The following is a 72,089-nucleotide window of genomic DNA, read 5'->3' as shown; positions in this document are numbered from 1 at the left end:
CTGACCAGCTTGTACCTTGGCCCCCGTGCTGGAGCGTTGTTTCATCAAGTTTTGGCTGGAGCTTTGGGGAAATCCTAGTTTGCACTATAAAGCATCTTCTTGCCACATCTCGTTCCAGCTGCTTTGGGCCATGAGAGAGAAGCATGCGTCAGTCTGCGAGACTTTGGTGCCCCTGCGACAGTGGCGGTCACTGCTGGTGACTTTCCCGCCTTTCTTCAAGTGTCCTGCGACCAGCTGCATCAGTGCTTTGTTTGTCCTGCATTCAAGACGAGAGATCCAGCTCCATTTGTAAACCGGATCCGCGTCCACAGCACCTGTACACTTTGAAGCTTAACCAAGGGGGGTATTTTGTACTCCAGGCGACCTTTAAACCTGCTAAGTTTGACCCCGGAGTAAGCTAAGAACGGTGAGCTCTCGTACCACTTAGCGGTGGCCTCTAGTTTATCCAACCACCTTTTTTACACACAAAGGATCCCTTGTGGTCCTTGCCTTGGCTTGGGTGGCCGCCGCTTCCTAAAGCCGTCCGAAAGTTGGGAACCACTTTGTTCTCCGCAGCAGATCCTCCCCTGACTCTCTGAACCAAATTTTCCTCACTCCAGAAACCTCCTCGAACTGTACCACCCCATTGAATATTGTACTTTGTGCTTTTACACATCACTGATCACTTTTACGCACAAACTTGACATTGAGCACAAGGCCCCAATCTTCGTAGGGCTGGACTTATGAAGGTAGGGAAACCCATCTTGGAGTTTGGCAATGTGTTAAAGTTTGTCTGCTTTCCCTCCTTACAGGTTTTGGTGGGAATCTGCATTTTACCACATTGACTGAAAAGTGACTGGATATATTTTCGGTAGTGTGTGTTTTTGTAGTAATATTATTGTTTTCCATTATTCACTTGTGTTTGTTTTGGGCCTAATACATTGTATATTTTTTATGCTACTGCAAGACCTCAGATCACCCCCACTTCTCCTGTGACTCTGCCTTGGCTGCTCTCCAAGCTACATTGAATTGTCCTGACTACACAGAAGTGTTTCCTGTTTCACTAACAAGGGTGGCCTCCTAAACATTTGTTCTCCAGAGCAGAGTTTAGAAATCCATTCGAACTAATTGGTGTACAGTGGTGGGGCAAGAACTGAAGTACTTGGGTGTTGCACACTGGTGTGGCACTGGATTACATTTACACAGTAACACAGTGACATTTGTTAGCCAGTAGTTGTAAACCACTTAACCGAACTTAAAAAATGGAATCAGTCACTGATATTACTTTGGGTGTTTCTAGATCTGAGACACTAAGAAGGCTATGTGCAGAAAGAGACATCACTGCCTCTGGCACAAAAGCTGAGCTGATCCAAAAGATTGATTGGCAGGAAAGTAGAATTGTACCTCTTACCTCTTATGATAGTGCAGAAGGTGCTGGGGCTGCTCCCAGTAACAGTCATGATACGGCTGTTGCTGCCATCATAGAGAGAGAGAGGGGAAGATGTCCAATCCCATGTGTCCTCTATTTTCTCTAAAGCTGAGGCTGTGTTAGGTCTCAGAGACAAAAGCTTAAGCTGAGAGAAAAGGAACTTGAGTTTAACATGGCTAAACTGGAGATGGAAACATTGGAGAAACAAAACATAAGGGAACATCAGTTTGAGCTTGCTATGCTTCAAGCTGCTGCCAACTTCTCCTCAAGGGCCTCTGGCAATGGTGTGTGTAACCTCCTTACATCCCAAATTTCATAAAGATCTGCTCAGTGTGTATGATGAGAAAAATGACATCATGGACTGTTTGACTGCGTTTGAGTATGCATGTGAGGTACAAGAAGTAGTAGATGCTGATAAGATTGCATGGTTGCTCAGTAGACTGCCCCACTCTGGCCGCAGTGCCATTGTGGAAAAGCCAAAGTCTGACAGAAAATACTTTGCAAAATTGAAGCAAACCCTGATCTTAAAGTATGGAAAAACTCCTGCCCAATACTTGAAAAGATTCAGACAGTACAAGAAAAGCGAAGGTAGTACTTGGGTCACATATGTAAATGAATCTTTAAAGAGCTTGACTGGTTGAGTGGAAGGTTATAAGGTTACCACTTTTGAAGGCATGATCCATTTGGTCATGCTGCAACATATTGTCTCCTCGGGTTCCCCTGAGCTTAAGCAGCATCTCGCTGACTCTAAGGAGATAGATCCTAAGAAGTTTGCCCCTGCAGCAGATTTATGGATATCCTCCAGGTTGTCCCATAAGGACAAGGCTGCTTCTGGGAAGCAGGAAATGGGGAAGAAGCAAAAAGAGAAAGAGGGTGGATCATCTGAAAAATCTTTATTCCAACAGGGCCACAAAATGTTTTAAAAGGGTAAGTCACATGACCATATACAGGGTAGTGGGACTAATCATCCCAAGCACAACCCTGGTTAGTCTAAGTCTCCCTATGTCCCAAAACCCAGTGGATCTTGTCTTGCTTGTGGAGCAGATGACCATGTGAAAGGGACCCCAGAGGTAAGGTCAAAACCTTGGAGGTCCACTCTGTGCATCTGGCCTTCCACCATGAAGAGAAACAAATACTCAAATGGGCATCCTTCCCTTCTGATTCCGTACCCCGTTGAGAGGGATCAGAAGTAGTCTTAGCATTACTTTAAGGATAGTGTCTTGGTAGTTGGTGTAGACATCTCTGCCATCAGAACTGTAGTGGATTCCACTTTTGGAAACCCAGAGGAGCTAGCCATAGCCCCTCTGATGCCCACTAAGTTGCCTGATGGACCCCCCTCTCATGTTTCCAGTTATGACTGTAACTCTAGCTGTGAATGGTGTGAATCGCTCGATAACTCTAACTCTCGAATCATTTCATTAAAAAGCTGGGTTCTTAAACCGATAATTGGTCATAGCTGACGTGTTGACCTGCCTCATTACCAACGTCATCCTGCGTGGCAAACTACAGGAACTTATCGGGCAGTGGGATGGTTCTAAGTGAATAACTAAGTATAGGTGTTATATCTGTATGGAATAACGCAGAGCAATAATTGGATAGTCAACAACAGGCGGGACAACTAAGCCCTCCCTTCAAGATGGCCACTATGAACATCACAAAATGTACTACGTCCCATTGGCTATGCAAAGTATAGGAGCCCCAACTATAAGGCCTTCTACAATTGGCTGGCTACTAACCCCCGTCAGTAACTTTCCACCTACGGGAGCAGCACGCAAAACGGACAACCAGGTGCGGGTGAGCTTGTCTTGAAACTAGCTTCCCACAAATTAAAAATACGATCCATCATCACCTCAATGGTTCAGTGTCAATTAGTACTTTGAAGTTGGCCTTGAGCCTGTACTGTTCTCTGGGACTTTTTAAGGAGTATGGGTACTATCTGGCTTCCGTGCATAGTTGTGATCTTCTCATCCATCCAACTTTCTTCCCTCACGTGACTGGACACCACGAATTGAGCCTTTTCGTTGTATTAGATTGTATTCTTCAATAGTCCTCTGATGTCTTTTGCTCTGCTTGACCTTCTTGAACAGGAGCTTCTGTTCTTTCACGTTAATTGTATCCAATGTCAGCCAATTCCAGTTCTGATAAGACCTTGGCTTTCGTGGCTCAGCCAACTCCTTAGCTGAAATATATTCTGTTTAATTCAATTGCTTTTGTAACTGCGACACTGAATTAAGCCCTTCCTCTCTCAGGACTGCTTTATACGTAGTGGAAACATTCATTCTTTATTTAATCCATAGTTATCTATGAGGTATATATGTATATGTTGGTGCTTGCCGCAATCTAACTATTTAAAAGCATTTGGCTAGCTTCATGATTGCTTTGCTGCTTGCGTTTCATTGCATCTGTACACGTTTAAACTAAGTATCTTCATCATGTTTGTGGCATAAGTCTCTTTATTTTGATCCCAAGATGTTACTTATCCTTGGTACCTCTTTGTTCTTTATAAATCGTCTGCCTCTCTGGTCTAGTTATCATCTATATGGAGTCGATTCAGCTCTTGCTTAGTCAGGAATCTCATTCAAATGGCCATCATATTGTCTTGGACGCAGAAATGGTTTCCTCAATGAGTACTTCACCTCCCATATTCTCTTAGGTATAGGTATTATTATGGGTACTGCACAGAGTCCACACTCTTCTCTTTGCTGGTTTAACTGTTCAGTATACGTCACATATTTTGGTTCATACGTTTCAGGTAATGTAGGCGGGGCCGATGGAGTGGAGGTACGTGGCTCCTCCTCTACAAGAAGGAAAGAGAATATTCGCCCCAACTCACCTACCACCGAGGTGGAGGAAGTTGGCCAATCCCCTGAACCTGACGAGGAAGAGGAGCTGCCTGAAATACTTAACCCTCATGACCGTCCTGAATTGCAAAGTTTGCTTGCAGAAGGTGGTCCTGATAGGAAAGAGTTCAGTAAGGGCCAACGTGAGTGCCCATCTTTGAAAGGACGTAGGAGACAGGCCTGTTCCCGGCTTGCACTGAGTTTCAGAAAGGCTAGGTCAGAGTAATACCAAGTGTTACGCTTGGAGGCAGGCTTCATTCGGATCTTCATGATGGGGGTAAGAATGTCCAGGGTGTTGGTGATGGAAAGGTGAAGATTAACAAGGACAGGAGAGGGAGGGGGAATAAAGCTGGAAGCAAAGACAGCAAATCACACTCGCTTCATCGGTCGAATGACGGAGGAAACAGGCAGTAGGGGCAAAGTCATAGTAGAGGGACCTAAGAGATCCAGGTTGGAAGACAGGAGGAAGTGGTCATACTAGGAGAGAGGGGTAGTGATAAGGTTGGAGATAGGAATGTCAGAGGAGATGGTAGTATCCAAGGTATTTCCAGCAGAATGTGTCGGATCTGAGGGATGGATGGTGAGGGAAAGAACAACAAAGCGACTGGTGGCCACCTCGAACAAGTCCAGGTGAATGTTGAAGTTGCCAAGGAGGAGAGGTTTGGAGGTAGAGGCAAGGGAATAGGTGAGGTCAGACCACTCAGAGAGGGGTCATGTAGACTGTGGCAAGAGTCAGCGAAAGTGATGGAGAGATGCCAAGCCTGCAGATGAGGCATTCAAAGGAGGAGTAGTACTGGGTGGGAATGATAGTGACAGGGATCTTGTCAGGGAACATCAAGGCCACTCCGCCTCCACCCTGGTTATGCTTGGGCTTGTAGAGGATCTTGTAGCCGTCAGGAAGGAGTTTGTCAAAAGCAGTGACAGAGCTGGCAGTGAACCATGTCTCAGTGAGAACGAGAAAGTCGAGGTCAATGTCTTCAAGGAGGAGACGGATATCAGAAGCATGTTTGACTGCAGAGCGAGAGATGAGAGTTGCAAGGGGCACCTGGTTACCACCTTTGAAGGACTTCTGTGGGGGGGAGGCTAACAGGGATGTGGTACACCGATCGGAGTTGGAGAAGAAGTGGCCACCGGAGGAGTGGCGGGAGGAGGGATGCTGTTGGTGAGAGAAGGAAGACACCTGTCAAGAAGGAGAAGGTTGGGCTGAAAGTCCTGGGCCATGACAGTGCCATTGTGCCATTGTGATAGTTGTGATAGATGTATGTGAGAGTCTTCTTTAGAAGAGGCTTGGCATTAAATATATAATGTCTACTGATTTCTCTGTTGAAAATACAATAACACATTTTGTGAACTCCTGACGGCAGAGTCTAATGTATTAAACCCCCACTACGAGTAGATTTATACATGTCCTGTGTAATTACATCAGTGTGCATGCATGTTTAATAAATATCGTCTCTTCTTTAAGTGGGTTCTTCATAACAGGCCCCTTCCTTGCATGTGCATTATGAAACTCCTCGTCTCCCAGCTTCTAGGCACTTTGTAGCACCCCATATCAGGATCATGTTTATATTTCATTTGGTGGTTTTGGCAGGTTATCCTGCTACGTGCATGCAGCCCTAATATATATCAACTTGAACACAAAGTAACACATCCCATTCACATTTAACTACACTGGATACATATGGAATTGCACCATCACCCCAATTGTGCTGCAACCCCCAGTTACATATATGGTGCACACAACAAGAAACCCCTCTTCATTGTTGGGAGCTTTCCTGACCACCCCAACACATGTCTCCTGTTGTAAGGGACTGCGCCAGCATCTGATTGCAATCATCCAGCAAGGCAACATTGGCCTAATCTGCCATGCTGCCTGACAGCAACACACACACATCACTTCAGCCTTTGTTTTTATATCAGCGAGATGGCTCAAATGGCTGGGAAGGCCCTGCCTCTCAACAGCAAGGCACTCTGGGTACCTTAGTTTCACAGCAGGTAAAATAGTTTCAAGCAGCAACAGCGGTGCTTCAGCATCAACCTTTGTATTTATTTCAGTGAAATGGCTCAAAGGGCTGGCAAGACCCTGCAGAAACTGTCTCTCAACAGCATGGCATTCTGGGCACTGTAGTGCCAAAGCAGGTAAAATAACTTCAAACTGCAGCAGTACTTCAGCATCAGCCTTTGTTTTTACATTACAGAGACAGCAAGACCCCAGAGACACCACCTCTCAACAGCAGCCAGAGAAATAGATTTCCTGGGCAAAGCCGATTCCGCAATTGCTACTGCAGTTCCTGCTTGCCTCTTCCACCAGGCGCTGCTGCAGAAACCACATTGCCCACGTCCCCTCCTGGGCCTTAGTTCAATTGTGTCTTGGTTGCTCTTGGGCCCCCTGCCCCTCGTTTCATTCCATTGCTTCCCCGTCTTCCCTGCTTACTTCTCCCTCCCTCCTGCTGCCTCCCAGCCCACCCGACCCTGATTGGCTAATTTCTCCTGGCCTCGGTGGCCTAGCTGCTCATTCAGCTTCCTGCTTGCCTCTTTCATCAGGTGCTGCTGCAGGTGAGCCATGCTGCCCACGACCCCTCCTGGGCCTTATTTCAATTGTTTCTTGGGTGCTCTTGAGCCCCCTGCCCCTCGTTTCATTCTGTTGCTTCTCCGGCTTCCCTGCTTTCCCCTGTTTTTTAAAAAGAAATTGCACTGCTAAAGTATTTTAAAATTGTATTGTGAAACCTAGGCATTTTCCCCGTTATTCAGGACTCTCAAAATCTGGTTTGCTTTTCTCCTGTTTACAATTGCCCTGTGAAAGTAATTAAAATTGTATTGGGAAACCAAGACCTTTTCCCCACTCCTCGGGACTCTCAAACTTAAGTGTGTTTTTTCCCCTGTTTCAAAAAAAGAAATTGCACTACAAGAGCGTTTTACAATTGTATTGTGAAACCTAGGTATTTTCCCCACTATTCAGGACTCTCAAACTTAGGTGTGTTTTTTCTCCTGTATTTAAAAAATTGCATTGTGAAAGTATTGCCGTTCAGTGGTTTCTCCTCCTAGCAAAGCACTCATCTAGCGAATCTCCTACCACTATCTCAGCGCCTGTCTTATCCAATTGTCAACTGGTCTTGTCTGCTTGCACCCTGCTCTGTGTCCCTCTCTACTGTTCTCCCCTACCCCTTCCCACTTGTTTCTTCTTCCCCCCTCTCTCTACCTACTCTATGGTGATCTCTGTCTCTCCTATCTTTTCTAACTGCTTCTCTATCGACTATCCTGCTCTCCTCACGAAATCTGGTAGGAAGAAGTTTAAAAAGAACATCCTGGTCTCCAACCCAGGCCTCCCTATCGCTGACACCTATTCCAGTGCCTCCTCCAGGCAAACATTCACTGGCATCCTCTTTGTCATATGGACTCTACATATGGTCTCTGTACTCTCTCCCTTCTCTTCCTTTCCCATTAATGGTGGCGCCCAGTGGGAGGCCCTCCTGGCCTCCTTCCACTCCTCTAAGGTCATTAATGTTTACGTGAATGGTACCGTCTTGGTCCAAGGCCCTCAAGCCAACCTTCTCCTCTTTGTTAGACGCTTTCCACGCCTCATCAATTTCCTTTCCTCTCCTGCTGTCTCTTCTCTCCCCTCCATGCGTTCCTCACCTCCCCCTGCTGTCTCCCTCAGGCTGCTTCTACACCTCTTCAGGGTGTACCTCTGATTTGTACCCCTCACCAGAAGTCTTTCAAGGACGGCAACCTTCTCCATATTGCCACTCTAAACTCTCGCTCAGCTGTCAAACACTCCTCTGACACCTGCCGCCTCCTTGAGGAACTTGACCTCGATGTCCTCGGTCTCACCAAGACATGGTTCACGGCAAGCTCTGTCACAAGCTTTGACACTCCCCTCCTGATGGCTACAAGATCCTCTCCGCGCCCAGATTCAACCGTTCTGGAGGGGGCGCAGCCCTGATCTTCACTGAGTGGATTCCTGCCTCTGTCATTCCTACACAGGCTTACTCTTTCGAAATTCCTCGTCTGCAGGCTCTCTCTCCTGGCCATTCCCTTACTGTGGCTACCATCTATCGGCCACCTGGTCAGACCTCCTCCTTCCTCTCTGAGTGGGCAGACCTCTCCTCTTCCCTCCTGGTCTCGACCACTCAACTCCTCCTCCTTGGAGACTTCAACATCCACGTGGATGCTTCCTTTCCTTCCACTGGACTCTTTTGCGACCTCTGTGACTCTCTGTCACTCTCTATTCCCCCCTCTGGCCCGACTCGCTCTGCAGGGCACACTCTTGATGTTCTGATCGCTTCAGACCTTACCCTTTCGATCCCTCTCACCACTCCAGTCTCCTGGAGTGATCACGTTCTCATTTCCTCCCATTTAACCCTCTATACCCCTCAGGCCAAGCCAACTCCAGCACTGGCACCTACCTTCTTGGTTATCCGACCCATGAAGCATGTGTCAGTTGAGGCTTTCACTGCCACTTTCTCCCCCTACCTTCCCCCCTTGACTGACTCACACCCTGACACAGGCCTTTCCATTCTCCACTCTGCTATATCTGAAACTCTCGATGTTCTTGCCCCTGTGATGAGGATCCCCTGTCATGAGGATCCGCTTGAAGCCCAAAGCCAAGTGCAACTCTTGGTATGACTCAGACCATGTCATCCTTAAACGCAAGTGCAGGGTGGCTGAGAGGAAATGGCGTGCTTCCAGTACATCCTTTGACCAACTGGCCTGCTGCATTCTCCAATGGCAATACCGGCTCTCTCTCCGCACCAAGAAGAGAGCCCATATCCAAACTCGCATCTCTGCACCATCTAACAACTCGGCTGAACTCTTTAAAATCTGCAAGGAGCTGGCCAATCCTGCTGCAGTCTCTAACTCTCCTGTCCCCTCCCAGGCCCTCTGCACGGCCCTGGCTTCTCATTTCATCTCTAAAACTCAAGACATCTGTCCTCTCTCTATTCCTCTCCCCCTCTTCCCTGCTCTTCCTCTAGCTCTCCTTCGGCCACCTCTCCTTCCTCCTCTCCCTTTCCCTGTTCTCCTCAGACGAGGTTTCTAGACACGTCTGATCCATGAAAGTCTCATCAAAACAGGTTCACCCCTGTTCCTCCAAAACCATCAAGGACCACATTGGCACCATGGCTCCTGCCCTGGCTGACTTCTGCAACCACTCCTTCGCTGCTGGAGTCTTCCCCTCCCCCAGAAGCACTCCCTTCTTAAGAAACCCCCTGCCAACCCCTCCTGCCCGGCTAACTATCGCCCAATCTCCATCACTCCTTTCCTGGGCAAACCCCTGGAAAAGCTGGCTATCTTCCAGCTTAATCTTCACACTGAATCTGTTGGTTGTCTCCATGACCATCAGTTTGGCTTCAGAGCTGCCAGAAGCATGGAAACTGCTCTCCAACCTCGATTCCAACACCTCCTGTGTCCTCATCTTCCAAAAATGTTCTTCTGCCTTTGACACGGTCAGACATGCCATCTTGCTCAACCATCTCCGTGATAACCTGGGTATCACCGATTCAGGCCCTGGTTTGGCTGACCTCTTTCCTCTCTGATCGACCCTCCCAGGTCCAACTCAGGTCCTTCCTCTCCTCTATCTCTGTTTCTACCCGTGGTGTTCCCCAGGGGTCTAACCTCTCTCCCAAGCTGTTCAACCAATACCTGGCACCTCTTTCCCACCGCACTGCCGCTCTCTGCCCCAACTTTCAGCGTTATGCGGATGACACTCAACTAATTTTCAGGCTCCCTTCCACCACCTCTTCTCCTTCTCTCACCTCCGACTGTCTGTCCGCCATCCAGGAGTGGTGTGCCGCCAATGATCTCTGCCTTAATGCCAGTAAGACCGAGATTCTCCTCATCGGCACACCTGCTCCCTCCTTTCCTGTCACTCGCTTACCGGCCTCTCTTGGCTCTCTTCCTGTTCCCACCTGTGAGGCTAAAAACCTTGGTGTCATCTTCACTCCACACTTTCCTTCTCTCCTCACATCTCTGAAGTCTATAAGAAGTCACACTACCAGCTGCACCTCCTCAGTGGTATTCTTCCTTTCCTCTCCTTCCCCCAGAAGTTCACTGTCTCCAGAGCTCTGGTTCTCTCTAGGCTGGACTACTGCAACAGCCTATTTCTAAATCTGCATGCCTCTACTCTGCGCCCTCTGCAACTCATCCAAAACAGGACTGCAAGACTTTTCCTTGGCCTCAAGACCAGGGATTGTATGTCTCCAGGTCTGAAATCTCTGCACCGGATCCCAGTTGCGGGAAGAATTACGTTCAAAACCCTCTGCATTGTCCACAAGGCCTTCTGGGGCCTAGGACATAAATACCTTCAACTCTCTCTTCGTAAATATCTTCCCTCTCGAGCTCTTTGCTAATCCGCCTCCAACTCCCTCAGGGTCAGTCGCTTCTTCAAGCAGTGAGTTTGTGGTGGATCTATTTCCTCTGCTGGGGCCTCTCTCTGGAACAACCCCCCTGCCTCTCTGAAACTTGAGGAGAACCATCTCCGGTTCCGGAAGCACCTCAAGACCTTCCTCTTTGCTTCTGCTTTCTCTCCTCCTCTCCCCTGCTGATTCTGAAACTGCACTGCTTACCCGGCTACCCTCTGATCTCGGGCCCAGCCCCCTCCCCGCCTCACACCTGCACTGCCCCTCTGGCAACCTTTGCACTCGGGGACTGTTTCTGTATCCCTACAGCCCCTACTAGCACTTCACACCTGATGTCCGCACTTACCCATGCACCTGCCAGCTGCCCGCACTTTTATTAATTGTCTTTATTTATTTCAATGTTATCCTATGTACTGCACTGCCTCCTCCCCTCCCCACCACACCTTTCCCCTTCTCCTCTCCCCAGCACTTACACACTCAATGTCACCTGGCCTAGTAGGATCGTTGTCCCTGTCTTCTCTCTGTTTCCCCTCCCTTGCCTCGTCGCGCCTTGAAACCCTTGTATATAGGCGCGTTATAAATGCCATATCATATCATATACTGAACGCAGGAAGGTAATCTTGCTAACCCTTGATCCCAAACTAGCTGACCTCGACTCTAGAGAACCAGGTGTGGAAGCAGGCTCTATGCTATTTGGAGATCGTTTCAAAGACATTTCCAAATATGCAGACTGTATACCTCCACATCAGGCTACACAGAAAAGTGTTTTTGGAGGGGCCAGAAAATGCAGAGGGCGCTTACCCAGCCATCCATTTCAAGGACCTCAAAAACAATTCAGGCCTCCCCAACATGTGCAAGAAGACGCTGAACCATCCACTTTTTAAACCCAATGTGGAACAGTGTGGTGTACCAGATGTAGAAACAACAGTGCATAGCTATCCATTCACCCCCTTTGGAGGGTGTCAACCACCTTGTAAGTAGCTGAATCACCTGCCTGTGGTGTCGTCACACTCAGACCCTCATCACGTGTTGAGGGACACGGGCCATGGGAAGGGGAGGGGCGGGCGGCGGAAAAGGGAAACAAGTTCACAGTTGGGAGTTGAGTAATAAAGGTCACTCCGCCACCGACAGGGAGGCACATTTCCGCAGTGAGCAACGAGCGACTCATCATTCAGGTGCTGGGGTGGCAGCCCAACGTTCTGCACAGCAAGGTGCTAGTGGAGAAACACGGGGCACGGGTCAGCGCCTCAGAGAAACTGGGGCTGCAGGCACAATACGGCCCAGCAAGCTGACACAGGCAGAAGCACATGACAAGTGAAGGCCGCGAAGAACTCAGCCTGCAAGAAAGGCATCAGACCAGTCCGGTAACACAGAGAAAGAAAAAAGAAAAGAGGAAAAACTGCTGCGTTCCAAACGCATGTGCCAGGAGCACACCGAAATCACGTGGTGGAGCGCCATCATACGGCAGGGAAGCGCACACCATCCTGCAAACACCATATTTGCACCATGTACTTAAGAATCCGCAGCTTCTCCACAGCTTCTCTGAAGGTCAGTCCAAACCGTGTTGTGGCAGTGGCAGTACTACGCAGCGCTCTGTGAAAAGCATACCCAAAAGGGAATTAGACAAGTTTCAAGATGTCAGAAGATGAAGCGTTAACTGTCCCAATAACTCCAGCTCAGGCACTGCCCACCAGAATGCAAGACAGCCTGATTACGCAATTACCCACAAATTTCGATCTCACTGAGTCCAGCACTCTAGGCCCTCACTGGAAAAGGTGGATGAGGGACTTCGAGGTGTGCATAAAGGCGATAGGTCCCCTGGACGACGAGAAGAAGCATAGCATCCTGACGCTCTCCATTGGCTCAAATGTCAGGGACATTGTGGACGAACCTCTCTCAAACGCCACAGACACTTATGCAAATTTAAAAGCAATGCTAACAGATTATTTTATTCCACATGCTTACGTGGACTACGAGAGACACATATTTCACACAACCAAGCAAACCAAAGGGGAATCCATGGACGCGGTTGTGATGCGTTTGACGCTAACAATGAAGAAGGGTGACTTTAATAATTACTCAAATGAAGAAGCATTACGCTCCCAAATCATAGTTTGGTGTGAGTGCGCTGATTTTAGGAAAAGACTATTGCAGAAGCCGTGGAAACTAGAAGAAGTCCTGTGTCTCGCTCGGTCTGATGCAGCAATGGCCTCCCAAGTTGGTTTGTGTCATGATCTCTGCTTCCAAAAGGTCAGGGTTTTCCCAACTCCCTTGGAAGCAGATCCATAACCCAGGTTCCGAGTGCCAACCAGTCCCAATTGGGACCTTTTGGACCCAGTCCTGGCGCCAGTGGCACCAGGCTCATAAATATGCCCAGTCCCAGCGCTGGAAGCGCCGGGCTCATAATGCTTGGGTGGACTTACCTGCAGCAGACCATGCTGCTTACTTGCCTGCCAGTTGAGCCTCTGATCCTCTTCTGTTTGGAACTACTTTTCCTGTTGGGTGGGGCTGGAGCCACTCCCTAGATTCAGAACACTGGAACTCTTCTGGAAGGCAGGAACTCTTTTCTTACCAGGAACTCTTTTCTTACTTAGGCGTGGCTGTGGAAGGAGACACCTAAGCACTACAGGAGGCTATTTAAACCACACCCGGTGGATGAATCTTGCTTTGCGTTATTCTGCACCCTCTGCAGCAGAACGCTCATCGTGTCTTCTGCATCTGGTCCTGGGCCTAAGGAAAAAGGCTTACCATCCTGAATCCAGTCTTCAGCAACACATATAAAGACAAGAAAGAATAGGTTAGCATTCCGGCATCTGAAAGGCAAAGGCTTACCTACTCTTCGTGCGCTCCGGAGGTCTTCACACTGCATTCCGGCATCTGAAAGGCAAAGGCTTACCTACTCTTCGTGCGCTCCGGAGGTCTTCATACTGCATTCCGGCATCTGAAAGACAAAAGCTTACCAACTCTTCGCACGCTCCGGAGGCCTTCGGCGCTGCATCCCGCATCTGAAAGACAAAACAAGGTGCGTTTAAAGACATTGGGGAACTTTAATACTCACGTGCCATTACTCCTTTCCACATCTAATCCAGTGGGTATTCCGGCACCCTGCAGCCGCTCTGAACTCGTACCTGCAAAATAAAAAGACAGTTAGAGCGCATCGTGAAGCAGGCAACAAGCGCTTACTTACGTGCTTCCAGGCGCTTCTATTCATCACACGGGCTCCATCTTCAACTCACTTCAGCCCGTCATCCGCCATCGCCGGAACCCTGCAAAACAAGAGACATCATTACTAAAGACTTTAAAGACATTTGAATGACTCGAAACTTACCGTTCGTGCAGTAAACGACGGACAGCAGTCCTCTGAAGTCAAGAGGCCTGCGCTACCTATCCAGTGAAGAAACTGGTTACAGCACCCTGCCCCGAGGCAGATGGAGAGCTCGGCATTCACTTACCTAAGGTGAGAGCGTTAACCTTTGGGGGTCTACAGGAGAGGAGAAGAGGAAAGAGATAGGGACACCCCAATAACCCCAGTTCATTAACCCCATATTTTCTATCTGCAGACATCTTACTCTACACGTCAGCCATACAGTGCACAGAGGTCCAGCCCAAAGAGCCAACCGGGTGCCACACATCACCTTTGAAGATACGGTAGTTGTCCAGTCAAGACCGGCGCCTCTGCGAGAATCAGGTGAGCGTTACAGTTTGGGCGAAATAAAAATCACCTATGGCAAAAGTGAAGGCATTAATAAGCTGGACAATGTGACCACAGGAAATGGAGAACCCTTCTGGTATCGATGCGGTTATGAGTTCCTGCATGAAGATCAATGCCCAGCTATAAGCCAACAGTGTTCAGCATGTGGGGGAGACAATCACTTCATGCCGTATTTACCGCAGCCAAATGAGAGGAGAAGGTACTGGATGGAAACCCCCGCAAGGAAGAGAAAGAGTGACTCAGAGCCCGCCCATGACATCCAGCCAGGCATATGGACCTCCTCTACGCAGATACAAGGAGGAGAAGACAGAGAGAAGACGTGAACGAGCCTCTGGAGAGACAACAAACCACCATCGTCCAGATCTAGGAGAAGGCCTAGGAGATATGTATGCTATCTGGGCGAGCATTCACAATCCGATAGCAGATCCAGCGCTTCCTCAGGAAAAGACTCCCAAAGGAATGAGAAACCGCAGGAGGAACCAAGAAGGAAAAGGTATCTATACGCCCTGGGAAACCTGATGGCGAAAGAACACCGTCCGACAGTAATAATCCAAGTAAACAAAACGGCAGCCGAATTCCAAGTAGACACAGGGGCAACCGTGAATGTAATCAGCGAGGAAGTATATGATTGCATACACCATGCACTGCAACTACGACCCGCGAAAGCGATGATCTACCCATACGGATCAAAAACGCCATTACCGTGCAAGGGCTACTTTATGGCATTGTGCAGCTACAAAGGACAATCAAAAGAAATCCCCATGCACGTACTGGAAGCAGCCACCGAAAGTGGGTGCATTTTGATCTACAAGGCGGCAATTGACATGGGTCTCATCCATATCCTATACAGACTCATGGTGCACAAGTACCTGGACCCTACTGCAAAGATTGAACAGCTATTCCCACTGTTCAAGGGTTTAGGGAAACTAAAGGGGCACCAAATTGAGCTCCATATTGACCCAGAAATTCCTCCAGTAGCACAACATTATCGGGGAATCCCCATAAATATACAAAAACAGGTGGAAGAGTTCCTCAAACTACTAGAAGCAGGCATTATCGAACCGGCCGAAGAGCCCACCCTGTGGGTGTCCCCCATAGTCCCAATGCCCAAGAAGCACTCCCAAGACATCCGAATATGCGTAGACATGAGACGTCCGAATGAGGCCATACTCCGGGAGTGCCACCAAGCCCTGCGCATAACAGATATGGTGCATATCTTAAATGGGGCAACAATCTGTTCCCAGTTGGACCTCAACAAAGGATATCATCAACTGGAACTAAACAAGGCATCCCGATAAATCACCACTTTCGCACCCCATCTGGGATTATATAGATACAAGCTCCTCAGCTTTTGGGTCTCCTCTGCAGCAGACATTTTTCAATCTGAGATCCACAACGTCATTAAACACATACCAAACTGTCTGAACTACTGTGACGACATCCTAGTTTTCGGACAAGACTAGGAGCAACATGATAACACGCTCATGAGGGTGTGCATGGCCTGACTCACACTGAAACACTGAACAAGGACAAATGCGAATTTAGAAAACAGATGCTCTGTTTCTTCGGTCATGTGTTCTCATCAAAGGGAATTACCCCAGATCCGAAAAAGGTCATTGCACTCACTGCCGCTCAGCCACCAAAATCCACATCAGACCTACGATCACTCCTGGGGCTCGCCAGCTACTGTACCCGCTACATACAAGATTTTGGTTCGGTCAGCGAGCCCCTCAGATCCCTGGCGAAACAGAACTCTGACTTCACATAGACAGACAAGTGCCAACATGCATTCCAGCTAATTAAGCAGCGCATATCCGACGCCAAGAACATGGCATACTTCAATTCGAAAAGGGAGACAGAACTCATTGTGGATGCCAGCCTGGTAGGCCTCGGTGCCATCCGCCCTCCAAACCGACAAGGACAAACAGGCAAGACACATCGTATTGTACGCCAGCCGGAGCCCATCGAAGACAGAGCAGGCCTATTCACAGGCAGAAAAGGGAGGTTTGGCCGTAGTATGGGCCTGCAAGCATTTCCATCTGTTTCTATACAGCAAACCTTTTAAGTCACCACAGACCACCAGGGGCTGTGGTTCATTTATGGGAATCCACAGGTCAAGATGCCACCGCAAATTGCGGGGTGGGCCTTAAGACTGCAGGACTACAGCTTCAACCTAGTCCACCGGCCCTGCAAGGAGCACAACCCTGCAGATTTCCTTTCGGGACATCCCCGCAAGGAGTCCCGACCTGTATCATCCATCGCAGATCAGTATATTCGATACGTAAAACAAGGGAGCACCCCGAAGGGTCTCGAACCACACCAAATAGCACAGGAAACGGAGAGCGATTAAGGAATACAGATCATTCTTAGGTGCCTTGAGACAGGGCACTGGAAGCAAGCACGTCAAGTGGGTGACAACACGTGCGAAGAAACAAAACAAGACATCAACTGCCTTTTATCCGTCAGTAACAAACTAGCAAAGACGGAGGAGGGACTGCTCCTTAAAGTCACCAAATTAGTGATCCCCAGGACTCTGCCACAGAAGATATTGGAGTTGGTGCACGAAGGCCACAGAGGCATAGGGCCTCATTCCGAGTACGGCGCTAACCAATGGCGCTATTAACGCCTTGGTTGATGCTGTACCCGGACCGGCAGCGCCTTGGTGGATGGCGGAATTACCGCCCCATTCCAAGGTTGGCGGGGCGGTAATTCCCCATTCACCAAGGCTCTTCCCCATTCCCAAATGAGCCCCCATAGGGCTCAATGGGAATGGGGAAGATGCAAATAACGGTGACCGTTCATTACGGTCACCGTTATTGGCTTGGAGGCCCCTTTGCGCCCTCGACTTTAACACCTGCTCAAAGCAGGCGTTAAGGGCGAGGGCGCAAAGGGAACTCGGAGTATGGCGGTAAGGGATTACCGCCACCGGTCTCGTTACCGGTGGCCGCTATCCCTTACCGCCATACTCGGAATGAGGCCCATAGTCTCTACTAAACGCATGCTTAGACAAAAACTTTGGTTTCCTCATTTAGATGCACGAGTGGAAGACCTCCTAAAACACTGTCCTACCTGTGCGGTCATCAACCCACACACGAGGCCTGAGCCTTTGTGCATGACGGCCCTCCCCGAGAGAGCATGGGACGAGATTGCAGTGGACTTTTTCGGACCCCTGGATGGAGGAGATTACATCCTACTAGCCGCAGACGAATACTCTTGGTTCCCAGACATACAGATAGTGCCATCCACATCAGCGTCCCGTACGATTCCAGCACTCGACAGAATGTTTGCCACGTACAGAATCCCAAAAATACTAAAGTCCGACAATGGGCCTCCATTCACAGGTCAGGACTTCAAGACCTTCTCTGAGTACAGGGGTTTTAAACATAGGAGAATAACGCTGCTGTGGCCCCAAGTGAAGGGCAGAGTAGTACGTTTCATATGAAACATCAAGAGAAGTGTGCAAATCGTTTGGCTCACTGGGGATCCTGTAGAGAAGGTGCTATACCAATTGCTCAAGGTTTATAGGAACACCCCACATAGCACCACAGGGAAGGCACCGTCCGAGGTCATGTTTGGAAGAAACAAGAACAAGACTACCACATGTAACCAACCCCGCAGAAAGGTACAGGAAAGACCGTGAGATGTGAGGACAAGATACCAGAAGCAAGGGAGACATGAAGAGACGGACAGACGAAGAGTGCAGAGTCAAGCACCATGACCTAGAACTGGGAGACCTGGTCATAGCACGACAATCGGAAAGCCGGATGAGTATGGCTGCATTCGAGGAAGAACCCCTAACAGTGATTCGAACAAAGGGCTCTCTCATCACGGCAGAGGGTGACCGGAAAACCATCACGAGAAACCCCTCACACTTTCATCGAATGCCCGGCCTGGTCCCGATCAACGCCCAGCCCCCCGACGCCACAAATCCGGCATGGGACTCATCCTATGAAAGGGATGGAGAGGACTCTAGCGAAGAGATGACCACCTACCCACCAGGAAGTCAGTAAGGAACACCCAGCCCCGAGACCCCAGCGAACACAAAAAAACTCTGAGACTCATTGAGGAAATGAACTAGTTTGAACATCATGTTTAGTATGGGGGGGGGGTCATCACACTCAGACTCTCATCACATGTTGAGGGGCACAGGAAGGGGAGGGGCGGCTGGTCGAAAGGGGAAATTAGTTCACAGTTGGGAGATGAGTAATAAAGGTGTGTTAGAACCTCCTCCCATCTCTGCTTCGTTTGTGATATGCACGAGAGGCTGTGTGGGTTCCAGGAAAGTTGGGTGTTTTCACCCACCTTGGTGACACAAAAAGTTGGAAGCTATGACAGTGGTTCCTAATGACGAGAGTTTAACAGAGGCAGCGCAGCACAATCTATTTCTCCTGCTTTATGGTAGGCTAACCTCCCCCCCAAAAAATTTTTTTTGCATGTTTGGTAAAGGAGTTTAGTGCAAAATCTACACCACCATTGTCTTTATTAAAATTACGATTTTCATACACAGTTTATTAATAAAATCTCTATTGTATATGACAATTTCCCTCACACCAAACCAAATAATCCACCAGAAGCACGGCACAGGATAGTTATTTCATAGAGAAGTGTGTATTTCTGTGGCACACTTAACGTTGCCGAGCAACTCGTTGTTCGAGCCACGTCATTACCAGAAACCAGATATTCCTAGGCTTCCCCTTTACGTGAGTATTGTCTTTCAGCCAACCCCCACTTCCCGAAGATTTTATTTCCCAGTTCCCGCCTTGTGAATGACAAAGGCGACGCCAATGACGAATCAGGAAGGTTTCTGACGTCCCGCCTCACGTGACCTTGGCGGCCATTTTAAACAGATTACTTTTTTTGTATATACGAAAGTTATGGAAAACGTATTCGGGTAAAGGTGCTGTAGACTGTTCAATATGTATGTAGATTTAAAACCGTTTATAAATGTAACACTCTTTGTTTTAAACGGTGTGACGGAGTGAATTATTAGCTTGGCTGTTAATGGATTATTTATTAATTATTATCGGTGTCTAAAGTTATTGTACGTTTTAAAATAATCGCGCTTGCACGATACAATTGTTTAAAATGATCTCCGGCCTAGGTGCATTAGACAGTGATGTAATGAATACAGCGGTGACAGCCGCCTTCACCCCTCCTTGAGACAATGGACACGTCAGTGTCACCTTGGTTTCCCAGCACAACCCGCACTGTAGAGGATTTTTCTAAGATGTAAAATGGCCGCCAGGGTCACCGCGGTGACTTGTCTATGTCTATACCCGGCAAGGCATTCTCTCCTGTGCCAGCCCCTCTCGTCCTAGAGACCAATCGGCGCTCTTTGACGCGGGGGTGCGTAGTCACCGCCCGCTTGAAAGCTTTGGGCTTGTATAAGAATCGTCCATTTCGCCAATCCTCCTCCCAGTCTTTGGACCTCTACGCCCCGAACCATCCGGGGTAAAGTGAGCAGTCTCTGAGTACAGCGCCTTGCCTCCGTCACCATGACAGCCACAGACGTCGCTATTTCTTTCGCCAAGGATTTCTTGGCCGGTGGAGTGGCCGCTGCCATTTCGAAGACTGCAGTGGCCCCCATCGAGAGGGTCAAGCTGCTGCTGCAGGTGAGTCTCGGATGGGCTGCGAGGGTGTGCAGCGTCAAGAACCGAGCAAAGTAATAATTTGGATGGGGGCGATAGTGGTGGGGGGGAACCATTGCGCGCGCGGTCGGCCTGGCTGCTTTTATCGGTAGTTGGAGGATAATGATGGATTCTGCTGCGGTATACCACCATATACATGTCGGTACATGCATTTCATGTGTCCATTACTTAAAATGGATCATTGTTGTGATAAAAGATGTCCTTTTCCCCAGTTTGTTGGCACAAGTATTAGGGTTTTTGAAGCCGCCATACCGGAAGGCGGTAACATGGTTTCTGGCCGAGTGTCCCTGTTAAGCCGTCTGTTTCTGGTATAGTTTAGGTTTAGTTTCTCGCATCGTGTCCGCCTCCAACCAACCATCGGTTTCGGACGGGTGTTAGTTGCCTCGTCCCAGTGTTCATTGCAATGTTAAAATACGTCAAGTTAAGGGGCATGCATGTGTCCGTGTAACAGCATTTTGTCTTTGTTAACCTTGTACCCATGGGTGCCTCCAATTAACTTTGGTAGAGTTTCAACGCTTTGCCTCTGCGACGCGGCCTTAGTTGCAATTATTTAAGTAATAGGCGAATAATGCACGCCTCTATTGCTATAGTACAATGTTTGGTGACAATACAGGATAGACTGTCTATGTGCCGACAGCTTATTTAAGTTCCCCGTTCCAAGGTCACGGCAAGGAGAGCCGGAGGATGCGCTGCGCCCGTGTTAGAAGACTTTAAAATGGGCTGGGGCCTGGTCGCTTCTCAGCCTCCGCCTCCCCAACACAGGAAGTGCAGCCTCTTAGTGGTCACGGCCCTGGCTGCGCGTGTTTCTCAGGCGCATCGAATCCTCCCTTTTGTTCTGCAAGGCCGGGTGTACTACCTCCTGGCCTTCCTTTTCACGTTTTCAACGTCGGGACACAAGCGTTTTTTCTCAAATGGCAGCTCTCCATTGTTAAATAGTTGGGATCTTTAGAAAAAATGTGAAGCCGGAAGCGGAGCATCCCCAGCACTGAATTATTCTGGATGAAATCGCATTCTAGCTCTATTGAGGGAGGATGGTTATATGTTAAAAGGCGTTTCCATGACACCCCGCAAGAGGTTGTGCTTGAACGGGTCATGGGGGGGCTTCATTGACAGCGCTGTATTTCCGTTCTTGTTGACTTGTATTGCACCCTATATTGCAGCTTTTAAGGTTTTAAATGTTTCTTTACTCGTGCAGGTCCAGCATGCCAGTAAACAGATTGCTGTGGAACAGCAGTACAAAGGCATCATCGACTGCGTGACCCGTATTCCCAAGGAGCAGGGTTTCATATCTTTCTGGCGTGGAAATCTAGCCAATGTCATCCGGTACTTCCCCACCCAGGCCCTCAACTTCGCCTTCAAGGACAAGTACAAGCAAGTCTTCCTGGGCAATGTAGACAAGAGGACCCAGTTTTGGCGCTATTTCGCTGGTAACCTGGCGTCAGGTGGTGCTGCTGGGGCCACATCCCTCTGCTTCGTCTATCCTTTGGACTTTGCCCGTACCCGTCTGGCTGCCGACGTGGGAAAGGCTGGAGCCACCCGAGAGTTTAGGGGGCTGGGCGACTGTCTAACCAAGATCTTCAAGTCTGATGGCCTCAAGGGGCTCTACCAGGGCTTCAATGTGTCTGTGCAAGGCATTATCATCTACAGAGCTGCTTACTTCGGCATCTACGACACGGCTAAAGGTGAGCCTAGAGAGGGGTGCCATTCGTGATGTGTAGCTGCTCTATAGGTCACGGGCGAGGTCTGTAGCTTTACCTTGCGTGAAGTGAGACAGGACAGCGAACCTTATCCTTGCATAATTTTGGCATTATGGCACGGATGCCCAACTATCTAAACGAGCCTTAATGATCGCCTGTTAACCTCATCAGTCTCTTGTATATTTAAATTGCCTTGTGATATGAAAATATGCGGCGCATGTCTTCTGAAACTTTTGGTTCTTTTTTAGGGATGTTGCCAGATCCCAAGAACACGCACATTGTCATTAGCTGGATGATCGCTCAGTCAGTGACTGCTGTGGCCGGATTTGCTTCTTACCCGTTCGATACGGTCAGGCGTCGAATGATGATGCAGTCTGGAAGGAAAGCGGGTGAGTTACTTTAACATCTGCGTTCAGTGGCTGGTTCTGCTTGCTTTCAAATCAATCTAGAACGCTGAGTTTGGGTTGTATGGCGGGGTGTCCTTAAAATAGGTTTGCGGCGTGTGCAGCTTGCTAACTAACCACCTCGCAATTCCAGTTCTTGAATGCCCTTTGAGTTGTTAAATTGTGCAACACCTGCCATTGTGGCGGCATGTTTTAGGTGTTAATGTGTAATGTGTTTTTTGTTTTCCTTCTGTTTAGCTGATATCATGTATTCGGGCACAATCGACTGTTGGAAGAAGATTGCTCGTGATGAAGGATCAAAGGCTTTCTTCAAGGGTGCCTGGTCTAACGTCCTCCGAGGGATGGGCGGTGCTTTTGTGCTCGTTTTATACGACGAGTTTAAGAAGGTCATCTAAACTACCTTCAGTTCTGGCATCCTGTAAAACGTAACCTACCGGGAACATTCATGAACTTATTGTCAAAATCGCCTTTTATTTATAAATTGCAACTGGTAACGCTCTGGTTGAGGACGGGGAACCAACCTTTCAAAAGACCAACTGAACTTCGTAAGAAATCATTCCCTTTACAATGGTGGGACTCAATAATATTTTTGTCTCCCTCGTTTTTAATACTGGGTTTGGAGGAATAAAAATATTAACTTAACCTTTCGAACTTGTCTTCTGCCTCACTGCAATTCATTGCCTATTGCCTGTCTTTATATTGATGCATTTAGGAAGTGAATATCATAAAGCTACCAACCGCCAAGTTTACACTACATGGTTCCTCATCGCCCCGCCTACAAACTCCAATCGCACACATTAAGCGGGCGTTGTCCATTTCAACCTGGGTTTTTTCTGCTATACTCGCGTGCATACACATTAGCGTTATTCCTACAGCGTTTATCAATTTCGTTTCAAATTGCACGATCGTTAGGGGCGTAGGTTGTAGAGCGCTTATAGAAATGTTCATGGAGTTCTAGGGGAAATGTGGCGAGGCTAATCTTATGTGGTTAGCTTGGCGAACAACACGATGGGAACCTTAAAACCACGTTACATTTATTTTATTTATACTTGTATAGCGCGCAAACAGCCCTTGGGCATCGGGGCGCTTTTACTTATGAAGAGCCTTTAAATATTCCCCCGACTCTTTAACGACGTGCTGTTCATTGGTGCTTTCCACGTAAAATGTACTTGCCATTCACACTCGTGACTGCAGTCTAAAAGCGTCTAATTTGATCTGGGTCCCGTTTGTGGTGTTGGGTCCCGTTTCTGCCCTGCAATTTAGCTGCTTTTGTAGTAGTGCCTGGTTTCAGTACCGCTATGGACGTCCTGGTTGTAAACCGTGCGTTATAGTATTAGTTGTCCCTCTACTACTGGCCGGCACCCCATTACATATGTTATAAAGTGGTTTATTTCTACTGCAATGAATTCGGGGGATGCTTGCAGCTAGGTTGTGGTTTTTTACGATACACTCCATAATATTCAAAAGAAATTTGCATACAATAACCAATTTTTTCCTTGAATATTGAGGGATAGCCAGAGAATCCGTCTGAATTTTGGCCCTCGAGGCAGGTAGTTAAACAGCATCTCCGGAATGGGTGTATTATCGCTGGGCGACGGCTTTGGTGTAGAGCTTGTGGCCGTGAACTCGGCACTTGATGATTTTTTTAAATGACACGTGAATTGATAGCCATGGTTGCTTTAAATTGAGGGAATATTGTGCCAATAGTCAGCACATTGGTTTACAGGGTCCAAATTGCTTTGAGCGCCTGGGTATAGCCTGGTTGGCTTCACATCTACCAGAAGCTACTTTTAGCTCCCCAATCCAAACAGTCCCACACAAATGTTCCTTATGCCTGGGAGTCTATATAGAGGGTACCTTATAACCAATATTCAAACTAAAAAGCATTATTGATTTGTCGTAGTTGGCATGTCGAATTTTGATTTGTGGCTTGTATATGCGCACTTCTGATGTTGCAAAATTAATTTCTTGCTCCACGTTTCAGCAAACCCAGATGCTAGATCTTGTCTGGATAGGAAAGGCAAGACTGGATGGGGAAACAGCGTTTTGCTACTTTGCAGTGAAGTCATTAATTTCGTATGAAGATGAGCGCGTCTATTGATTGCTGTAATTATTTTTTTGCTGACCCTGCGTATGTGATAACAGCGTCTTCAGAATTCCGCTGTATGACTTGCCACTTGCACTCCTCACATTTTCCCTATTCTTCGGAGGCTGCCATGGCTCCTTGTAGGTAGCCACGCACACTTGTACAAAGCTTTGTGCCTGGTCCATTGGGGGCGGTGTTATCGGCAAGGAGTAGAAAATTCCAGGCTAATTCCAGGCTAAGTTCCAGCCTTGTGTTTTGGAATGGGCCCTGTCTACACCGGTCTTGCTATTCCTGCCGTAAAATACTGCTGCATTGGAGTGTTATTTTTCGGTGGTGGCTGTTGGCTTGTGGAACTCTTCCGTACTTCTTCGTATCTACAGTAGAACTTACACTTTTCTAATTCTTTGTTCTACCTGTAATGCCAAGATGCCTTTGTGAATGTTATGTTAACCGTACTTATATAGCGCACCATCACAAACGGAATTGGTCCCCAGATGGTGGATGGGTTAGTAAGTTGAAGAGGGCGTATGCAGGGAGTAGAGTTTATATTGGTTAGTGGGTTATGTGACTTAACATCCAAGCATTCACAGTTCTGTTTAAGTGTAGCACTTGCTGTCTGTGTGGCCCTCGCCAACTCTCACAATACCATCTAGATCCCGCAAAGGCCAATGTTCATAATTCTATCCAAGTGTGGGACATTCCAACATTCGCAACCCTGTCCAGATACGGCGCATGCTAATGTTCTCAATTCTGTGTGGTGCATGCCAACATTCACATTTCTAACATTTCAATAGTTCTATCAATAGTTCTATCAAGTGTGGTGTATGCGTAAGATCATGTAACGCACAGCAAATGGGCCTGACGACAGTTCTGCGGTTTGCAAAGTGCAATAGAAGGGGGTAAGAAGGGAGAACAGACAGTCGATCTTTGGGCACAGTATTCGGATTGTGCACAGGTGGTCACAGGGAGGGGGAGTTCCAAATGCACCCAGCCGGGGACATGGGTAGGTGCAGAAAGCCACTCTTGGGATATTTATCAAGTGCAGTGAGAGTAGGAGGGGGGTTTAGGGTCTTGAAGCAAGTGTGAGAGGACTGGAGGCGGTGCCTGGGACCTGAGACTTGAGGTAGAACATGCGGCCAGTCAGCGAGCTGTGGGAAAGGGCAGAGAGCTAGGTTAGCAGGGGAGAGGGAGAAGGAAGAGCAGCGGCAGGGAGGCTATTCCAGAGGGAGGCACCTGCTGGGGATCTCTTCAAATCTGCTTGGAGAACTGGTTCAGTCGCTGAAGGTTGGAGGTGGATGAGTGGAGGGCTTGTGAGGGGACAGTATTTAGGTAGGCAATGTTGCAGGTAGGTTCCTGGATGAGTTGCAGAGGCGCAGGTCAAAAATGGGAAGGAAGAGACTGTTGCAGTAGTCCAGCCTAGAAAGAACTAGGTATTGCGAGACCGCGAGCAAAGTGAGAGGGTAAAGTATCTGAGGAGCTGTAGATGATGGTTAGACTTTTTGGAGATGTCCGAAATGTGAGAAGGGTAGTGTGGAGTCGAAACCCCCATTCCCCCCCCACGCCACCTGAGGTATTTTGACTCAGGCGGGTGCAGGGCCAAGGGAGGCCTGCCAGAGTGGGACACCGGGTGCAGGGGTCCCAATGCAAATGATAAGTCTTACTGGTGTTGCGGCAGAGGTTGTTTGCAGCACACCAAGGCTGAGTAGCGAACATGGTCAGATGTGAGCGGGAAGGGAGGCGGCCAAGGGTAGCCGGAACAATAGTTGTGTAATTTATTCACATTTGTAAAGTGCACAGCAGCCCTTAGACATTGTGGCACTGTTTCAGAAGATTTGAGCTTGGTTACATCTGCGTGCCACTGGAAGTTAGATGAGTGGCAACCACACGTGCCAAGGCAGCCATACAGACATTGAAGAACCAGGGGATGGGTTAGATCCCTGGGGAATGCCACATGTTGAGAGCGTGATAGTCTAGAGCAATGGTCTTCAAACTTTTTTTGGCTGGGGCCCCCCTGAGCAAAATTTGGGCAGGTCTGGACCCCCCCCCCAGAAATGTCAAATGGACAGTATATATTGTGCACCGTCACCTGCTCCCATCAGTCACTGGGCTCCCTCACCCCACTCCTACCCAGTCCCTGGTCTCTCCCCACCTCATAACACCCTGGGCTCTCCCCACTCTGCTCCCACCACTATCCCATGGTTCCCGCCTATTGTGCTTTCTCCCCATCCCCAACACAGTCTGAGGGCCAGTGGCAGCTGGTGATATTTTTTTTTCTGTAAGTTGAGGGGCATAACTATTTCCCCCAAAAATGCCATGCGACCGAGCATAGTGAGGGAGCCCGAACCAATAAATGGGAGTTCAGGGGGTGTTCCCCCTGTGAATTTTTTTTTAAAATAATGGGTTAAAATGTTGCATTGTAGAGCATACTTTTAACAAAAAAAGTGGGTAAATAGCCAAACAGTTTGCAATTGGTGCTGGGGTGCCTAGGACGCAGGCATGCCATTTTTTACTGGACATCTATGATGTCCAGTAGAAAGATACCATCCCTGTCCACTGGGCCTAACGCAATCAACATGATTATGTGTGTATGCAAGGCACTGCACATTCTTACAGCAATCACTCCTTCACACGAGCATCCATCACCATACTCAATCATAACATAAGCATACACGCATCCATACACATGTTTAAATAAAAACAATGAACATAAACGTACCTTCTGCATTGGCCTGCGTGTGGGTGCTGAAACGGCCTGCTCCAGGCTGCTCTGTCTGTATGTGCGACGAGGTGCAGGAGCTCCACATGCAGTACCCCAGCCAGCATTTCCAATGAGCTATGCAATGCTGGCGAAGCAAACGCCCCAGCACTTGCATGAGCATGTGTGGCTGGGGAACTAAACTGGACTGTCAAAAATGGGTGAGCGGCCACTGGGTGGGTGCCCCCTCGCCATTATAGATGAGCCGCCAGGCTTGGACTGGCCTATAGGGCAATGCATGTACCAAAAAATGTAAAATGCTAGTGTGGGCCAGTCAAAATGGGCCTCCATTTTGGCCAATGTGGACCAGTTTGAATTACTTAACTATGCAGTTAGTAATTGTGACCATTGTTGCTGAATATTTCACAATTTACTTACATTTCAACACAAAGCACCCGCTTGGGTACTATTGAAACAATGGGCTTCATTACAACCCTTGCGATAGCTGTGCCGGTAAAACCGGCACTCGTGAATGGCAATTACCGGGTCATGCCGAGTTAGGCGGACCTGATAAGTGCCCTTTCGTGGGTACCGGTAGGTTCCCATAGGGCTCAATGGGAATGGTGAGCTTGGATGCACCGTTAATAACAGTGCTGGTGCATCTGACGAGCTGTGCTCGCGGGTGCCGCACGGCCTGTCGGGTCAGACCTGGCGGGCTGTCAGGCACCCGCGAGTGCAACTCTTATGGCGGTACGGTAGCAACGGTGCTGGTAGCTTACCGGCACCGTTGTTACCGTACCGCCATGGTTGTAATGAGGCCCAGTCTGTGACTACAGGAATGAATATCCATTTACAACTGCGGCCCACTTTTTCATTGTTGCCTGAGACAGTTTCATGCTTCAGCCTGACCATGTGAGCCACCCCCGCCCATTTCTTTCAAACTAAAAAAATGTTTTTTTTAAAAAAAAATTTCATGCTGAGCTCTCGGGGCTCCCCAGGGATGCACCCGCGGACCCCTGGGGGGTCGCGCCCCACAGTTTGAATACCGCTGGTCTAGAGCAAGGCTCAGAGTTCTGCCTGGGATGGTCGGTCAGAGCGAAAGGCGGTTAACCATGCCAGAGCCTGATCTGTGATTCCCAGTGTCGGGCGTGCAATCAGGATGTTGTGGTTAACCATGTCAAAGGCAGGGGGGAGAGGTCAAGGAGAACGAGGACAGAGGGAGTTGGTGTTAAGGATTGAGACAGGTGTTCAGAAGAGCAGTTTCTGTGCTTCTGGATGCTCTAAAGGCAGACTGATGGTCATGGAAGAAACCAGCAGATTCAGTGTGGAGGGTCAGCTGAGAGATGACCAACTTCTCCAGGAGTTTGCCCAGGAAGGGAGTGATTGCGATAGGGCGGTAGTTTTGACCGAATGGTAGAGTTGGCAGAGGGTTTCTTAATTAGAGGGTGCGCAGGGGAGTGCTTAGGAACAGTTGGGGTAAACTCCAGTGGAAAAGGAGAGATTGCAGAGATAGCCAAGGCTAGGGCGAGGGAGTCCACATTGTCCTTAATGGTTTTGGAGGTGCAGGGATCCACCTGTTTGGATGAAGCCTTTATGGATGGGACTTGTCTGGCTATCTCGGGTGTGACTGGTGAGAGGGAAAGTGGATGGGGAGGGGGGATGCAAAGGAGGCTCCGGTGTTGGTGCGTGGTGTGGAGGAGAAGGGGGGGGGGAAGAATGTCTTGGGTTTTTGTAATGAAGTGTGCAGCCAGGGCCGAGCAAAGTTCCTGGGTGGGTGTGACGGAAGAAGAGGTTGCAGAACTGGCCAGTTCCTCAGACTTCAAAAAGCTCTGCCGTGTTGCTTGATGCAGCAGAGATGCAGGCTTGAATAGACCTTTCTTGGAGCGGATGCAGTTGATATTGCCTTGGAAGGATGTGGCAGGCCAGTTTGTCAGATGGTCTGCCCGACGAATTCCATTTCACTAGGCTGCCCTACACTTGCGTTTAAGGGTGGCCAGATCAGAGTCATATCAAGAGTTGCACTCAGTCGGACCCTCAAGCGGGTTGGTGATAGATTGCGAGGGCTGTTCCATTGTTGAAGTCAGCTGAAGGAATGGGAGGAAAATAGGTAGAGGCAAAGACAGCCACTGTCTGGTGACTTTGAAGCCTGCTGGCCGTGTTGAGTGTGCCGCTGCAAGAGAGCTTGAGGTGTGATGAGAGGAGTGGTCCGTCGAAGAAGTGAGGGATAGAGAGTGGGATGTCAGATTAGAGCATTCAGAGTTTGGGCCATACTGTGCGTGGGGCCAGAGGGTAAGATGGAGAGGAAGTGTTGCATCGGTTGCGGAAATCTCCTGAGGAGTCGGAGCCCAGATGGATGTCATCCATCGGGAGTAGTTGAGATGCAGAAGAAAGTAGAGAGGTCAGCCCATTCCGAGAGTAAGAGTGTGGACTGTCCTGGTGGCCAATGGAAGATAGCCATGAGGAGAGAAGATTTAGGAGAGTGTGAGAGCCTGCCGAGTAAGCCCGAGTAGGGATGATAGACACATGTATTCATTCTGGGAAGATCTTTGGCCTGGGCAGAGGATTTTGTAGCCTTCAGGGAGGAGTGTGTCAAAGCTTGTGACAGCTATCCTTGAACCATGTCTCTGTGATGGCGAGCACATCAAGATCCATGAATTTGAGGAGGTTGCGGATGTCGGGTAAGTGTTTGACAGCGGAGCGAGTGTTATGCATGGCAATGTGGAGCAGTTTGCTATCTTTGGGGGTTTTCCGCGGGGGGGTGGAGGGAGGCAGTGCACAGTGGACCCTCCAGGTGGAGGAGCAGAGGCCGGAAAGGGAGCCGGGAGAGTGCTGCAAGGCAAGGGTGCCTGCATAGGAGGAAGGTACAGTGGGCAAGGGAGTCGGTGCAGAGGAGGAGGAAGGCAAGGGCGCCTGGCTGGAGGGAGATGTAAGGTTAGAGAGGTGAGGGAGGAGTCTGTTGAAGAGAAGTTGGTTGGGTTGAGGACCCTGAACCAGTTGAAATAAACATGAATGATGGCTCTGGAAATGGCAAAGAGGACAAGGGAACCTCCCAGCGAGTGCCGCCATTAATGGGAGAAGAGGCGATCAGAGAGAAAGCTGACAATCTAGTCCATAGGTCAGATGCGCTAAGAAAAGGATGTCAGTGAGTGTCTCTGGTGGAAGCCGTGACTCATGTGTTTGCAAAAGGAAGGCCTGGGTTGGAGCACAGTATGTCCTCCAGTTTCTTCCCAGACATATTTTAGTAATGGGGGAGGGATAGGAGATAGCAAAGCAGTTGGATAAGATAGTAGAGATAGAAAGTGATATAGCTGTGGTGAGGGCTGACTCTTACCAGTCTGAAGTACTGAGGAACAGGTAGGAAAGTGGGGTGGGGTGGTCAAAAGGGAGAGGAGGTAGACAGGGTAGTGCACACAGCTGAGTTTGAATTTAGCAGGACAAAATGAAAACAATGCAGCCACTGGGCATAGCTAAGTTTGAATTTAGCAGGACAAAATGAACACAAAGCAGCCACTCTAACTCCAAGCATTGCATATTTTTTTTACCTTTATCCAGGCTAGTTGGTGTGTAGTGTAAGGTAGAAAGTCGAATGGACCATCAGATTAGGGAGTGGTGCAAAAAATACACCATGTATGAATGGATTGTGCACTCTATACTAAGGAGCAGTACACCCAAGTAATATATGCTGCAACAAAGGCGAGGTAATCGTGGGCAGTAGAATGGTATCCAGTTGCTACTTGTAGCCCCTGCTTAATTTACTCTTTGGAGTGATTTCCTTTTTGAAAACTAAGGCACACTTATGAAACAAATGGAGGAAAAGCTCTTATCATTGTCATCAACAATTAAAATGAATAGGGGGAACTCTATATTAAAATTAAGGGGGCATAGCCCAATAAAGTGTTGGGCATCATGAAGGGTGGAATGGTGTAGAACTGCCAGGCTTTGATGCTATTTAAATTACGAAAAGAGGAATTCTTTGAATCAATTGCCTGGTCCACAAAGTGGAATGATGGCCATGGGGTGTTAAAAACACTATTGGTATCCGGCGAGAGTCAAGCAGAATGCAACCTGCATTCTGATTGGCTCTCGCCGGTTCGTTACCCTTTCCTTTCTCCCTGCCCTCCCCACCCACCTTTTTTTTTTTTTTAATAATAAAATATTGTTTTATTGTTTTGTAGGCACAAACAAACACAACGGTAAGTAGTTGACATTTGGCCACTACACTTAACCATTTAAACACAGGTATACATTTCTTCCTGGCATCTAATTTATGTTTGCATATATTGTAAGGTTGTTACATCTAATGTTTCTTGAGTTCGTTCCGATGGCTAGTATCAGTTCATTGCTTGGCGCTCAGTGTCCCTATGGCTTTTCTTTGTTTGCCTTCAGTTGTCCTCCCATCTTTGCCATATCTTGGCCGCTTTCTCTGGACATTCTCTTGTGGTGTACACTCTCGTTTCCAAGGGGACACACGCGTCCACGTCCGTTACCCATTTGGCATACTGTGGCGGTATGGGTGTGCCCCATAATTGAGCTATGTTTCTTTTTGCGAGACTCGTGGTCGTTGCAAACATGAGTTTTTCAAATCTGGATAGCTCTATATCCGCATCTATTCCCAGTATCAGGAGTTTGGGGTCCATCGGTATTTCGCAGCCGAGTACTGTTGACAGCCTATCGCAGCATTGCTGCCAAAAGTCCTGTATCCGCGAGCATTCCCATAAGATGTGGAAGAAGGTGGTGACATCTTAAGCATTTAGGGTCCGTCGCCCTTCCCCAATGGTGCAATGCCTCTCTAGGATAGTAAATCCTGTGTAGGATTTTTAGCTGGACCAGCCTGATTCTGGCTGAAATTGCTGATTCTCGGGGGTACATAAGTGCCACTGTCAGTCCTCTGCTTGTATTTGACCCACATCTCTTTCCCATTTCTCTTTAAGTCCTATGAGCTCTTTCGGGGCAAACGAGTTGATGGCATTGTACATTCTGGATGTTACTTTGTGTCCAATTCGTTCCATCACTATGTTCCTCTCGATCGGGGTGCATTCTGGCACATTTGGGAGGTCTATTTCGCTTGCAGTGAGTGCGTGCCTTATCTGTATATAGTGGAAATGCTCCGTAATGGGAAGGTTGAATTCGTCTTTCAGGACTTGGAATGTCTTGATTTCTCCATCCTGTAACAAATCCTCTAATGTATGTATCTCTGCCTCCTCCCAGGCTACCCATTTGGGATTTTCTTTAAGTTCCGGGAGGTGTTTATTACCCCACAGGGGTTGTTTCAATGTGACCTTCCCCTCCCATCCTAGGTTTTTTATGCACATCTATCCAAATCTGCGTTCTCTGAGCCACCATTGTGGGTGTGGCTTGTCGGGTTTTCTTTTGATAGAGGCTTTCTAGCGGGGTGATTCCATGGTCCGTCTGGGCGTCTGCTCTGTTGTGTTGTATCATTGGATCGGCATGCAGGCTATCATTGACCACTGACATTTGGGCTCCCACTTACCTTCTTGCTCCTTCGTCCCCGGTGGGGGATGATGGCAGCCTCAAGCAGTGTGGAGACTTAGAGTGGGGCCATCCCTGCTTCGTGCCCCTATGCGGCTGCAGGCTTCCATCGTCCCCTGCCGGGGACACAGCTACATATTTATTTTTTCCTTGGCCTCCCTCCCAACCCCTTACCTTCTGCTTCTGTCTTTTTTTCAGGAGTGGACGTGCTGGGAACACATCTGTTCCCAGCGCGTCCACTCCCCATTGCTGCCATGGAAAAGGAAAACTGGCTCAGTTTTCCCTTTCCTGGCGGCCATTTTCTTTGTGGGTTCTTTTTATTTTTTTTGAAACACAGCTGCTTTTAGTGCCCCGCTCACACAGATATTGCGTGCAGGGGTACTAATAGCAATATGCCCCTTGCTGTGGGGGTATTACCGACTCTGGTAATGCCCCCGCCGCTCAGGGCATATTGCTTAGAGTTGTAGAATGGGATTGGGCAGTGACTCGCAATTAAATTGATCAACTCTCATTACGTACACTATCAAAACTGCACTGCTCAATTGGTAAACCCCAAAGGATGTAGTAGTACAGTGCCCTTGTCCAATACGACGAAGAATCTTTATGCTGATCCAGCTAAATAAATTGCCCGTTTTAGGTGTTAAAGGTGCCTGGGTGTGCATGCCCCAGAATAAACGAGAATGTAGGCTATATGGCGATTGGCAGGAGTTGGAAACCGCTCGCTGTGTAATCACAACTTGTAAACGAATGGTTTAATTATTACGTTCAGTTTTATATGAAATTCGCCTGTGGATTAGATTACAAACGAATATAGGATACCTCAGCGGCAACATGCTCGCCTTGGAAGCAAGATGACACGAATCAGCACAGGTCCGGTCCGCGCTTAGTAACTTCTGGGTATTTAAGCATGTTATAAATACGCAACTAAAAAAGAAACAATTCCTGTAACTGCACCTCGATGCCTGCGGGCTGTGAGCACTTTAAAAATGCAAAAAACCCAAATATTTCTTGGTGCAGTACTGTCCCATCAATTGCTGTTAGAAACGTATGGTGGCACCGTTTTTCAAAGGAATTGGGCTGCAATGAACAGTTGTGTGCTGTGGTCGTATATTGTGGGGTTGTTTGTTAGATGTAAACTGTATGAGTATATGGGTTTAATCGTTTTTTTCTATAAATGTGTTATACTTTGAACTGCAAACGCGCGGCAGCATGCATGCGCAAGTAAATGAAGGCAATAAATCAATAAGTCGGGAGACGGGCTTCTATGTCTGAACTGGTGTTTATTCAGGCGTGAACTGCCGCCAAGGCGGTGGCTCTGCCTCCTTGCCCACTAACAACGTAATCAACCGAGGACTGCTCCTCTACAAACAATAATAACAGAGGTAATAAACAGAGGACTGCTCCTCTAAACAACATGGAAGTAGGACATTACAATATGCGAAAAAGTGGCAATGGACAGCACTCGGGAGCACAGGAAGATGGCGGAGCGCCAGTAACGGTCGCAGTGGGCGGGAAAGAGGCGCGGTGTGTGAGGAGATAAACGCTTTGATTTTTTTGGAAGTGGGCAGACCCAGGCAGGGCGGAGCGGTGTCTGGGTGGAGGGAGCTGGGATTAAGGAAATTGAGTGGACTCTCTAGGAGGGTGCAGGGAGAAAGTGTTCTCAGAGAAAGTGGTAAGAATGGTAAAGGGGGTGGGAAGGCTGAAAGGGAGGGGGGGAGAAAAGGGGCAGAACTCTGAAGTCTACATCTGTGGAGGGGGGAAGCGGGGAAATGAGGGGCAGCATCGCAGCAGGTCTCCACAAAAGAATGATGGTGGGGGGACGGTTAGGGATATTTCAGGGTTGGGGTCCCAGGAAAAGTGTATTTTGGAGGGGGTGGGGGCCTCAGGAAGCGGTGTGCCTGAGGAGGAGCAGATGCAGTATGAAAGTGTGTGGAAGGTGGTGTTGAAGCCAGATAGCCGTGGGAAAACGTTTCAGGGGGAGATTCCGATGGTGATTGCTGGATGGTTGAAAGAGGCTGTGGGGAATATCACTCGGGTGCAAGTGGTGTCTGGGGTCGGTTGTTAGTGGAGGGGTTGGGTGCTGATAGTAAGGCTAAGATACTGGAGATGGGTTGCCTGGGTAGGCGCGCGGTGCGAGTGTTTGATCAGAGTGGTGTGTCGTGTAAGGGGGTGTTGTATGGGGTCCCGGTGACTGTGAATATGTCTGAGGTGGAGGAGCAGCTGGCAGAGGTGGGGGTAGTGGAGGCTGGGGAGGAGATATACACATGGGGATGTGGTTTCTCCAACTGTGGCAGTGAGGTTTGCGAGAGCGGAGTGCCCGGAGGTGGTGAAGTTGGGATATCAGAGGTTTCGTGTGAAAGCTTATGTAGCATTGCCTTTGAGATGTTATAAGTGTCAGCAGTTTGGACATGTGGCGAAAGTATGCAGGAATGAGAGGCATTGCGGGAGATGTGGTGGAGATCATGATATTAAAGAATGTAAGGTGGAAACTCCGGAGAAGTGTGCGAATTGTGGGGGGGGGGGGGCACTTTACTGCGTTTAGAGGGTGTGAGAGTCAAAGGGTGGCGAGAGAGGTGGTGCAGGTGAGGGCTGCGGAAGGTTTATCTTATGCGGAGGCTGTGGCTAAGGTGATACCGGTTCGAGTAGCGAGTGAAATGTGTAGGAGAGAGTCGGTGGTGGATGAGGATGCGGGAAGGAAGGGAGTGGTGAGAGGTGAAAGGTGTTGAAATGGTGGTTATCCTGAAAACTGAGTTTGTGTTTTATAATAAATGTGCTGGAGCTGGTTCAGGGGAATTCCAGTCAGTGTGTCGAATCTTACGAAAGGAGTGTGGTGGAAGCGGGGAGGAGGTTTTTGAATGTTGTAGATGTGTCGGAAGAAGATGTGTTCAAGAAGGTTACTAAAGCGCGGAAACAGAGTGGGGCATCGGCCTGAGAATTTTGCAGTGGAATGCGAGGAGTTTGTTGAGGAATGGGCAGGAGTTGAAAGCGGTGTTGTGTGGGGAATTGAATGTTGATGTGGTTTGTATTCAGGAAACGTGGTTAAGGGGTGATCTGAGTTTTGTGATTCCGGGTTTTGAGTAGTTTTGTAAGGATAGGAGGGAGGGGGAGGGGGGGTGTAGCTGTGGCAGTTCGGAAGGGGTTAGTTGCAAGGGAGATTGTGGTAGATGGAGCAGTGGAGGTTATCGGGCGGGGATTCGGGTTGGAGGATCAGAAGTTTTAGTGTTGAATTATTATAATCCGTGTGAGGTGGTGGAGGTGGATGTACTGTCTGAAGTGATAAGGGGACATGTGGGACCTTGTGTTTTATGTGGTGATTTCAACAGTGCCAATACGTTGTGGGGCAGTGATCGGACGGATGCAAATGGTGAATTGTTGGAGGGTATGGCGGATGAATTGAGTCTGTTTTTGTTGAATGACGGTTCGGGCACACGATTGGATGTGAAGACTGGGAAGTTGTCGTGTTTGGATCTGACCTGGGTGTCTGCTGCGATTGCGGGCGAATGTGACTGGATGGTGCGTGAGGATGGGGATATGGGGAGTGATCACTCTGGCATTTTAGTGACTGTGAGGGGTGAGGTAGGGGTCAGATCCCGGATGATTGGGAGTCGGTTGAATTTTAGGAAGGCTGATTGGGAGTTATATAAGAAATTGTGTCAGGAATTGATAGTTTCTCGGGATAGGGATGAGGGGGTGGATGAATGGAATAAGCATTCGGTGCAGGGAATGAGAGCGGCGTCGATAGCGGCAGTTCCGGAGGTAGAGAAGGGGGAAGGTTGAGGTTCCTTGGTGGTCGCTGGAATGTTCACGGGCTGTGGCAGTGCGTAAGAAGGCGAGGGCCAGAGCAGTGAGAACGGGAATGTTGATGGATTTGTTGGCATATAAGAAGGTGAAGGCGGTGGTGCAGAGGGTGATTAGGGAAAGAAAGCGTGGATATTGGAGGAGATATTGTGGGTCTTTGGGGAGTAATTCTGATGTGGGAGAGGTTTGGAAGCAGTTCAAGAGGATGTCTGGGTTAATGAAGTCGCAGGGTAGCATGTCTGCGTTGTTGAAAGGGGTAGAGGTGATCAGTGAAGATGGGGAGAAAGCGAATTTGTTGGGGGAACATTTTCTGGGAGTACATAGTTCAGAGAACTTCCCGGAAGCAGTGAGACTAAGTATGGGAGTGGTTGAGGAGGAGATGCGGGAGTCGTTGGTGAATGTTGGGCCTTGGGAAGAGCAGTATGAGGCTCTGTTTTCTATGGCGGAGTTGGATAGGGCAATTTGGAAGGGGAAGTGGTCAAGTCCAGGGGTGGATGGAGTCATGTATGTATTTTTGGAGAAGTCGGTGGAATGTCAGTTGGAGGTGTTAGCATTGTTCAATGAGATCTGGAAGAGTGGATTTTTACTGAGTTTATGGAAGAGCGATTGTGGTAGCGATTTTGAAGAGTGGCAAGGTCCCGACGGAGTGTAAGTCATATAGGCCGATTGCTTTGACTGTCGTGATGTGTAAGGTTATGGAACGGATGATAGTTGAGCGCTGGTGTTTTATTTGGAGTCAAATGGGTGTCTGAGCAATTTTCAGAGTGGGTTCAGAAAGAATCGTTCAGTGGCAGATCCATTAGTGAGGTTGGTGACTGGAGTGGAGGAGGCGTTGTGTGATGGGGAGATGGTGGGGGCGTTCTTTTTAGATTTGGAGAAGGCGTATGATATGGTGTGGACGAATGGGTTGCTGGTGAGACTGTTGGAGATGGGTGTGAAGGGGAGGATGTTTCGGTGGATCAAGGCATTTTTGGCTGACAGGACCTTTCAGGTAAGAGTGAGGGGGATGTTGTCTGAGGTTTGGAAGATGGAGAATGGGACACCGCAGGGGAGCGTGATTAGTGCGATGCTGTTTAATGTGATGGTGGACGGTTTGATTCGAGCTTTGGAGGGTTTCGGATGTCAGGTGGATTTCTTTGCAGATGATGGTGTGGTATGGGTAAGAGGGAGGGGTTTTTTATTGATGCAGAATCGGTTGCAAGCTGCAATAGTGCGTATGGAGGAGTGGTGTGGGAAATAGGGCTTTTCGATGTCTGTGGATAAAAGCGTGAGTGGTTTTTTTCAAGGAGAAGAGTGCAGCAAGGGTTGGACTTGGTTCTGAAAGGTGAGAGGGTGAAAAGCGTGGAAGAGTTTCGGTATTTAGGGGTGATTTTGGATAGGAAGTTAAATTGGAATTTGCAGGTGAATGGAATGGTGGATAAGAGCAAACGAAGGTTGAATTTATTGCGAGCTGTGACTGGGAAAGAGTGGGGTGTTTAACAGAAATGTCTACGAATGTTGTATAAGGGGTTAATTTTGAGTGTGATGGATTTCGGATGTCAAGTGTCAGTGGGTTTTACGGCAAGTCAGAAGTTGCGGTTGGACAGGGTTCAGGCAAGGGCTTTGAGGGTGTGTTCGGGTGTGATGAGGTCCTCTCCAGCGAATGCGGTTCAGGTGCTTGTGGGGGAGATGCCGTTGGGGTTGAGGAGAGATGCGTTGAATATGAGATGGTGGGTGAAGTGCAGTGCGAAGAGCGTGGCTCATCCGGTGCGTGAATGTTTGAAGTATAATTGGAGGTTTGATTATTATAGAGATTGATGGAGGAGGAAAGGGGAGTGCAGTGGGGTGTGGGTGATTTGATGACTGTAACTAATACGGATTTGGAGAGATGGCTGAGGTGGATGATGGGGTCTCCAAAGGTGTGTTTGGAGTTAGCGAATGTGGTGTCGAAGAAGAGAGGATTGCGGAGTGAGATCAAAGCTTTGGGTCAGGCGTATGTGGCAGGAAAGGAAGGATGCAAGGTGTGTTTACGGATGGTTCGAAGGATCCTGTGTCTGGGAGAGTGGGTATGGCGTATTATCTGGAAAGCACTGGGGAGTATAAAGTGGGACGATTGACGAATGATGTGTCAATTTTTACGGCTGAGTTGGTGGCGATTGCATCAGCAATTGATAGGGTGTGCGAGTTGGGGTTAGATAAAGTGGTGATATTTTCAGATTCTTTGAGTGGGTTGCAGGCGATTATGGCGTGGGATGGTGATAGGAAGGATGTGATTATGGATATCAGGAAAAAGATTGATCGGTGCGTACATGGGAGAATGGATTTGGAGTTGGCGTGGGTCCCCAGTCATAGTGGTATTTTGGGTAATGAGTTAGTGGATCTGGCGGTGGGTGAGGGTATGAGAAGGGGAGCGGTTGATGTGAGATTACCTTTAAGTGTGGATGAGGTGAAGGCGGTGGTGGTGAGACGGGTCATGGATGAGTGGCAGGAGAGTGGGGCGAAGGGCAGGTGGATGTTTGGTCTTCGTGGGAAAGTGTCAGTGAAGGTGGATGCGGGGAGTTTGGAATGGAGGAGGTGATGCTGAGTCGATTGAGGATAGGGCATGTGGGGCTGAATGATTGTCTGTTTCGAGTGGGAAAGCGAGAGTCGAGGGATTGTGCAGTGTGTGGGGTGCCCGAGACTGTGGGACATTTTCTACTTAGATGTGAGAAACATGTTGCAGAGAGAGAATTGTTGAGGGTTCGGTTATCTGCGCTGGGCGTGGCTGAGTTGAGTGGGAAGGCTTTGTTGGGAGGTGATGGGGTGAGTGGCAGGAAGAAGAGCAGTGTGTTGTTGGATTTTGTGAGACAGACGGGTAGGTGGGAGGAACTGCGAGTTTATGTGAGCTAAATATTGATTGGTGGGTTAGGTGCACATCATCCTTCAGCATGGGGAAGCGCCTGCGTGGGTCCGCCCACGCTTTCGATAATTTAGAAGAAGAAGAAGAACAACAACAATATGCGAAAAGTTTAAATGTGAACTTTCCCACATGAAAGTAACAACATAACCAGAACGCATAAACGGACACCGCTGCTTTCAATAGTAGCAATGGCTCCAAAATGACAATACTGGATAAAACAGCAAACAAGCCATTAAACTTAATTATCTGGACCCAACACCAAAAAGTTTGGTTAATTGGCACTTACCCACTACCACTGGGTTCCCAATAGTGCCAGATAAACAGAATTCCCTCCGTACCACATCTACTGGTGTTGCCCTTGAGATAGGAACAGTAATTCTGCCTTTTCCTCACATTACCAAAGCTCATGAATTTTGATTTAGACATACTCACAGACCTACCATTTATTGATTGCGAAGTGGACATACTTCGACTGCTTATTACACCTCCATGCCCGAGCTGGCATCGTTTCCTCAGTGATAGTTTCCTTAGTTATTTTCATGGCAAAACTCAGACCATATGCACGCTGCTTTAATTGTCTTGTCCCTGCCATTTATCACAGTGGTTGGCAGGAACTTGTCCCCCTTTATGAAAGCAATCTACAGCTAGCATTTAGGTTGTTGCCCATTAGGATTTGTAGTGCTGGGTGTTTCCTTGTTGGGAGAAAAAGAGTAGCTAGATTACCAATTGAAATGCTAGTGTATTTTTACCGCATTGTGGGTCATAGATGTTCACAATTACCAATTTGGGTTCTGCCTTACACTCAAAACCATTAAGACTAATTTACAAATTCCCCCCTCCACACTTTCTTAGGCCCTATAAGAATTGGCACATAGCGTCAGGCACCCCTTTTTCCACTGGGCTGCAACAAGCCTAAAAGCACAGTGCCTGTCAAATATTACCTTTGTTAACCAGGTTTCCTGGTACAACACCGAATCTGCCGAGCAGAATAGATCCTTAGACTCCTCGTCCAACAGGTGTGCAAAACCCAGTGTGTTCTGGGATTTTACAGTGAAATTATCTCTAGGAACTGCACTTGGACTGAGAGGAATGATGGCCATTCCCAATGCTCTTTTAGAATGGGATCGCCACCCAGTTTCACACCACTTGTCACAGGGACCTGACTTTTGTGACACCCTTCTCTCCCCCTTTCTGTTACAGGACCTTTAGTTCTTTTACCAACACAATGCCGATTTCCACCAGTTTGATAATAGAATATACCAATTTTAGTAGAGAAGCATTCTGATTAACCAGACCTACCACATCAGAGTTACCTTAATTGCAGCTGATATATCCTTCTAGCTATTCGAAGTAAGCGAAGTCTGCTCTCTGGTACTCTTGGAGACAAAATGGTTGTAGGCGACGTTGGCGATTAATTGGTTATTTTCCTGGAATATTCTTGCAATAATAAATGCCAGTTGTGATTTCCACTCCTTTGTTGTAGTGGGGGGGGGGGGTGGGCACTTGATCTTTAACACCACTCCTCCCCCGCCCCCAGCTACTCCACTTAGAGATCCCAGAAATGTCCCCTACAGAAGTGTGCAGAGAGTCTAATTTTGATCGAGCAGAGTCCCCCCCCCTAGATTCAAGTTTTTTTTTTTTTTTTTTTTTACCTCTTAGCTTAAGAGATTCACAATTTTTCCCTTTTGGTCACAGGGCAGTAGCCATAAAGCCAGATTACCAGATCTATTTTTTTGCCCGTTTAATCTACCGAGGTGCTTTATGTGCTTGCTTTGGTCTCGTCCCTACATGTATGGACTCCTCCATTGCAACTTATATTAATGGTTCCTGCTGCCCCCTCTTATTGGCCACATTTTTCCCATATGCTTTTCTCTGTAGCTTCTGACGGGATTTTCTTGACAAACTCGAGTCCATGGCCTCTTCCTTCTCCTGTACCACGTCCACGGATTCCATCTGGTTACTCTTGCCAGGATCTCGCTTTCCCACCGTTGTTCCCATCTGCCTTGACTCTGTGCACAGATTTGGCATGCTCTTGTCCTTTGGCACCACCTCATCTCCTGCAGAGTTACTTCTTAAATCCAGACAAAACAAATGCAACATTTCTGCCTGCCTGTGTGCTTCGCATCAGATTAAATTGCAGAGTTTTTAAAGTATTTTCAAAGCGAGTTTGTCGCTTCATTATTTTTAGTGTGGTGCTACTTTCTAATGCAGTTGTACCACTCATTTCCCTACGTCTCCTCCACTAGAGATTTCTTCTTGGGGATCCTCCAATAGGCCTATCAGTCTGGGTGAGGCTGATAACTCGTGGTACTTTCTGTGACACATGCTCACAAATGGTCCTTGCCAATTCAGCGTCCATGCACTTATTCTCACACTCGTTCCTTTTATTAACGGATTGCTGGACCTCCGCTTGTAAGGGCATTCACAAGTTAAGAAGCAAGTTGTTTATTAAATACTTTTTATAACTGCGTGCCCTAGGCCTCAGGGCTAACACCATGGCATCATCAATGATTGTAGAGCTTGTTTTTATGAGAGGTTACCCCCCATTCGCCCAGCCGCTCTCAACTGAACATCTTCCTTTTTTGCCTCGCACTGGGGCCCTAAGAAATAGTTGGTTATCTCCCCCTTGGAAAAAGAAAAAAGTTTAACTTTTGCCTCTGACTGGGGCACTGAGAAATAATTGGTTATCACCCCTCTCCCCTCTTCAAACCTACTGAGAGATTTGTTTTCGCCACACTTGGAGCAGGCTCATTCACAGTTATCAGATGGTGTTACATTCTCTTCCCCAATCGGGCAGACGCCTTTTTTTATTTGCTCACCAGTGATATTTTTTGTAAACTTTCGGCGGTGCATTCGCCGGTTGCTAAATAGTTTGGGGTAATGCTGCTTACTTCAGTCCTCACCAGCAACTGACTACCACTTGCAATATGCTTCTCTCATTTCGAAGATGTCTTGCTAGAAAAATTCTTGCAGGATCACTCCTTGATCCAATGCGACAGGAGATATCACTTGTTTCCTGCAGTTTGATCTTGACTCAACGGTGTGCTCTTAAACCAATATACTTTTGTGCAGAACCTGAGCACTTCTCTCGCTCGTTCTTTAATCGTAGAAGTCCAAGTCAAGCCTCACCGACTGTTTGCCGCTTCCAACTAACAGACTCTCTGACACTCGTTGACTGGGTTTCACAGCTTTCGCAGTTATTTTCTAAGCAATAGTCTGGGCACTACACCCTCGCATTGGATACTGTATTGCTTTATGGATTCCAAGAGAGCTGGAAACACCACTGAAGCAATTCAAACTCTGGAGCTTCCAGCCCCTCACAGCACTTTACAATGTTCCCCAACCCCCAGATGAACAATGTTGCCACCGCCCAGTCGTGGTTCACCCCCCAAGCATTCTGAACCGAATGCCAGATATGGAGTAGGGGCCGAGCTAGTTCGCCAAGTCACTCTCAGCTGATATGACTTTGGATACAGTGTTGGTGCCGTCTCTGCAAAAAAAAAAAATGGGTGTGAGAACCCATGAAGTATAGCGTGAAGCTGATGGCCTCCTGCAGAGGAACTGCCCGCCGCTGCTAGCGATATAGTTCTGGTGAATCAGCCGCTGGGTTACTTCTTTTACAGTAAATGTAAGGTTTGTTATAACTGCAAACAAATGCAACCAAAATTGTGGTATTGCGGCTTGAGCTTTGACTGCCAGCCTTCTGATCTAGATACCATTCTGCCCCTCATGTTAACATGAAAGAGCCAACAACTATTGTTGTACCAAGGGGTAGAAAACCTTCTCTCTAACCTGCTTGGGAATCACCCTACTTACTTCCTACCCCACTGCGCTCTTCCACCCCCCTGACCATACGCACTTATCTTGTTTCTTGTCCACCTGTAATGCTGAGCTGACGCCTACCCTCCACTCAGCCAACACACCCTATTGTACGTCCAGTGGTCAAACGTTTTCCAACTACCTGCTCCCACCTCTATTCTTAACCTTTCCATTAACTGCCATATTTTCAGCTTACTGTGTCAGTGGTTGGTTTTATTCAGGGCCCCATACGCAGCTGGGGCAGCAAATTTAAACAGATCACAGAACTGCGTGGAAAGGTGCTGTCAAAAAAACTACCCTATATCTAGAACTTTTATACATTGCAAAATAATTAGCAATTGTGATTATGCGACATGGAAAAATCTCCCCACACAAAGCTGATTTGTGTTCACACTGTGACGCCCCTTGTAGAAAAGGCATACATTATGTTCAACATCCCTTGTAGTTGATCCAGATGTATGGGTACTGACAGTTCCATCGAATGAGATAATCTGATCATATTTACATAGTGTCATTCGTTTACACAACGTTTCATTTGTGGTTTGCTATTGATATGTTCCTTTGTCCGCGTCCCAATGTGTGTTCAATTTCCAATATTTTCATCCTTACTAATGCAAGTACTGTGTTTCAGGGAGATACTGAAGCGTCCAATACAATTACATTATCCCTTATACTTGTTCCAGAGCTAGACGTATGCGTACTGACAGTTCCATCGAATGAGATAATCCGATCATATTTACATATCGTTTAATTCTTTTACACACCGTTTAATTCGTGGTTTAATATTTATATGTACCTTTGTCGTCATCCCAAACTGTGTGTTCAGTTTCCAATATTTTCATCCATACTAATGCAAGTACTTTGATTCAGGGAGTTGCTGGAGCTTCCTCTATAATTACATCATCCCTTGTAGTCGATCCGGAGCCAGAGGTATGCGTACTGAAGGAACCCTCTAATGAAAGAAAGTTGGTCTACTTTTATGTGTAATGCAAATGACTTATTTTAAATGGATACTCTTTTCTAGGGATGTATGTTGAACGGGAAGCATGCAGATCCGAGTCGATGCACCAGCTTGATGATGGTGATGTTTGAGTAATGAAGGTTTCAAAGAAAAGAAAGAAAAATAAGGTTATTTATAAACAGTTTATATTTTTAGCAATTGTTTTGTGCTGAGGCCTTCAGTATATGCTTTTTTAATGTAAATTGTACGATACTGTATGTTGGATTTACACTGAACATCCTTTTTCCTATCTGTCCTGTAGTTGCCCGATGGAGTACAGACTATGCAGACACAGACAGTGACAAAAATGAGAGATGCTGCTTGCCAAACTGTTTTCATCATGGAGGAACTATTAATTGAGGCGCGGCGTGTTCAGACTCGATGCCTTTTGTCCAATGGTCAGAAAAGGAATTTAATGTGACTGGCGAATCCAGCAAAGTGTTTTTGGACCATTGCTACAATGCGACTGCTCCGCTAGATGAACAAGAAACTGAATGTATAGAAGATAATTTTACATTAGTCGCAGAGCACTTGACACAATCATCACCCGCCAAAAAAATGCCACCCAAAAAGCAGTTGACCCTGATGTTTTCTCCTATCCACGGTGAAGTAACACATGTTGAAATGACAGAGACTGAAGCATCAAGAATGTTGACCGACGAACTAGACAAAGATCTCAACTATAGTATGTCCAGTTTGGCTGATATGTCCACAACGGTTCAGTCCGAAACAACAGTGATGCTGGATGACAGTCTAATAAAGGAGGCCAAATACATAGTATTTGACAGCAGCTTGATGGAGATTATAAAGATGCTGAAATGTGTGGATTCAGTGAGAGGGGAAGTATGTGGGAAGCCATTGGTGAACGTGACTCGTCTAACACATGGCAGTAACCTCAAAATACAAGCCACCTGTCAAAAGTTACATAAAACATTTTCATGGTCCGCTCAACCGATGCTGGGGAAACTGTCAGCTGGCAATCTACTGTGTGCAGCAGCTTTACTTTTCAGTGGCTCTAGTTTCAGGAAGTTATCCAGTTTCTGTCAGTTTGTGGGACTCCATTTCATTTCTAAAACACAGTACTACAAATGTCAACGTGATTATCTATTCCCTGCCATTAGTGAAGCTTGGAAAATTGAACAATTGTCTATTCAAAGTACATTCTCCGACAAACGGTTCAGGCTAGCCGGTGATGGACAGTGTGACAGCCCCAGAGTTTCTGCCAAGTACTGCACATATCACTTTCAGGACATGGAGTAAGAAAACAATGAGTTTGGTGGTCGTGCAGGTGTCCGAATGTAAATCCTCAGTGGCCATGGAGAAACTTGGTTTTATTAAATCACTGGAAGATCTACAATCGAGGGGAATGCAAATCGACCTCATAGCCACGGACAGACACGTTTCAATAGCCAAGACAATGAGAGAGCAGTTTCCAAATATTAAACATCAATTTGATGTATGGCATGTTGCCAAATCAATCAATAAAAAAAAATCTGCTGCAGGGAAAAAAAAAGGTTTGGAAAGTATTTCACAGTGGTCCCAGTCTTTCAACAACCATCTTTGGTAGATCTCCAAAACATGTGATGGGTCTGTGGAAATTCTACTGGACAAATGGCGGTCACTAATGCACCACTGTTCCAACGTTCACCACTGGACAGAAAACCAACATTTCCTCCAATGTGAATATGTCCTTTTGTCGCCGGAGCAGGCACAAAAGAAGAAGTGGTTGATTCCATCTTCACCTCCACACAAAGCCCTTGAGAAGATTGTGTTTGATAAAACTCTATCAAGAGATCTGAAGGGACTCACAGAATTCTGTCACACAAGAGATTTGGAGGTGTTCCACAATATGTGCCTAAAGTACAGGCCAAAGAGATTGCATTTCGGCATTGGAGGGATGAAATATAGGACATTACTAGCGGTATTAGCGCATAACGAGAATGTAGGCTGTGAACAATCTAGGACTACACTATGGCCTTTACGAAAAGAAGCAAAAAATGGGTGGTCAAACCAGTATTTGATGAAATGGAATTCGATTTTGTTAAATATCTCATTATTAATGACGTAGAGATGCATACTCATGGAATTGCGCACAAATCTGTTCAGAGCACACATACATTGCCAACAAACATTGCCAACATGCCATGTCCACCCAAAGCAGAGCTCGTTGAACAGTTCAAATCCCGGTACAAATGATTACCATCTGTTTTTATTTTTGACAAAAATGTTTTTATAAAGTGTCCAAATACAGTATGCAATTTTTCTTTTCAAATCTATCCTCTTAGTCCTTTAAAAAAAAAAATTGTACAATTATTACAATTGACATACAATGTAACACTGCTTTCACATTTCACAGTTTAGTCAAGCTACTGTGCGACCTTCATTTATCGTGTTCGTGTCCGATGGATAACAGTGTGTATGAATCTTTGGGTTTTGGCAGTTGCCTTGCCATACAGTTCCCCAAACAGCTGAATATCTGCTCGTCACACAAAAGGGATGAGACCTAGGCTACATAAGATACTAGGCACGCAAGAAGTACTGACTGTGAAAACATGCCATGGGGTAGGAGGCCGTGAGATAGCAGAGGTGGGGCTATTACTAGACACACTTTGACTCAGTTTTTGTGTTTCATCGACTACAATTTTGGAGTAGGGCGCATTCTGTCATTGGCAAGTTTTCCCTACCCCTCAGCAGCGCCACGAGCAGTGACAGACCCCAATTCTTTCCTCCAGGGCCCGTACTTCAAACTTCCAGTTCTCATGGATGCATTGACACAGGATGTTGCAAACTAAGAAAGTATGCTCATTGTGAGTGAAGGTCACCAGCTTTGAATTTTTGCTTGGGAGCTGGGGAGGCCCACGCGTCGCACACACAGTATAAGGTTCTATTGTTTTTTGACCTTGAGAGACCGGGACCATTCCGAAAGGGATTGAATTGAAGGAGGGGTCTAATAACGTAAGATATGATAAGGTTGTCCATTATGAAACTGGACCTAGTAAGTTCAGTTTCTGAAACATTGTTGACACAAACGGAGTCTGCGTTACGGTCTGCATTACGCTAAGAGAATGGAAATGCCAAATATAATGTAAGTTTCTCTTTAGACAATTTTATACCAGAACTCGTCCAAATACAAATAGCTGACCGTTATTGCTGGGTTACATTGTACTTGTTCGTTCTGTGTGGCATATTGCAATGAAGTGCAAGTACAACCTTTGTGTGCTGGTCTTTCTACCGGGCACATGTGCAGTCCAGCATCGACACGCATGTAGACGACCACTCGTTTTCCCCTTGTTTCAATGCTAATAAATCATTACATTGTGCACCTCAATTTGTTGCCTCATTTTACGCATTACGTTTAGAGCTGAACATACTCCATTGCACTATCCTTGGAAGCAAATAGCGGAGTACTTGATATTCCACGTTGTGTTCTCTCGGTTCACATTGTGTTACCTCTGCGCTAATAAATAAAATGATTCATTGTAATAAAGATCGGCTACTGAGACACATTTCTATTTTTATGTTTTGCAAACAGGTACATTCTGCCATTCTGCGATTGTCATCTATTCCAGACCCCAACCGATGGTTTCTTCAACCGCCAGCTGCAGCTACATGTCAATCACTGGATTTATTTGACTCATTTTTGGGATGATTGCCAAGGGCCACTATGCCCTTACGCTGTACCATCGATTAGGAGCAGCATAACAACCTTTACGGTGGTCTAGTGCCAAGTTGATGCAGCAGCCTTGCAATTCACCGTGCAACCAAAGTGCTCCATTTACCCAAAACGAACACCCTGTGTACCAAAAAGGAGCAGCGCGTGACTCACTAAAAACATTTGGGGATCGAGAGCAAAGAAAAAAAGTTCAATTTTGATTGAATATGTCAATCGCCGAATGTTCTCGAAACATCTAATGTGAAATAAATGTACTTTACCAATTGTACAGTCTTCCTGTTTCCTTTTAAAGTAGTTTCATATGCTGAATTGTGACGCTCTGTGTTGTGAGACGATGTGTGTTGTTTTCTGGGTTCTGCGTCAAGTTGTATAGGTGACGTCTGGGTGCGTTTGGCTACGCTGCTCAGTAATGTGTCAAAGAGAGGCGGAGAATATCAATGATTTGGTGATGTCGGGCTCAGGGGCGTGGGATATGATTTAGTACCGCAAAGGCAGTTCACCCAGAGCGATGCGTCAACTGATAAGATTATCACAAGATGGCAGTGCCCTGCTGCCTGATTTCGCTTGTGTTCAAAAGATGAAACGTCTGGTAAGGTGCATAGGAAATGTTTGTACGATCAATTGAGGTATGGTTAAAAACACATGGACAAACCATAGGGACAATAATATTTCTAACCACACCATTCCTTTGAGTTACATGAGTTTGGGCAATAGGTCCTCCTGACTGCCCCAATTTGGTTTTCATGGTTCGATTGGTTTGGGTGACAAGTGCTTCTGGTTGGGGGGAAGTGCAGGGTGGGGGGGATTTCAGGGGATTTCGTTATTAAGGAAAAAGGCCTAATGACACAAGTGACAGCACCCAAGATCAGCAAAACAATAGACCAGAGTGCTCCTTACACCAAACACAAATGGGGCTGGAACACTGCCCCTAGCGGCCCACATATCCACATTCATACTGTCTTGGCCTATGTTTTACAGTTAACGGTTCATGGGTTTGCACATGAAGTACACAAAAGCAAAGCTACAATGGGAGGGACAACAAATGGGCACCAGGGCCCGGAGCACCTCAAGGCACTAAACATAATAAAGACACTAGAGATGCATCACATCTTTCCAAATAACCCCATGACAGGAGACACGCAGACGTAACATAGATGAGACGGATCTCCCTGCTGACCTGGAATGTGAATGACTTTGGGTCAGGTGTGAAATGAAAACTGATGCCCCAATATCTCAACCGACACTCCCCAGATGTCGCATTCATCACAGAAACTCACCTCATAGGCACCAATTGTGGATTCTTCAGAAAATCTTACTACCCACACATATACCTTGCAGGGTTCGCTAGAGGTTCCAGGGGAGTCATGATCCTCTTGCACAAACGAGTTTCATATAAGAGCAAAAATGTGAGAACAGATCCTCAGGGCAGGTTTGTGATGGTACTTGGGGAGATGTGGGGAGAGACCTGGGGCCTCATAGCAGTGTACACACCCCCCATGCTGACGGCGGAACTCCTTAACAAGCTCCAAGTCATAATGTTCGAAGAACGAGTGGACTTGTGGGCAATATGCGGGGACTTTAATGAGGTCATGGAGGTTGCTTATGATAGAACATATAGAGGCAACAGGGCCGTGGATACCCCAACCAAGCTGCGCACCTTTGCTGAAGGGATGGGGCTATCTGACACACAGAGGGCAATGCACACAGGTTCCTCTCTAGACTCGACTATATCTTCACCTCGGAGAACATGGCCCACCGACTAGTATCCGCAGAATTCCTGGGAAGGGGGAGATCGGACTACTCCCCCCCCCTACCAATTAAACTCAAGAGTACACAACACAAGCATGAACCCACCTGGCGTTTGAATAACTATTATTTGGAGATACCTGAAATAATGGAAGAACTCTCTAACAAAACGTCAGAATGTTTTGACCTAAATGAAGAAGCAGTTGACTGTCCAATAGTAAGATGGGAAGCATATAAAACAGTCCTACGCGGGGAAGCAATATCATTGGTGGCTGCTCACCGTAAGCGGCACAACGAGGCAATCACTGAAGCAGAGTCCCAGTTGACCAGGTGGGAAGAACAACTGCTAGAAGAGGGGACACATGAGGTGCATGACGCCCTAGTAAAAGCCCAAGTAATTTTGAAAGACGGGGCCCTAGACAATGCTCAAACCGCCCATTGGCTGGTTCGGAGCCAGATATATGAGCGGGGGGACAAAGCAAGCAAAACCCTAGCCTGGTTAGAACGACGGGAACAGGGTAAAGGGCAAGTATGGGCCATTCAAGCTCAGGATGGGGAAATGCCAACCGGCGACTCCAACATCGCGTAGGCCTTTGCTAAGTACTATGAGCAACTGTACTCCCCTCCAGCAAAGGAATCCATAACAAGCACCCCATACCTTTTAGACTCGATCACGATCCCCCAGCTCTCAAGGCTACAGACAAAACAGTTAGATATCAGCATCACCGAAGAAGAGGTGGCAAAAGCCCTGTCACAACTACAGACGGGGAAATCTCCTGGCCCCAACGGTTTTCTGGTGGAGATGTGGAAAAGACTGAGTGAGACGACGACGATACACATGCACCACATGTTCCTCCGCAGCAGGGAATTGGGCAGCCTCCCCCTGGACCTCTGGAAAACAAGTATTGTGGTGATCCCCAAAGCAGGGAAACCCTCAAAATGCTGTGCCTCGTATAGGTGTCATGATGCCTACCTCTAAGGAGCCAGGCCGGGCCCAGCAACCCCAGAGGCAGACATCATTTTCCCCAGGGAAGTCTCAGCGGGCCCAAGTCGGGGCCCTTTGGACTCAGTCCTGGCGCCTTAGGCACCAGGCTCATAGCGGACCCCAGTCCTGGCGCCTTAGGCGCCAGGCTCATAGAAGAGGATATGTGTTTAAGTGCTTGGGTGCACACTTACCTGATGCAGACCTTGCTGCTTCATCCAGGCCCTCTTGAGGCCTGAATGGGACTACTTAACCTGTAGGACTACTTCACCACCCGGGTGTGGTCGGGGAAGGATACATACCTGATTGGTGGAAGGATACATACCAGGAACTTCTTCCAAGGCTATTTAAACCCCACCCGAACAGCCACACATGCTTCGCGTTGTTCTGCACCTAGCAGCTGGACGCTCACCGTGTCAGCTCCTGCATCCTGACTTCAGCCACGCCTGCCAGCACCCTGGAACACCTGCAAGGGGAGAAAGGAAGAGAATAGGAGAGGAAAAGCCCTTACCTGCTAAATCTGCATCCCGGAGTCATTTCTCCAACGGCCCTGAAAAGGAAGACATCATTTTAAAGGCATTTCGTTTCGATCGCTGCAGCGCTGCATTTTACTCACCTTTGCAAGGCGCTTCCATCTTCAGCAGCGATCTTCCGGATTCAGCTACGCCCCGGCGCCTAGAGGAAAAAAGACAAGAACAAAGGTGAGAGGGAGAAAAGGAATAAGGAAAGCTCAGTTTCCTTTTAAGTTTTACCTGTTGGATTATTCCCACTGCATTTCGGGTCCTGCCGCTTCCTGGCATCTCCGGACCCCGGCCCCTATGGGGGGAAAAAAGACAAAGACATTGAATGAGCGAATGCAAAGACATTACCTGAGCGCTCATCCAGAACTGTTTCACTTCGGGTCGGCGCCATATCTCCGGCACTCCGAACCCCGGCCCCTAAGGGGAAAAAGACATAAGCATTAGCGCTTGCTGCAATTAGACAACGAACATTATTATTAAGCTTGAACTTTTGAACAGAACTTTTACAGTGCCTTACCTGAACAGTCAAGCTTACCTGAACTCCCATCAATCCTCAATCCAGTGAAGTAACTGGGTTTCAACGCGCCCCTGCATCAGAAGCAGGATGGAGAGCTCATCCTTCCAAACCCTAAGGAGGGTATCCAACGAGCCAGGGAAGCCAGAATAGAGGGGCCCTTCCTGTCCATCTTCAGAGTTCTGCGCCTTCGACGCCGCACCTCCGTGGGAACCAGGTGAGCGTTACAGAACGCGAAGCCTTACCACAATTTCCCACCTGGGCGCTATGGAGACTTCCGAGACAGATCAGCTGGCCCATCTTTTAGGGGAATTACGGGCAGAAGTGCACTCAGCCCGCCAGGAGACTAATGCTCTCAGAAGGGAACTAATCCTATCCAAGGAAAGAACTGATGATCTGGCCAAAAGGTTATTGCAGGGCCAGGCAGAGCACACTCCTTTACCTGTTTCCGGAGATATTTCTACAACAATGGGTTCGAATAACCCGGTACAAATCAATCTACCTGGACACATGCCTTTGGCCCTGCCGGAACGTTTTGCGGGGGATCCCAAGAAATATGCCGTTTTTATGAACCAATGCCGTTTACACTTTTTATGCAGGCCCGGGGCCTTCCCCAACGACCAAACCAAAGTAGCCTTTGTACTATCTTACCTCAGTGGCTATGCTGCCGATTGGTCTATTCCATTGGTAAATCAGGATGATCCCATTCTCCGGGATTTCCAGGGCTTCCAGGCCAGCATGGAAAGATTGTTCGCTCGACACTCGCAGGGACAGGCCCTTGACAACGAACTGCTATCCTTACGACAAGGTAATCAGGATCTTTTGTCCTATATCGCCACCTTTAATAGACTAGTTGTGGAAACCGGATGGCCTGAAAATAAAAGGATCACATTGTTTCATCGAGGCCTGCGCGGAGAGCTTAAAGATGTTATAGCTCAGATAGTAGATCCACCCCAGGCCTGCGCAGACTACATAGACTTAGTGGTTCAACTTGATCACAGACTTCAAAACAGAAAAGCAGATCGGCTCAAGTATGAAACCAGAGTACCTATCAAGACTCACGTTAACTCCAAGAGTACTGACTTTTCCGAACCTATGCAAATTGGCAGTGTTAAAGGACCATTAACGCAGAAGGAACGAGAGAGAAGGCGACAAATGCAACTTTGTCTGTATTGCGGAACTTCCGGTCACTTTCTTCAAAGTTGTCCAGTTAAACCACCCAAGAAGGTGGTTGGAGCCACTGATAACGAGTTATTGACACCTGGTTCGGGAAACGACCTAGCCCGACAAGCGTAAGGGTCCGCTTGCCGAGCTTGAAAACAAACTCTTTGACCTCGCATTTTGTCATGCCAATGGTGCTTGTGAACCCAAAACAGCCTCAGCAGTTGCATGCTATAAAAGCATACATAGACAGTGGAGCTATTGGAAATTACATAGACTGTGAATTGGCTTCCAGGATTAAGCTTCCTCTCCGCCCGAAAGTAGCCCAAGATGTAATTACTACAGTTGATGGAACCGAAATAGCCTCAGGGCCTGTAACGCATTCCACAGTTGAAATCACTCTGGTGGGTCAGGACGGACATCGGGAAGCAATCGTGTTTGATGTGATCAAGGCCCCACAATTTCAAGTACTTCTTGGAATCCCTTGGTTAGAAACACATAATCCGAGAATAGACTGGCGAGCAAAGAAGATAACTTTTCCTGATTGTGAACCAACCTGTTACCCAAGGAATCCAGCTATGGGTCTAGCCTCTGTAACTTCCACCCCTGTACAGCTACCATCTGAATACCAAGAATTCCAAGACGTTTTTCAGAAAGAGCAGGCTAACACCTTACCTCCCCATCGATCTTACGATTGCCAAATGGACTTGGTACCCAATGCACAACTACCTTGTAGTAGGATTTATGCTCTTACTGAACCTGAGAACCTGCATTTGTGCCAGTATTTGGATCAATACCTGGCCAATGGTTTCATTCGCCCATCAAAGTCACCAGTCTCTTCCGCTTTGTTCTTCGTACCTAAAAAGGAAGGAGACCTTAGGGCCTGTATTGACTACCGCGCCCTAAATCATATAACGATTAAGAATCGTTACCCTTTGCCCCTGATACCTGAGCTTATCGACCAAGTAAAAGATGCTTGTGTGTACACCAAGCTAGATCTCCGAGGAGCTTACCACCTGGTACGTATAAAAGAGGGCGACGAGTGGAAGACTGCATTCCGCACCAAATTTGGGCTCTTCGAATATCAAGTAATGCCCTGCCGCCTTTCAGTACTTCATGAATGATGTTCTTCGGGAACTTATTGATGTTTGTGTCATCGTTTATATTGACGACATCCTGGTGTATTCCTCCTCAGAATCTGATCACAGAAACCATGTTAGGGCAGTTCTTGAGAAATTGCGCCAGCACAAATTATTTGCCAAGCTCGAAAAATGCGTTTTTCATACCACAGAAGTGGAGTTTCTCGGATTCATCCTGACACCTCAAGGAATCCGAATGGACTCGCGGAAAGTGGACGCCATTCTCAAATGGCCATCTCCTAGCTCTGTGAAGGGAGTGCAAAGCATGCTTGGCTTTGCCAATTTCTATCGAAGGTTCATCCCGGAATTTTCTCGAACTGTTCAACCCATCACAGCTCTCCTAAAGAAAAACAAACGCTTTGAATGGACTCTTGAGGCTGAACAAGCCTTTTAGGACCTGAAAACCAAATTCACCTAAGCACCTGTATTGAAGCACCCGCGCCCAGATCTCCCTTACATCGTGGAAACCGATGCATCCAGTTCAGCCATGGGAGCTGTCCTGTCACAAAGAGACCCAGAAACTAACCAACTACACCCTGTAGCCTTTTGGTCCAGAAAATTCTCTCCACCTGAACTCAATTACGCAATTACCGACAAAGAACTACTGGCTATTAAATCAGCTTTCAAGGCTTGGCGTCACTATCTTCTCGGTGCAAGACACACCATCACCGTAATTACGGACCACAGAAATTTGCAGTATTTAAAGACGGCCAAAGCTCAATCTTCGCGACAACTCCGATGGGCTTTATTCTTTGCGGAATTTGATTTTGTAATTACCTATCGCCCTGGCTGCAAGAATGGTAAGGCAGATGCCTTATCCCGGATAGGCATGGAAGAACCCAATTCGAGTTTAGAACCTGTGCCAATCATACCGGAACAAAGAATTCTGGGCTTGACTTCATTGCAAACCATTGAGGACATCCAAGCTCAAGTAAAACAGCTTTTTGACTCTTCTGCCTTACTGGAATGGAGTCAAAAGGGTCCTCACTACACCGTTAAGGATGATTTACCCTACTTCCAAGAGCGGTTATTTCTGCCAAGTAAAGAATTGCAGGAACTTGTCATTACCCGTCATCATGAATCATTAATGGAAGGACACCCCGGTATCGTGAAAACAGAAGAAAAGATCAAACGCCACTTCTGGTGGCCTTGGAGAAAAGACATAAAGTCATTTGTGTTGTCTTGCGGAATCTGTGCCCAAAATAAGAGTCAAAAGAAAAGGCCAGCCGGCCTACTTCAACCTTTGGACATTCCACCAGCACCTTGGCACACCTTGTCAATGGACTTTATAACTGACCTGCCTCCTTGTGGTGGTTACAACACGATTCTCGTAATAGTGGATCTATTCTCCAAAATGGCCCATTTTATCCCTTTAAAAGGATTGCCGTCAGCTTCCACCTTGGCCAAGGAATTTATGGAAAATATAATGCGGTTACATGGTTTCCCTTCCATATTAGTCTCAGACCGTGGAAGTCAATTTATCTCCCACTTTTGGAAGAAATGTTGCCAACTAGCACAAATAGACGTGCGGTTATCCACCAGCCACCACCCCCAGACCGACGGACAAACCGAGAGAACCAATCAGACTCTCGAGCAATATCTGCGGTGCATGTTACACCAATCCGAGTTGAATTGGAAGGACATCCTTTGGATTGCAGAATATGCATACAACAATTCAGTGCATTCTGGACCCGGACAGACTCCTTTTTATACCCTGTATGGTCACCATCCTCGGACCTCTGACCTAGATCCACCTCTGACCCTGGAGATGCCTGCAGTAAATCACCTACATTCCACAATAACCCAAGCCTTCAAAGAAGCCACAACCCACTTACAGCAAGCCAAGAAAAAGTATAAAGAAAACGCTGATTTGCACCGAAGTAAAACTCCTCCTTACCAAGTAGGAGATCAGGTATGGCTAGCAACTAAACATCTACCCCTCAAGGGTCAGCGAACTTTTAATCCCAGATTCATTGGGCCTTACCCCATCAAAGCTATTATCAACCCAGTGGCCTTTAAACTCGATTTACCATCCAACATGCGGATTCATCCCGTTTTTCACGCATCTCTTCTAAAACCAGTACAACCTGGAACCAGACTGTCTGAGCCCCCAGGCCCTGTCCAAATTGATGGAGAATTAGAATTCGAAGTGAAAGACATTTTAGATTCCAAGATAGTTAAGTCGAAACTCTTCTATCTTGTTGATTGGAAAGGATATGGACCTCAGGAAAGATCTTGGGAACCCAGTAACTATGTTCACGCACCACGATTAATTCAAAGATTCCATTGAAGGTTCCCGCACAAACCAAAACCCCTGAAGGAAAAGACCTTGGGAGGGGCCTTGAGGGGGGGTACTGTCATGATGCCTACCTCTAAGGAGCCAGGCCGGGCCCAGCAACCCCAGAGGCAGACATCATTTTCCCCAGGGAAGTCTCAGCGGGCCCAAGTCGGGGCCCTTTGGACTCAGTCCTGGCGCCTTAGGCACCAGGCTCATAGCGGACCCCAGTCCTGGCGCCTTAGGCGCCAGGCTCATAGAAGAGGATATGTGTTTAAGTGCTTGGGTGCACACTTACCTGATGCAGACCTTGCTGCTTCATCCAGGCCCTCTTGAGGCCTGAATGGGACTACTTAACCTGTAGGACTACTTCACCACCCGGGTGTGGTCGGGGAAGGATACATACCTGATTGGTGGAAGGATACATACCAGGAACTTCTTCCAAGGCTATTTAAACCCCACCCGAACAGCCACACATGCTTCGCGTTGTTCTGCACCTAGCAGCTGGACGCTCACCGTGTCAGCTCCTGCATCCTGACTTCAGCCACGCCTGCCAGCACCCTGGAACACCTGCAAGGGGAGAAAGGAAGAGAATAGGAGAAGAAAAGCCCTTACCTGCTAAATCTGCATCCCGGAGTCATTTCTCCAACGGCCCTGAAAAGGAAGACATCATTTTAAAGGCATTTCGTTTCGATCGCTGCAGCGCTGCATTTTACTCACCTTTGCAAGGCGCTTCCATCTTCAGCAGCGATCTTCCGGATTCAGCTACGCCCCGGCGCCTAGAGGAAAAAAGACGAGAACAAAGGTGAGAGGGAGAAAAGGAATAAGGAAAGCTCAGTTTCCTTTTAAGTCTTACCTGTTGGATTATTCCCACTGCATTTCGGGTCCTGCCGCTTCCTGGCATCTCCGGACCCCGGCCCCTATGGGGAAAAAAGACAAAGACATTGAATGAGCGAATGCAAAGACATTACCTGAGCGCTCATCCAGAACTGTTTCACTTCGGGTCGGCGCCATATCTCCGGCACTCCGAACCCCGGCCCCTAAGGGAAAAAAAAAGACATAAGCATTAGCGCTTGCTGCAATTAGACAACAAACATTATTATTAAGCTTGAACTTTTGAACAGAACATTTACAGCGCCTTACCTGAACAGTCAAGCTTACCTGAACTCCCATCAATCCTCAATCCAGTGAAGTAACTGGGTTTCAACGCGCCCCTGCATCAGAAGCAGGATGGAGAGCTCATCCTTCCAAACCCTAAGGAGGGTATCCAACGAGCCAGGGAAGCCAGAATAGAGGGGCCCTTCCTGTCCATCTTCAGAGTTCTGCGCCTTCGACGCCCCGCCTCCGTGGGAACCAGGTGAGCGTTACAATAGGCCCATATTATTAATAAATGGAGAGGCAAAAATATTAGCCAGAATCCTGGCAAACAGAATGCTAGGGGTAATCGAGTCCCTAATCCACCCAGATCAGTGCAGATTTATGCTGGGTAAATCTACACAAATGAACCTGCGCAGGGTCCAGATTGCCCATGATCGAACAGCTACAATCCCAGATTTGTTGGCCCTTCTTGCGGTCGACTTTGAAAAGGCCTTTGATTTGGTGAGTTGGGGCGCCCTATGGGAAATCATGGAACGTATGAGATTTGGGCAGCACTTCATGTCATGGGTCAAGCTCCTCTATACCCTCCCCGAAGCATCTGTACGTGTCAATAGGAAATCATCCAGGACGTTCCTGTTGGGCCAGGGGACTAGACAGGGCTGCCCCTTCCTGCCTCTGCTATTCCTTCTTGCCATCAAACCTCTTGCGATTAGGCTATGAACAGATACACAATGGACGGGGTTTATCTGGCCAAAGGGAGGTGAGTAACGTGTCTCGTTTGTGGATGATCTCCTTATATACCATAGCAAACCAATAATCTCCTGCCTGATTGTGTCCAGAACCCTGGGGGAATACCAACACTTTGGGGGACTCTGCGTAAACACACAAAAAATGATCTACTTCCCTGTTCAAGGGAGGGATGAAGCGATTCCAGAACCCTGCTCATACTCTGTCTCGATAATGGGCTTCACCTACCTGGGAATACGGGTCAGTGTAATACTGGATGACTTCCTCAAACTAAACCTGCAACGGATAATGCAAAAGTTCGAGAATGATGTCTCACACTGGCACTCTCTCCCACTTTCACTACTCAGGAGGGTGGCACTGTTTAAGATATTGGCGCTTCCAAGATTCCTGTATGTCCTCCAAAATGCCCCACTCCCTATCCCTGCTGCAACATTCACAGACATTGATGGGACCCCACGCACATTACTCTGGGGAGGGAAACAACCTCGAATTGCACTAAAAATTCTCCTCCGCTTGGTGTGGGAGGGGGGCATAGGACTGCCCAATATCCGTATATATTACTGGGCTGCACAGGCAGGGGTGGCACATGAGTGGCTACATGTGGACCCAAGGCATCCACATACCCGGGTCGAAACAAGAGACACTGACTCTCCTCCCCCCCTACACATACTATATGATGACAACAAGAGCCTAAGAGGGGTTCTGAGAGGCTCCCTTTATATCTGCCACATCTGGAAGAAGATACATAGGCACATAGGTTGGGGCGGCAGATCAACCCTGATCCAACCCCTATGGCACAATACACACCTCCCGGAAATTCAGAGGATGGGTCACATTGCAACCTGGGAGAAAAAAGGAATATCCACACTGGTAGATATCATTCACGAGGGGCGATTGATAGATTTTGAAACCCTAAAAACGAAATACGGATTACTACCTATGGACCATTTTAGACATATACAATTTACGCGAGCTATCAACACCCAATTCCCGAGCCTTACCGACATACTCGCCTGCTCCCTCCTGGAGACAAATTCTTCTCCCAAACTTTATTCCTTCCAAGGTTACCTCCACCCTCTACCTGGCAATCAATTCCTTTGGTTCTGGGGAATGCACTCACCTCAGAGAAAAATGGGAACAGGACCTGGGTGCACTGGAGACAGAAGAATGGGTGGAGGCACTGATGTCACCACGATAAATTGGCATTGATGCTAAACTCTGACTGATCCAGCTTCGAATCCTACACAGGTCGTATTGCTCCAGAACACAAATGGCCAGATGGAGGAGGGTGACGACACTGAGTGTCTTCGATGCAGAAGGGTGGAGGGCACCTTCTACCACATGATCTGGAAATGTGGGGTGCTACAGGAATTTTGGACAACATGTTTAATGTGCCTCTCCAGAACAATGGGCGCCCCAATTCCACGAGACCCCAAACTCATTCTACTGGGCATATGGGGAGAAACTGACTTCACTAAATACAAAAGGACATTTCTGGGACTGGCACTAGGGGCGGGAAAGAGACTAACGGCTGCCACCTGGGGCTCTGCAGATAAGATGAGCATAGACTGGTGGTTCAATGAAATGAATAGGTGTGCCTCCCTGGAAAGACGAAACTACACCGCAAGGGAGTCCCCCCGGAAGTTTCAGAAAATATGAGGGAAGTGGGAAGAATAAGCATTGTGAAACCAGGAAACTGAGAGAGCCCGGACATATCGAGCGGCCACTCTGTGTGTCGGACAACTCTTGTGCTCCTATTGTGATACTCATTGTCAAATGATATTCTATGTGCCACGATCCAGCTGATAGGACTCCTAATGCTAACGTGTACTCATGTTGTTCTCTTGTTCGGTAGAACCTAATAAAAAGAATTTTAAAAAAAGAAAGTATCAAAGATAAGTGACATCTCGGCCTCGAAATGAAGAAACTTATGCTACCGAAAGAATGAAGATATCAAGTAATTCTTTTACGTTTACAGATGCAAATAAACGCAAGCAGAGGAAGTATACGTGAGGCTAGCTATGTAGTGAATAGATTGTGGCATGCACCAACATATACATATATAGGAATAAAGTAAAGAATGGATGTTTCCATGACGTATTATAGCAGAGCTGGACCAGAGAAGGAAGGCTTTTTCCAGTGTGTCACAGTTGAAAAACAACAAAATTACAGAAGTGAATCTCAGAAAGACGAGACTTGATCAGCCCAGAGAAGCCAAGTTCTTATCAGACTGGGATGAGCTGACATTAGTTACAATCGTGTGAAAGAATAAAACTCCTGTTCAGAACACATGGACGAAAACCAGGAAGACGTCAGAGTTTCATTAAATAGTAGTATTTTAAATGCACCAGAGCTCACAGTTGTGGTCTTCAGTCACGTGAAGGGATGAACGTGGACAAAGATGACAAACCACACCTATGCAGTGAGGCAGAGTGTGCCTCTACTCCCCTGTATTCTCCAGAAGCAAAGAACATTTCCAAGGCCAAGTTCAAAGGCTTAATTGACGTGCAGACCACTGAGTTGATAGATGATATGCTAATTGGTGGCAAGCTATGGTTATGACCAGCTCACCAGCACCTGGAAGTCCAGCCTTCGTGCTGCTAACATGGGTGGAAAAGTACTGACGAATGTAAGACTGCCAACCAATTGTCGGGGGCTGCACGATTAAGAGCCCTATAGTTTGTGTAACCAATGGGACGTCGTGTATTTAGTGATGTTCATAGTGACTTGTTTGAAGGATGGGCTTAGTAGTCACAACTGATGTTAAGGAGCCTATCACTTTTTAGACTAGTATGGAACATATATCTAGGTGATTCCTCTCAGCCTATCACATTTGCCACTAGGTTTTTGTAGTTTGCCACATAGGATGACGTTAGTAAGTACGTAGATAAACATCATCAATGACAAGTTTTTACTGTTAGTATGATGTTGTTTGGTAAATGCTTTGAGAGACCATGCTATGAGGTGTCTGTTGATTTCCGCTGTACTCCCTGTTTAAGATAATTGATAATAAAATGGTCAACTTTGCCAACTTCCTGAGTTGTTTTGATTATTGATGTTTGAGTAACTTCTGCATCCCCATTTATCTCAAGATATTGCTTCCTCGTCTTAAAGGGCTTGGTCGGCTGTTCCGGTTCACTTCTTTTGCTGCTCTGTCTGCTCTTTTATTTCCTAGTGAGATAGTTTGCCCCCCCCCGGTAAGGGCTTTGTGCTTTATTAATGTAAACTCTACTGGGAGTAATAACATTTCTAGTAGTTTACTCAGTAATCGTGCATGATGAACAGGAGCGCCATTGGTTCTTTTAAACCCTCTCCTTTCCCATCTTGCTAACCCTAAGTGCACTGTAGAAGTAATGTAGGCCGAATCAATTGCCCGGCCCTCTGACATGTTTAGTGCTTCAATCAAGGCTACCAGCTCTGCTGCTTGTGCAGAGTAATGGTTTTGTAATCGTGTCTCTGAGTACACTAACAACTCCTCCCCATTGTGTACTCCTTGTCTATGCCCCACCACTGTGAAACCTGAATGCCTTTGCTCTGTGGTCTGGTCATTGCTGGTACTTCTGTCAATGGAAATCATGCCCCACCCCATTCAATCACGTCTTCTTTAACCAGGGGGTTACCTTCACTCATGTCTATGCATGCTATGCAGTCATGTACATAATCCCCTTTCCTCTATTTTCTCTGCAATGAACTCTGCTGGGTTTATGGTCCTGCATCTCACCACTTCAATTGCTGGGTATGCTAATATTACCTATCACCCTGAAGATCTGTTTTGTCTGTGTTGTTTTCTCCAGTATTGCAAATAATGCATGTTCCACATATAAAACTACTGGGCACCCCATAGTTGTCGTGGAAACCGTCTCAATGGCAAATGCATCAGTAGCAAGTGCACCACTTTTATATGCTAATGGATTGTGTCCCTTTCTCTTTTTATGTGTCAGTACTGCTGTCATTACTTTTCCATCTGAATGTGAGAATAGGTGAAACTTTTCTTTGTAATTGGGTGTTGCTAACACTGATGCATGTTCTAACTCTTGACTGGCTATGGGTGAATGGTTCGACAAGTTCACGGATATGCTATGGCCTCCACTTAAAATAGTTACTGAGGATTAACCTGCTGCGTTTACACTTCGATAGAGCCCCCCTAGACTAGGCTCAAATCTGGTAATACTGTTTGAATTGTTTTGGAAGTAGGTTAACTCAAGCACGGCCAGAAAGAAATTTCACTACTGAATTTCTAATATTATAGTCACAAGTGCACTCATTTAAATTTACAACAGATATTTAATTTGATTGTAGAGCAGCCGACACGTCTTTCGACCAATCAGGTCATCCTCAAGGCCTAACAGTCCTGTGAGATGCCAAATTCTTTTAAAAATAGAATACCGTAAGTGGTGAATGCAATAGAAAAGTGCAGCAGTTGGTGTCTAAGAGATGAGATGTCATCAAGTCAATGCCCACTCATATTAGTCAATTGAGAGCTCCTAGTTCCTGTGAATCAAGAAGTATTAAGGGTCCAAAGTTCCCACAAATATATGCTAAGGTCGCGCCTTTAATGGCGTGTTCGTATACACAAGGGTTCTAACCCTCTTTGGTGACTCGTGTATAAGCGAGAAACCCACGAGTCACAGGACTATTAGATATTCAGTAGTGAAATTTCTTTCTGGCGTGCGCGAGTTCCCCTACTTCCAAAATAATTCAACCATGTTCTAACTTGTGTGTTTTGGTTTTCTGTGCTTCTTTTAATAATTGCAACAATGGCTTGATGTACGTGGACTAATCAAAAACCCATGCCCTGCAATAATTGTACAAGCCCATAAACTGCTGCAATCTTTCACAGTTTTTGGTTGTGGAGTTTTGTGTATGGCCTCTACTCCTTCTGGTGTTGTTTTTCTCCTGTCTACTGACAAAAGTACACCGCCTCTTTTTGAGTATTGGAATTTATCTCGGTCCACTTTGTATCCCTTTTTAGCTAGTAAGGTTACTAGTGTCACTGAGTCCCATCTACATTCCTTCTGTTGGGCTTCACACCAATAAGTCATCAACGTACTGTATTACTGTGCTTGCAACCTGCAAATTACGCAGGTCCATTTGTATTACTCTGTTAAAGATACTAGGCCCCTAGTATGTTCGAATCTGGTCCTGGGATATGTAAAAGCAGTGAGGTACCTGGAGTCTGGATGTAGTGCAATGGCATTTGCACTACAAAAGAAGGCGTTTTATAAATCATTCTCTGTGAAAATGTGTGCCTCTGCGGGAGCGCTGCAAAAAATCATTGCATGGTTGGGTACCAATGGATATTCTGCCTCAATAATATCGCTCGGAGGGCATAAGTCCTGTATACAAGGCCACACCCCTCCCTTTGCTTTCTTAATCAGATAGATAGCTCTGTTGCAAAGTGATGAACTCCTCTGTATTATGCCTTGCTGCCATAGGGCATGCAGTGTCTCGTATATGCCCTCATCTGCTTCTCAAGAAAGTGGGTACTGCTTTACTTGTGGCAATAGTGCTCCTTCTTTTAACTTGATGTGTATTGCCCCAGCCCCTTTAAGTATGCCTATGTCATGGGGTCCTGTTGTCCACACATTTTGGGCACCTTTTCCAAATCTTCTGCCTTCTTTTATTATCTGGGTTACTGCCCTTTCTTTTATGTGTACTGGACAAGGACTGCTCAGCTCGAACACTACCTCTCCATTGTCTTTTGTTGCATACACAGTGTCACTCCTGTCAATGTCAGTGTGGGATCATAATAATACATAACACCATTCCATGTTGTTCTCATCAGGAGCAACCAGTACAATGGTGCCTTTCCAGGTACAGTAGGGTGTGGAGGAAAACTGGGTCCTGGACATAAATGTGTTGGACAGCCGGAACACCTTCCTTGGCAACCATCCCAAAAAGACGTGCACCCCGTAACCAAACACCCCCATGTGTGTGGGTATCCCTCTAATTGTTCTATGTGCATACTATGCCTGAATAAGTACTGCCATCCGGGCTGGATACATTCCGGGTGTGGTGCACACCATCCCTTTCTCTGAAAATGAAATTGTGGCATTCAATTTGCTGAGTAGGTCTGTCCACAGAATGTTGATGGCAATGCCCCCTGAATACAGCAATGGTATTACCCCTTCTGGTAGTTGGCTCTGCACTGGCACCTGGAGTACGCTCCCAGTACCAGGAGTTCCTGCCATTTTCTCACCTTGTGCCTGCACTTATCCCTGGGTAGAAATACCCTGTGTTTGTGCAGGCTGTATCTGCACCTATTGAGAAGTCTGCTGCATGTATGTTTGCTGTTGTTGCCCTGCCTGTGCGATAAGTTGGCATTTTCGGGCATAATGTCCAAAATTCCCACATTTGAAGCACTGTACTCCAAAACGATGCGTCGTTCTCCTGTATCCCATTCCCCTTCCACGTGCGTAATGGCCTCTCCCATTCTGATATTGTCCCATATACCCATTTCCTTTGCCAACCCCAGGCTGCTGCTGCATGTTTATGAATGTGGGTTATTGCTGCATCTGTACCGCTCCCCACTGCTGATTGGGTGGTACCTGAGTGTAAACTCCTTGGTGCATTACTCTGGCCACTAGAGGTCCTCCTTGCTGAGTTTGTGGAATGACAACTGGTCCTGTGGGTACTGCTCCCTCCATATGCATTTTGACTGTTTTTTCTAAACAAATTTGTTTTCTGCTTTTGTTGCATTATTGAATGTCTCAGTATCCTTCTCCTGCTTCCTTTTGCAATAGTGTACAATAGTTGCCTGTATCTCAGGCCACCCCCTTTGCCTCAATTCCCACTATCTTTTTCTAAAGATAGTAAAACCACTGAGGGTCATCCCCCAGTGCAAGCTCACTCGCCAGCATTATTATCCAGCCACAAGGTAAGAGCTTGCCTGCACACCCCAGCGCACCTGAGTGCATCTACTGTGTTTTGTTTTAATTTTTTTGTTCTGTTGTCTGCCACTTTCAGCCTCTCCCTGCCTCCCCTTCCACACTTCCTGGCACCTTCAGCCCGCTCCCAGCCCTATCACTCTGATTGGGCCTTTGTGCCTAGCTGTAAAAACCACTGAGGGTCATCCCCCAGTGCAAGCTCACTCGCTGGCATTGTTATCCAGCAGTGAGGTAAGCGCTTGCCTGCACTCCCCTGAGTGCATAAAGTGTTTTCTTTTAGTTTTCTTTTTTTTCCATTCTGTTCTGCTGTTTTTGGACTTTCCCTGCCTCCCCTTCCCCACTTCCTGGCTCCCCTAGTGCCAGTGACCACATTTCCGTTCCACCTTCAATATATTTGTTTTCTAAGGCTCCTACATGCTGTACCTTGCACGCCAACCCACCCACCGCCCGGAGCAGTTTCCTGGTCCCCACCTCCGTCACCCTCACATCCTGACCACTGATTGGGCCGTGCTGCCCTCATATAGAAACCATCTAGGGCAGCCCCTGCGACGGACCCTGTGGCAAAGGACCGCCCAATGGAAGCAAGCCTGGAAGGTGTCTGCAGGGGACGCATCCATCAACCAATAGCTACTAAAAAGATAAGTGTGGGGAGCATTGGGGAAAATAACACACACTGTACCACACTATCCAACTCACCCTCTCGTTACCCTATTAACCACCCAATAAGCGACTACCTGCTACACTCCTTGCATACTGTTATAGCTTTCACCAGGGCCTTACTCCCACTACCAGGAAAATCAAATCTGGGTGTTTCTGACACTATATGTTATAGCTAAAAACCACCCAATAAGCGACTACCTGCTACACTCCTTGCATACTGTTATAGCTTTCACCAGGGCCTTACTCCCACTACCCAGGGAAATCGAATCTGGGTGTTTCTCTCACTATATGTTATAGCTAAAAACCACCACCTCCAAGAAGTACTTCACCCGCTAAACATACACACTGAAGGGAAGCGCCCCCAGGTTAGCACGATCCTCCCCGCAATGGGAGACAATAATGGACACTCCCGTAATGGGAATAAGGCCAAGACAGAGTGCGGGTGAGCGTAAGTGGGAGTTTATCAAAAGAATATGGCATGCAAAGAACTCTGCAACCTCCGAGAGCGCTCTGTCTGACAATAGCAAAGACAGGCGTATTTCTAATACAAAAAACGTCATCAGAACCTACACACTATAGGGGGCACAAGTTAATTGGGATTGGGTGGCGTCGACTAACTATAGGTGTTGCTGCAGCTTGGTTGGTCCGGGTGGGAGGACGTCACTGGTCAGCCTCGTGGGTAGGGTTGGGCCTGGCAGGCCGGCTTGAGGTCATCCGGGCGGTGTTGGTTCGCTGGGGCAGCCTGTGACAAAGATGAATACCTTCCCTGACTTGGGTGCCCTAGATCATGCACATTGCAGTTACTTAAAACCCCATATCTAACTTCTACAGTAAATCTTTCAATCAATGAAATACAACACAGGAGGAATGCACCTTGTGAGGGGTCTGGTGGTCATCTATTGGATTTACCGGTGTTCTGACGTCTGGTATTTCAGGTCGAGGGGCTGGGCTCTGGGGCCTGGGCCGAATGATACATGTCTGTCTGCTGCGTTAGAAGTTATTATATAAATGGGTCTCTGTGTCTTGTCCCGGCGTTGGGGGTCGTCTTTGCACGGGGTCATGATTCTTGGGGTGGTCTAGGGGGGTTATGGGATTTACGAGAGGGTGCTGGTAGATCTGTGGATTCAGACGTGGGTTTATTACCGTGCTGTAAATAACACAGGTGGCGGGCTGTGGCCTTGGGTGCGGTACTGGGGCCTCTGATTCTCTGAAGCGGCTCCAGCTTGGTTGGGGGAGGAGAGGGAGCGCGGCACATGCCTTAGCTTCTTCATCTGGCAGGCTTCGTAGGGTGGGAGAGAGAATGGCCTTGCATATATTCACAAAGGTTTTTTCCTCGTACGTTGCTGACTTTTGAATGCAGAACTTTTATAATGTTTTGCCTTATTTTGATACTTCTTCAAACACACATTTATATTTCAATTTTGTTACACATTTCTTCAATACATTCGGTCCGAGTACCTTTTCATTACATGGTATTATATCTACTACAGTGTTTAAGTATTTATATACATTCGACGGTACATGAGGTAGAACTATGTTATGGACCACAGAGATTGACGGTTGCCACTATGGGTGACTTAAGACGACATATAGGGGTTCATGTGTATACATATGACTTAAAGACACTCCCTCTGTGATCTAGCAGCATTAGTACAGTCACAATGTGAAGTCATATAAACATTTCACTTTTATGGCTAATTCATAGTTTGCAGATTCTGTTTAAGAAGAGCAGTTCACTAATATCACCACTTGAATTCATTTCTGCGTCGCCCTGGCCTCGCGGACCAGGTCACACGGGATGCAGTATTACATTGTGAACGACGAAGTGTTACAGTGTTAGCATCTCGGGTTAGCTCATACCCGGCTTTCTCATGGGAACGCGCTCGCAGTGGATCTACCATGGTGCTGCGGCGGCAGGGATGCTTGGAAAGCCCTCCAAAGGTGGGGGCCGCGCTACAGTGTGCTGAACTCACGCCATCTTTGCTAGACAGGATGGCTTCTAGGCCTAACTGAATTTTTGTATATGTAGGGAACAGATACGTGTGGGCAATGTCGTCGGCGGGTGAACCCTCCTCCACCTGGGCCCGGGTGGCATGAGGGGACGCCCACCGAGTCATGGTCCTCACCTGGGGAGAAGGCTGCAGGTGAGGAGGGCCTCGCGGCCAGTCCTCCCCTACATTTCCCCCCTTTCGTTACTAAAGTAACGAATTCTTTAGCTCTTCCAATCTTCTACATTCTTGTTCCTCTATCACTGCGTCATCCCATGCAGGTGTTCCTTTTCTAGGCATCCATGCCCTACATACCCCCCCTCAAGCTCTCACCTCTTCTAGCATACTCGTCTGGTGTACATGTTAAATATATACAGTCACCACTTTCTTCCAAGTCTACCCAGACCTCCTCATACCATTCCAGTTCCACATCTCGGGGTTCTTTGATAGTGGTGTGCCATAGTTTGTCTACTATGTACTTATCACGGTACATAGGCACTAACTGGTACCTGGGAGTGTTATCTGCTCCTGTCTGTACATGTACTTCTTGTGTCGCCCTCATTGTACCACCAGAGTTGCCCATTGTCACCATCATCATTGCGCCGTTAGGGACCGCATTTGCACAACATCGGAGGCCCACCTGGCACAGGCAGAACGCCACGAGGAGAAACACCACAGCTGGTACCAGAAATTTCATTGTCATTCCAAGCCAAGAGGGAACCCAGGAGAAGATATTGTCGAACCACGTGCTGGCTTCTGCTCCACCTTCCATCTTCATCTTCTCTCCCAGATTGTGTACTGCTTCGATCACGTGGGATAAGGAACCATTCTCCGCGTCTTCAGAAGGTACGAAAGTGCAGCAGGCACTTCCTATTTTTCGGCAAACACCTCCGTCCATCGCAGTCAGCAGGTCCAGAACATACCTGTTCTGCATGGTCATCAGACGTAGAGCTCGCAGTTCTACTTTTATTATGTTGAACCCTTCTTCAGTGTCATTGGCTAATTGAATTAGTTCCCACCGTGTTATCTGGAGCCATTTTGCATTTGCCCTTGCTTGGACACTTGAAATCAGCGAGGCAAAGAATGTTTCTACAGAGCTGAACAGTCGGTACCTGTCTGGGATCTGTGCCAATAAATCGGATGAAGCTTGAGATATGTAATTTGATGCCCGTCTGTTCCGTGATAGCTCTTCTCCCTTCCCTCCGGAGGACAGGACATAGAGGTGTGATTTTGCAGTAGGAGGAACCGCACCCTGGTGCATGTTCCCTGGCGTCCTTTTATTTTCATCAACGTGGCTTTCTGGAATCACCATTAGGGCCGAGTGCAGTGTGGCCATCGAGCAGCTGCCGCTCCATGCCTGGGGAAGGTGCAAGTAGGCCTGGTTCCCACATACCCAGTATGTGTCCATTAATGCGGCTGTTCCTTTTCTCATGTCTGGGATGGTGAGAGTCTTGTTGCAGCTTTTATTCGTCCCTATTGCCACTTTTCCTTCTCCCTTAAAACATAGTTCGTTCTTGATCTCACTTTGTAGTTTGAAGGGTTTCTCCATTGCTGTTACCCATGTCAGTTTGGAAATGTGCTCCTTCCATACTGGTGTGCATGTTTCTTCTATCCATCGCATCCTGGCTGGTTGGACACCTCTCAGTGCTTCCGCTTTGCACAGTACTTCTTCATCTTTCCATTTGTTTTCAGAAAATAGTGTCCCTTGTATCGCAAAAAATGGTTCTTTGAGACATACCACTCCAGCTGCTTTTGGATAGCACGTTTTTTCCGTCTGTATAATCTTGAAAGTGACGTCGTGTGCCTGGAAGGTGTTTTTTATTCGGCATAGCGTGAGATGAAGGAGACACTGGGCATCTACAATGGGCAATTCTCTGGGCAACAACACTTTAGGTGTGCCTGATGCATGGGGAATAAGCGAGCAGACATAACAGCTCTCATTTGTCGTTTGTTTGGCTGTGGCACTCATATCAGCATACCATTTATTTGCTTGGTGGGGGTGCCGGGGGTCTTCCATTTTGTCTAAGCCTAACCCATAGTACTCATCATACCCCCTCCTGCTTGTCTCTCTTTTCCGCCTACTATCCTTGCTTCTCCTACGTCTGCTTTTGGTAAATGAAAAAATGGGCCCCCCTTCCTCCTTCCCACCCCCCTTGTCAAACTTCTGATATGTTTCCTTAGGTTCTATCATAGTTATAACATTCCCATCTTCCTCAATAAACAACAAATCACTTTCTTCTAATGGGGTGGGGAGGGTAGTGGGGCTGCTATACATTTCAGGTGTGGACATTGTGTTGTTTTCCATCTCTGTTTGTATACCTCTTGAGTTTGACAGGGCGACAGTTGGTGGTTCAGTGTAGTAACCCCATACAAAGTGTGATCCATCCCATAGTAAAAAATCACCTTCTTTTATATTTACACTTGTGGTTGTATTGCTCCCCAGAGCTCGGGTGATGTTACTCCCCCCTCCCCCCTCGGTCATCTCGATAGAGATGAACGCTATAAACCAATACGTCACCAGGCAAAATATTGATAGGAAGAATACAATAACACAAATTGACAATCCGCATTCGTATGAATATGTAAGTCTATCTATCAACACTTCTCTAATCCTAACAAATCTATTAGTTGCAGGCTGCCCATTAGATGCCATGGTAATTCCTGTTTGAGATACAAAAGTGCATTAAGTACAGACATGTAAACATTTCCCGGACGTTATTAACTTTTTTTTTTTTTTTTTTTCATAAAGCATGGATGTGGGTAGGGGAAGGGTTTGTTTCCACAGACAAGGGTATTTGCAATCAATACGTTTAGATCATTGTATAATATATATAAAATCTTCTTCAAAAGAAAGAAAAATTTCAAGAAATGAGAGAACAAAAAAAAACATTAAAATTGAGAGAAGAGAAAAAAAAAAGGTTTTTCTTTTTCCGTACGAATGCCATGTGATCAGTTGCATTCATTGTCAATCGCTGCACATACACAAAATCACCTTCACTCATTCTCCATAACACCACTGTCTGCTGTTGCCTGTGCCTCGTCCTGCACCTCACCTTCCACGGCGCTATAGGCTCTGCGTACGTCTGTCAAATGCACCCAGTATCTTAGGCCCTTCACCTTTACTGCTGTGGGCGTGCAAAACACTACCTCATAAGGGCCATGGAAACGTGGCGCATTCCACCTTCGCACAAAACTTCTGACATATATAAAGTCACCTGGCATTAGCTGTAATTGTTTGTCAGGCAGTGGTACCCGTTCTGTTGTATTCCCCTCCTCTCTTGTAGAGGGGGGGGCGCGTTGCTTCGCTATTATGCGTGCTGCCCGTGTTAGTTTTTTCAAGTACTCTGTGAACTCCTCTCCCAATATCGCTGCGCTTCTGTGTGCATCAGAACGTTCACGGAGAGGCGAGTGCGCTGTGTGCATTCTCCTTCCCGTGACGATCTCATGCGGGGACAAATGGTGGTCTTTACTTGGCTGATTGCGCAATTCGAACAGGGCCAAAGGTAGGCAGTACATCCAGGTCTTTTTAAGGGAAAAACACAGTTTTGACAATCTGCTTTTTAACAGGCCGTTCATCTTTTCCACTACGCCATTACTTTGAGGATGATAAATCGAGCATAATTTGTGCTTTATTCCCAATAACGTAGTCACTTCTTTGAACAGTTCATTAACAAAATGTGTGCCGTTGTCTGAGCGAATAACTTCGCAAATTCCCCAGCGCGGGAATACTTCCCGTACTAGGAACTTTGCGGCGCCCTTCGCATCAGGACGCGCACAAGGACCTGCCTCCACCCACCTCGAAAATGGACATACAACCACAATCATGTAGCGGGCCCCATTACATCTTTCTCCCATGTCTACATAATCGATGTGGAGCTCTCTAAATGGGCCATTTGGTTTTGGTATCGTACCTCTTAGTGTGCGCAATGTCATACCTGAGTTATAAATTTGACATGTCGTGCATTCCAATGTCAGCCTTGTGATGTGTTCCTGGAGGCAAGGTGCAAACCAATCTTCTTGTATCTCCGCCATTATGTGTTGTTTTGCGTTATGTGCGGGGAAGTGTAGTTGTTGAAATGCTATTTCTAACAATGTGACTGGCATCACTGCTTTTCCTGAACTTTCCTGTCGCCACAATAAATCTGTCGGCGATTTGCTGCATCCCCTCTTATTCCACAGCAATTTCTCTTCTGCACTTGCTCCCTCTTGCAGCTCTATTATTTCTTGTGTAGGCATCATGTTGTATCCTGTGGGGACCTCTTGGCTTGCTGTGTGGTGTAACATGTACTCTCCTCCCTCACCTTTCTGAAAATATGAAGCTTCTTTGGCGGCGGCGTCTGCTGCCGCGTTCCCCAAAGATATAAGATCTGTATTTGTAGTGTGGGCTTGGCATTTTACGATGGCCACTGCCGTGGGTTCTTGCAGGCCCTCAATCAGTTCTTTCAATAATTCTGCATGCTGAACCGGTGTTCCATCTGCTCTTCGAAACCCTCTCCGCCCCCATCGTGCCAGCCCTCCGTGTACTGTTGTTGTCATGTATGCTGAGTCTGTATATATTGTCACTGCGCATCCCTTAGCTGCATGCAATGCTTCTATTAGTGCTATTAGTTCGGCTGCTTGGGCTGAATAGTGTGATGGGAGGCGGTGTTGCACTAGTGTTTCGTATTCACCTTCCTCTAATCGTACCACTGCCATACCCACATGTTTCTCTCCTGTCTCCATGTTGATTGAGGCTGACCCGTCCACGAAATACACCTCTCCTTCGTTGAGGGCATTCTCAAAAACCACCTGGTCCTGACCTTCGTCACCTGTGTATGTTGCACAGTTGTGGTTCTGCATGTCTTCTATGGTGCACGCCTCTGTGATG

General features: G+C 47.3%; 1 protein-coding gene across 1 annotated transcript; it reads left to right on the top strand.

Moving 5' to 3' along the window:
* The first annotated feature begins 19,114 nt into the window (after positions 1-19,114).
* SLC25A5 (solute carrier family 25 member 5) lies at positions 19,115-22,712 on the top strand. The gene is made up of 4 exons (XM_069612711.1): positions 19,115-19,928; positions 21,160-21,646; positions 21,910-22,050; positions 22,303-22,712. The coding sequence occupies exons 1-4, from the start codon at positions 19,812-19,814 to the stop codon at positions 22,458-22,460; spliced, it is 903 nt and encodes a 300-aa protein (XP_069468812.1). The 5' UTR covers positions 19,115-19,811; the 3' UTR covers positions 22,461-22,712.
* Positions 22,713-72,089: the final 49,377 nt, after the last annotated feature.

Source organism: Ambystoma mexicanum, chromosome 5p (assembly GCF_040938575.1).
Source record: "Ambystoma mexicanum isolate Mex_15411 chromosome 5p, UKY_AmexF1_1, whole genome shotgun sequence".
NCBI classification, from domain to species: domain Eukaryota; kingdom Metazoa; phylum Chordata; class Amphibia; order Caudata; family Ambystomatidae; genus Ambystoma; species Ambystoma mexicanum.
The sequence above is the reverse complement of the archived record's forward strand: the minus strand, read 5'-3'. Positions and strand labels throughout refer to the sequence as shown.

What these genes read in the sequence shown, in the direction of transcription:
- SLC25A5 (XM_069612711.1), top strand. Translation starts at nt 19,812, where the DNA reads ATGACAGCCACAGACGTCGCTATTTCTTTCGCCAAGGATTTCTTGGCC. An exon ending in CATCTACGACACGGCTAAAG is followed by an intron (nt 21,647 to 21,909) that starts GTGAGCCTAGAG and finishes GTTCTTTTTTAG; the next exon opens with GGATGTTGCCAGATCCCAAG. An exon ending in GCAGTCTGGAAGGAAAGCGG is followed by an intron (nt 22,051 to 22,302) that starts GTGAGTTACTTT and finishes CCTTCTGTTTAG; the next exon opens with CTGATATCATGTATTCGGGC.